The 72089-nt window shown below is 45.0% G+C and overlaps 3 protein-coding genes across 3 annotated transcripts; 2 read left to right on the top strand and 1 right to left on the bottom strand.

Moving 5' to 3' along the window:
* The first annotated feature begins 724 nt into the window (after window positions 1-724).
* On the top strand, window positions 725-11068 carry LOC142563255 (juvenile hormone acid O-methyltransferase-like). The gene is made up of 3 exons (XM_075673808.1): window positions 725-1171; window positions 3534-3690; window positions 10863-11068. The coding sequence occupies exons 1-3, from the start codon at window positions 725-727 to the stop codon at window positions 11024-11026; spliced, it is 768 nt and encodes a 255-aa protein (XP_075529923.1). The 3' UTR covers window positions 11027-11068.
* Window positions 11069-29158: 18090 nt separating this feature from the next.
* On the top strand, window positions 29159-39487 carry LOC142563254 (juvenile hormone acid O-methyltransferase-like). The gene is made up of 5 exons (XM_075673807.1): window positions 29159-29186; window positions 30731-30805; window positions 31993-32519; window positions 36271-36427; window positions 39324-39487. Exons 1-5 carry the CDS (start codon window positions 29159-29161, stop codon window positions 39485-39487), a joined length of 951 nt encoding a protein of 316 aa, XP_075529922.1.
* Window positions 39488-43991: 4504 nt separating this feature from the next.
* Window positions 43992-56232, bottom strand: LOC142563582 (juvenile hormone acid O-methyltransferase-like). Its single transcript, XM_075674161.1, has 3 exons — window positions 55719-56232; window positions 53901-54057; window positions 43992-44261 (listed from the first exon to the last, which is right to left on the bottom strand). The coding sequence occupies exons 1-3, from the start codon at window positions 56007-56009 to the stop codon at window positions 44098-44100; spliced, it is 612 nt and encodes a 203-aa protein (XP_075530276.1). The 5' UTR covers window positions 56010-56232; the 3' UTR covers window positions 43992-44097.
* Window positions 56233-72089: the final 15857 nt, after the last annotated feature.

Raw genomic sequence — 72089 nt, 5'->3', positions numbered from 1 at the left:
GCACTCATCGACTCGGAGAGCACGCCAGCACTTCGCGGCAGTGCCACTAGATGGCCCAGCGCGTTGAGAAAGAAGCTCGAAAGAGGAGCCATGTTGCCGCATGACGCGTCTCTCACCGTTTGCGCGCCCTTGCGTGCCGTGCACTTCGAAGGGCTTGCGCAGGCTTTCCTGCGGCACCGCCAGATGGCGCCGAGTGTTATTAGGGAAGCGCGAAAGAGGAGTGCCGCTGCACTAGATGACCCATGCATAACCTGAGTCGACGGTGGCAACACGTTCTGTCCCGATAGTGGTTCAATTGTAAACGCGTTACCGTCGAAAGTCATCGCGAGATGGGTTCCACCAAATCTCGTTGTCAGTTGTCATCATCATCGCCATCGGTGTACTCATCGCCGTCACATATCTGGCGTTGCAATGTCAGACAAACCTAGTTGTGCATGAATAATGGCAGATATAGCTAGTGGCCCCTGTGGCTTTTATATATAGATTGCGAGCATTTCGGGACTGGTCTAGAAAACAGGCCAGAAACAGAAGTCAGAAATAGCGCAACCGATGCAGGAAAAGTGAAAGCAAACTAATCAGCACGACCAACACAAAGAGACATCGTCTACAACTGCGCCTCTGTTTCTTTCTGCCCATATCGCAAGGAGGAACCAGCGACGTCATCACCTTCCGGCCGCAACAATTTGAAGGAGACAAGCGGTTTCCTAGAGAACACACCAGGTGGATGCTCGACTTTTGCCAGAAGGTGTTCCGGCGCGAACCGGACGAGACGCAGCAGTTCCTGGACGTTGGCTGCGGGATCGGAGACCTGACGCGAGAGGAGCTGCTTCCTCGATGCCTGCCGTGCCGTCGCATCGTCGCCGTCGACGTGTCAGCCGTAATGGTGGAGCACGCCTCTCAACACTCGCATCACGAGAAGATTGAGTTCAGGAAGTTGGACATCGCGAGCGACGAAGACGTGACCGAGTTCATCGACGAGCATGGTCTCTTCGACAGGGTGTACTCGTTCCACACTATCATTTGGGTGCGAGACCAAGCTAAGGCGCTGAAGAATGTAGCCAGGCTTCTGAAGCCTCGAGGCGAGTGTGTTCTGATTTTCCACGCGTCTCTGCTGTCTTTGGACATCAACCGAAACCTTCTTAAAATGAATCGTTGGAGCAAGTATTCTCACGTGAGTTTGATCATCAGGGGCTTTCGAGTGCAGTTAAGTCCGTTTACCTTCAGAAACCGTAATATCGTAATATTTTTGCGGGAGACCGGCCCTTGGCGAGATGTTTGCCCACGCACGGGCTATACAGCCTGAAGCTGTGGTGACACTATTGCTGAAGGCTATGCAACGTAATATCAGCGTCGATTTGACGAAGAATGCGAATTTTACAACTGTACAACCTGTTTCACAGTTTTAGAATTTTAGTAAACTTTCACTAGATTAGCGAGTTGTGTGCGTCTTTAGCAATACATTCTTCTGTGCATCGATTGGTGATTTTTTTAGGCACGTGACAAAATTACCAGCGAGATTTTAGCGACATCGAAGTTTATTGAAGTTTCTTCGAAAATGGTTTTCTGAAACGAACCTAATTATTCACAAGCTACATGTAGGCAGTCGAAACCGGCTGTGCCGTGCATGATCTCTACGACTACAATGAAACAACGGTGGTCACCAGCACGATTAAAACAGGCCTGTGCTTTTATCCAGCGGCCGAGTCTCCCCTCATAGGCCAGACGCAGCGGTTAGTTGGGTGGAGGGAAACGCGCGTTCTAGTGTAGTGACAACATGTGTGTTTATGTTATTTTGTTTACAAAAAAATCACAGCTGTCGGGGGTTCAGTTTTCACTACATTGCTTGCTTTGGTGGAAATTCGCCAACCTAGCAGCAGCTTAAATTATCGAAACCTTTTGCGAGATATTGCATCTTGAGATTGCGAATGCAGCAGGTGAATAATGAAACAGATCAACTGGAGAAAAGTGTTACGTGTCGGTGTAGAAGTGCTGGCTAATTAGCTTGAATCTAAATGTCCCCGTCCCGTTCTTATAGATTTCGAAGAAATCGGCACTGCATGGACCTATCACGTGGACCAAGACAAGGCAACGAAGTATTTGAACTCCCTGACGGTCACGTGATTGTCGTCGCCGTGTCAGCAAGATGAAACATGTGGCTCAAGATTTGGTTATCCTTTCGCAAGCTTTGTACACTAGGCAATTTTGCGGCATAACGTAGACCAAGTGTGTTTTCGTGCCAGGGAAGTGGGGGTCACCCGCGTACAGGTCGGTCCACTGTTAGAGGGAACACGCGAGCGCGTAGATCGTGCTTCGCGCAGCGCCATGTGCCGTAAGCGGCGAAGAACTGGCGCATGAGCGAAACGGTACAGGGGCTGCGCACGAAGGTCGCGCGTCATCTGCTGCATCCGCCGCTCCCTCCCCCCTCCCTTCGCCTCAGCTCGGCGTGCAGCTGGGTGACCACACATGTTCAGTCGCCGTATACCAGGTGACGTGAAAGACAAACGTTCCGTTATGGTTGACAACAGTGCTGCAACCTACTGGTACCGTACGCGAGACGGGCTCTAAAAAATTTAACGAAACAAACATCTTTTTATGTCTAGGCAAAGCTTGGGCGCAATTTACGTATGCATTATTGTTGTTAGACCGCGCTACTTTATTGCTTTCTATCGGTAAAGCATGTTTTCAAAGCTCTATTTGATTTCTTTTCTTGGAGGAAAATGTAGATAGCAAGAGAAGGAATTATAAGTCAAGCAATGGCGTTTTGAAATTTGCACCAGATTCGGGCCGTTTCTGTGACAGTTTCTATTCAAGAGCGTGCTCTCGTATATGGATCGTTAAGGCAACTTAAAATATTCCGAAAGTCGTTATCCTGAATCTTTGGGTCGTCATATTGTTCGCAAAGCCTCATTGAGAAACGCTTAGTTATAACCAAGTCAACACTGTCGAAATGCATGACGTCAGGGAGCATATATGACAGAAATGAATGATGGTATCTTCAGTCATCATTTGTCCTATCGTCATTTCTTCTGGCTCACAGCGCGTTCTCTTACGGCGCAAAATAATGCATTTTTCCTACGACCAACTTAGTTCACCAGTAAAGCTATACAATACTCTTTAGTGTTCACTTAACACAGTTCGTCGCAGCTGCACAGCACGGCGCCAGTGTAGCTTTCTCCAGGAGGCTTAGTGGCAAGTAGACTGAAGATAGTTTACGTGTCACGTCGATATATCTAAAGTCGATGAGCAGGAGTGAAAGCAGTACACAGTGCTAAAGTTCCTAGTACAGTTATCTTTTGTGACGCTACCTTTTCCATGTGTATATGGACGGGTGTGTTCCTTTCCTCCCACGTGTCATATGAAGTAGGAACCTCTCTCAATCTCATAAAAGGGTATACTTATACAACGCCTAGAATAACAGTATCTTCGTAGCATTCCAGTTTTTGGAAAGAGAACTTACGGCTGGCAAAGGCAAGGAACATTTCAAACGACGCCATAAAGTCTACGTTTACTGACACTTTCCTCTCACTATCCAGATGGTCGAGCAGATAGCACCGAGGACGCAGGACATGAGCTACGACGAGCGCATTGAATACGTTTCCAAGATCCTGGCAGAAGCAGGACTCTCACCGAGCATATTGGAGCTTCCGGTGTGCACGGTCTTTGACAGTTTCGGCATCGAAAGCCTGATTGGTATGTTCGTATGCCATCTGCTTCGCTCTCGCACAATAGCAGAATTTAACTTGACGAACGAATGCATAACAGTTTTAAGCGACATCTAATGCGCGTTCATCTCCTACTTCATGGTTGCAGTTCCATTTTGTTGGATACCTGCGTGCGGGCAAACAAACTTTAGCAACACCTATTACTACATGTGCAGGTCATAAATACCAGGTTCTCTAGCCGAGTGCCATCCATGCGGTATAACCAAGCTCAGATTGGTCCACCTTGACTGATCAAATAGGGCACCACTGTAGGTTAAATGAGGCGTACAACTCCTGCGGGACCCGCCGTGGTTGCTCAGTGGTCATGGTGTTAGACTGCTGAGCACGAGGTCGCGGGATCGGACCCCGGCCACGGCGGCCGCATTTCGATGGGGGCGAAATGCGAAAACACCCGTGTACTTAGAATTAGGTGCACGTTAAAGAACCCCAGGTGGTCGAAATTTTCGGAGTCCTCCACTACGGCGTGCATAATCAGAAAGTGGTTTTGTCACGCAAAACACCATAATTCAATTTTTAATTTAACTCCTGCGGGGACGGTAGAGTATCCGTCCCCAGTGCAAGAGGACCGTGATTCAAATCCCGGTGCCGCGCAATTCTCCACCGCGAAATACAAAAAAATACCGTGTGTTGAGAAAATTGCACAAACAGGCCTGGAGTGCGGCCTGATCCCGGTGACCAGAACGGGTAACGCACTCTCTCACCAGAGCAGGATTGGCCACCCTGGTGCAGTACTTGGCCACAACCTCCTATATGAATACAACAATCAAACCCCGGCCCTCAGTCCCCAGCAGCCGCGAAGCAACTGACCACGGCGGCGGTCAGATCTGTAACGCTGCAGAGGGTGCTAAGAATACCTGGCTCCGGACAGGCCGCCATTGGAATCTGAACCTGGCAACGTTTAACGTTAGAACGCTATCTAGTGAGGCGAGTCTAGCAGTGTTATTGGAGGAATTAGAGGGTAGTAAATGGGATATAATAGGGCTCAGTGAGGTTAGGAGGACAAAAGAAGCATATACAGTACTAAAAAGCGGGCATGTACTGTGTTACCGGGGCTTAGCGGAGAGACGAGAACTAGGAGTCGGATTCCTGATTAATAAGGAAATAGCTGGTAACATACAGGAATTCTATAGCATTAACGAGAGGGTGGCAGGTCTTGTTGTGAAACTTAATAAGAGGTACAAATTGAAGGTGGTACAAGTCTATGCCCCTACATGCAGTCATGATGACCAGGAAGTCGAAAGCTTTTATGAAGACGTGGAATCGGCGATGGGTAAAGTCAAAACAAAATACACTATAATGATGGGCGACTTCAATGCCAGGGTAGGCAAGAAGCAGGCTGGAGACAAGTCAGTGGGGGAATATCGCATAGGCTCTAGGAATAGCAGAGGAGAATATGCGGATAATGAACACCTTTTTCCGCAAGCGGGTTAGTCGAAAGTGGACGTGGAGGAGCCCGAATGGTGAGACTAGAAATGAAATCGACTTCATACTCTGCGCGAACCCTGGCATCATACAAGATGTAGACGTACTCGGCAAGGTACGCTGCAGTGACCATAGGATGGTAAGAACTCGAATTAGCCTAGACTTGAGGAGGGAACGGAAGAAACTGGTACACAAGAAGCCAATCAATGAGTTAGCGGTAAGAGGGAAACTAGAGGAATTCCGGATCAAGCTACAGAACAGGTATTCGGCTTTAACTCAGGAAGAGAACCTTAGTGTTAAAGCAATGAACGACTATCTCATGGGAACCATTAAGGAGTGCGCAATAGAAGTCGGTGGTAACTCCGTTAGACAGGAAACCAGTAAGCTATCGCAGGAGACGAAAGATCTGATCAAGAAACGCCAATGTATGAAAGCCTCTAACCCTACAGCTAGAATAGAACTGGCAGAACTTTCTAAGTTAATCAACAAGCGTAAGACAGCGGACATCAGGAACTATAATATGGATAGAATTGAACAGGCTCTCAGGAACGGAGGAAGCCTAAAAACAGTGAAGAAGAAAGTAGGAATAGGCAAGAATCAGATGTGTGCGTTAAGAGACAAAGCCGGCAATATCGTTACTAATATGGATGAGATAGTTCAAGTGGCTGAGGAGTTCTATAGAGATTTATACAGTACCAGTGGCACCCACGACGATAGTGGAAGAGAGAATAGCCTAGAGGAATTCGAAATCGCACAGGTAACGCCAGAAGAAGTAAAGAAAGCCTTAGGAGCTATGCAAAGGGGGAAGGCAGCTGGGGAGGATCAGGTAACAGCAGATTTGTTGAAGGATGGTGGTCAGATTGTTCTAGAGAAACTGGCCACCCTGTATACGCAATGCCTCATAACCTCGAGCGTACCGGAATCTTGGAAGAACGCTAACATAATCCTAATCCATAAGAAAGGGGACGCCAAAGACTTGAAAAATTATAGACCGATCAGCTTACTGTCCGTTGCCTACAAAGTATTTACTAAGGTAATCGCAAATAGAATCAGGAACACCTTAGACTTCTGTCAACCAAAGGACCAGGCAGGATTCCGTAAAGGCTACTCAACAATAGACCATATTCACACTATCAATCAAGTGATAGAGAAATGTGCAGAATATAACCAACCGTTATATATAGCTTTCATTGATTACGAGAAAGCGTTTGATTCAGTCGAAACCTCAGCAGTCATGGAGGCATTACGGAATCAGGGTGTAGATGAGCCATATGTAAAGATACTGGAAGATATCTATAGCGGCTCCACAGCCACCGTAGTCCTCCACAAAGAAAGCAACAAAATCCCTATAAAGAAAGGCGTCAGACAGGGAGATACGATATCTCCAATGCTATTCACAGCATGTTTACAGGAGGTATTCAGAGGCCTGGAGTGGGAAGAATTGGGGATAAAAGTTGATGGAGAATACCTTAGCAACTTGCGATTCGCTGATGATATTGCCTTGCTTAGTAACTCAGGAGACCAATTGCAATGCATGCTCACTGACCTGGAGAGGCAAAGCAGAAGGGTGGGTCTGAAAATTAATCTGCAGAAAACTAAAGTAATGTTTAACAGGCTCGGAAGAGAACAGCAGTTTACGATAGGTAGCGAAGCACTGGAAGGGGTAAGGGACTACATCTACTTAGGGCAGGTAGTGACCACGGATCCGGATCATGAGACTGAAATAACCAGAAGAATAAGAATGGGCTGGGGTGCGTTTGGCAGGCATTCTCAAATCATGAACAGTAGGATGCCACTATCCCTCAAAAGGAAAGTGTATAACAGCTGTGTGTTACCAGTACTCACATATGGGGCAGAAACCTGGAGACTTACGAAAAGGGTTCTGCTGAAATTGAGGACGACGCAACGAGCTATGGAAAGAAGAATGATGGGTGTGACATTAAGGGATAAGAAAAGAGCAGATTGGGTGAGGCAACAAACGCGGGTAAACGACATCTTAGTTGAAATCAAGAAAAAGAAATGGGCATGGGCCGGACATGTAATGAGGAGGGAAGATAACCGATGGTCACTAAGGGTTACGGACTGGATTCCAAGGGAAGGGATGCGTAGCAGGGGGCGGCAGAAAGTTAGGTGGGCGGATGACATTAAGACGTTTGCAGGGACAACATGGCCACAATTAGTACATGACCGGGGTAGTTGGAGAAGTATGGGAGAGGCCTTTGCCCTGCAGTGGGCGTAACTAGGCTGATGATGATGATGATGATGATTACTACTCATAATACGCTTGCTACGCATTCGCGGTGAACAGCCTCAGCTAAGAGCGATGGCCTATAGAGACGCGCAAAACGTATACAACACCCACACAATATATATATATATATATATATATATATATATATATATATATATATATATATATATATATATATATATATGTATATATGCCCACAAGTGGTCATGTGTAGGCACACCTAGACTTTCATGTCTGTGAGAATGCTGGGTAAACGTGTGTGCAAGCGTAACCACTGCGGACATCAAGAGTGGTATTCACCGATCGTTTCTTTCTCCTCTTCGCCTGTAAGGATTTCCTTCTTTATATGCACATATATCCTATAGGGGAATAAGGGGAGCCAGCGCTGACAACAGGTACCGCGACACATAAATAATACGCGCAGCACTTAAATATATGAAATGAGAAAGGCTCCGTTCAGCGGAATGCGCACGGTCGCGCCTGATTCTATGCTTTCTTGCACATATTTTAGCGTAGTTACGGGATTGGGAGTTTCACCCGACGCAGTTTAATGTTTAACTGTGACGAACTTGAGAACTGCGTAATAAGGCGAGCCGTAGTTGTAACAAATGTGTTTTATACCATATTGTCGCGTAGTAGTGACGGTAAAGAAAGCAGCGACACTGGGAATGACGAAACTAGCGTTTTATTGGGCGAACCTGGGCCTGCAAAACGGGATACACTCAAAGAACGGCGATCGCAGTGAACACAGACTGCGATCATCGAAAATCTGATCAGCGGGTCAAGCGCGTCGGCTTTTACACATCGGTCATCGAAGGTTCCAGAGTAATCGCTGGGACCCGCGTGTCTTCAAGTAAGTTCTAAACCATTCGCGTCGCGCGATGAAATAAAATTACACAAGGTTCGGGGACAACAAACAGCAGATAGAACCATCGATAACTTTCGAGAAACTTCCGATACATGCAGGGGCGTCCTGCGCTGTGCGATAACATTTTTTAGGCGGTGAAACGCGGTCGCCCGATAAAGATAAACAAGTACACGTGTCAATATCGCAGTTTATTATACATCACCTGTAGCAGATTGCACTATAATCTTGTCGCCGGTCATTACTCAGACGAGGGATCACAATAAATAATCAAATATATTGCCGCACACCTTGGAATATACGAATTACAGTGGGGGAGTTGGCAGGGCGTATCTCTATAAGCAATATTGTCAGGATCAGACTAGTTCAGAGAAGTAAGTTTCCTAGAGGTCGCAGGGTCGAATTCCGGCCACGGTGGCCGCATTTCGATGGGGACGAAATGTGAAAACACCCGTGGTACTTAGATTAAGGTGAGCGTTAAAAGACTCCAGGTGGTCGAAATCTCCGGAGTCCCCCCCCCCAACTACGGTATGTCAATCAGAAAGTAGTTGTCGCACGTAAAACGTCGCAATTTAATTTTTAATAATTTCTCTGAGTGTGCGAAGTACGCCGGCGTTTTTGTTATTTTTGTTCTTCGTTGCATAAGACAGCGCACTTGCCAAAAAGAAAGAGTTCTGAAAAAACTGTACATTTTTACCGCAAGTCTGACGGCGCTTATCGTAATCGGTGTCACCCCCAAAATAGGTTGCAATCTGATATCAACCACAAGCTGGTGTCAGAAATTAGAATGCCTCATGAAGTAATTAGTCCACAAACTTTCCTTGCAAGAACTCTCACTTCTTACATATGCCACACGTCCGATATTCTCCGTGAACACAGAAGTTTCATATACATATCTTTATATAAAACAAACGTGTTTCATGCAACCATATTCTTTGGCAGCTTGTGACAACGCAGATGTTTAATACGTGTTCTCAAGTGATCACACGAGATCATTGGAAACGTGGAATATGTGTCTTATCGGACTTTTTCATAGCAGTAAATATTGATTAGTGCTAAATATATGAATACATATTTTGATTTCACGAGCCAGTGATGTCCGACTCTTCACGAAATTCAGCCCAATGGCTAGAATTGTCCTATCTACTGCAGGCGACGTTTTCATATTATGTACGGCGAGGAAAGATGTACGCTGTCGAAGCTTTACTGCAAAACTTGTGAGTTCCAAATGCAAATGGATGGGCCACGAAGAAAACCGTTTTCTCAGGTTTAAACAGAGAAAAGCGAATTAATTACCGTCACACGGAAGTGACGCACAACCTAGAACCTTGAGGACCAATGCGGCACAACACGGCCTCAGAAACCAGGGGGCGCCGGCAGCACGCCGGTGCTCACGGAGGCGATGTGCTGGGATCTTCTTTGCACCGTCTGTGCATCAGGTGCACGCACCTTAAACTAAAACGGAAGTTAAAGCCAGTAAGTTGATCATTAGACACTCGCTAGGCGAGAAGCTTAAGCTGGATTGCTTTAGTAGCCTATACTACACTATTATACATCCACTTTAGCCTAAACTCCCATGCCGCCCATTCAAATACACGTGAATCGCGGAAAAGCTTTTCGGAAACAACCCCTAGAACGTTTTCAGCGAAATTTACTGCATTAGCGCGAGAAAGGTAAATTCAAGGAATCCAGAACGATTTAGGCCAGACGTGCACAATTTCTCCAAGGGCGTCAGGAAAGTCGTGAGCAGGCACGGGGTGAAGGCCGTATTCTCAGTAGCAAGCAAATTCTAACGGATTTGTTCACTCATCTCCACGCGAAACAAGATGGAATGCTCAAAGAAGCATGCAAAAAATTTTCTCAGAGTGTGTCTCCTGGGTTTTTTACCGCATTCCTTTATCTTGCGGGATACTGTTGCATAGGGCAAACAGGTGGCTGCATTAATGATCGTACACGTGCGCACGTATTGGCTGTACGAAGTAACGATGGTGGGCGTTCCAACGCGAGAGCTGTGGCCTCTTTGCCGCATTTCGACCAAATCAGGGTCACGATAAGAGCAGGAGCAGGCGCAAGAGCAAAACAGCTTCCAGGTCAGACATGTAATTAGTCTGCCTCTAGATTTACGTTCTGTTGTGTAATACAATAAACATTTTCCAGTCTGCGCTCTGTCTTATCCTTCCCTCAGGCCTTCTTTCTATATTGTGCGCCGTACGTTACTTGTTCTGTGTGAACTTAGTTCGCAACAAAGAAATTTGGAATATTTTTTCCATAGTTTTTAGGCGACAGGTGGAAAACACTGGGCAGAACATATGAAGCGAGCTATGCCTCAAGCTACCTATTTCTTCGTTTAGAACTTACGCAGACAGTACTCGTCTGATGTGAAAATGAGGTGTACATCTGTTCTGCCATGTTAATACAACGGGGTGAAGAGAGTTCGTCTTGTACATGTTTGTTTCCCCTGCCTTCTGTTTGGCACTGTTAGATTATCCGTGAAATCTACAGTGGCTGCTTTGTAGCGATGAAATAGCTTTGTTCATTGATCTCTTTAAACGAACAAGTGGAAAGATCTCTCTATCTTTCTTTGTATTTATGTGTATCGCAGATAAGTATGCCTCGTTCATCCCGTTGGCAGCAGTTGTCTCAGAAGACGAGAAGCAACAGTTCTTTACAGACCTGGCGCAGCAGACGGTGAAAATGCACTCTCCAGACGTCGACCGCACTCAATACAGGATTTACGTCATCAAGGCGTCGAAAGTGAACAAATAGTGCTGCGACCTGAGCAGTCGTACACAGTGCGGCCAATTCAAAATAAAGGTGGAAGTCAGTTCGAGTCGCCGTATTCTGGTTACATGAATGTGCGTTCAGTTTTGCGAATTGTCTCTCACTTTGCACATTATTCGTAACGTATAATGAAAACGATCAGCATGGAGGGCAATTACTGTTGGTAAATGATTATTTATAGGCTACAGGTATACAAATTACCTTCAAACATTTATGGAATGCGGCGTCTTTTCTTTTCCTGACTGTACTTTCTGATTATTCTGGAATGCCCTTCCATGGCGTTTCTTATTGACCTTGTGTTGCTTTGGAACGATAAAATCTACACTTTCCTTTTATTGCGATAGCAGTTTCTGCCGTCGTCGAAGTGATGTTCCGTACAAAGTTCGAAGGCGGTAACACCGTCGCCGAGCGTCGTATGCTGTAGGCGCGAGTGAAAGTGTGCGAGGGTGAGCCGAGAATGGCCGCCAAATTTCGCCCGCGCAAGAGAGGAAAGCGAGGAGGAAGCGCGCCGACTTCCTCCGCGTACAAGGCAGCGGGGGGAAGGGGGGGAGGGTCGCTCTACTAGGAGAGGGAGGGCGCCTAGCGCGGCTGTGCGAGCCTTATCTTCAAAGCAATCTGCGATCAGTACATAGTCTAGGTTTGCCGGGAGCTCATAGCTTCGGGCGCTTTGTGTGAACACTTACTCGACAAGTTTGTCAGGACTGAGCTTCACGTGAGATGACGTAGGCTACGTCCCGCCGCGCAGGCCGGCTCGCTCCTGCTTGAGCGTGGTGCGTTGCAACTCATTCGTTGAACGCGTGATACCGCTTAGTTTCATAGCGATTTTTTTTTCTCTTTACAAGCAATTCAGCCTCTACATTGTATTCCGCCCTAGCATTCGATAAAGAACAATTCACACTGGCACAAAGGTCGTCCGAGTGGGGCTGGGGTATCCAATTATGAAAGCTGGAGAGGCTGTTTGCAGCATTAAGATGTCGCACACTACTTGATTGAAACCGTATGGCTTTCGCTGAGGTATCTTTTTTAACAATGGCATTGTTAACTCTCGGAATAATCAACCCATTCATTAAAATACACCCATATTACAACCGCATCGCATGGCGTTCATTTCGATTATTCACAGTGCTTTAGTGATGACATCAGTACAGTGCAAAAACAGTATTCAAAATGACACACTTTGTAAATTAGGCCCCAAAGAATGAGTACCCTGAAATGTAATTTTCCTCTATATCAGATTCAATTGAACTGACTTCGTTGTATAAGTCACACTTACAAGGCTCCTTAGATAGGGAGTGAGGATCTGAACATCTCCAAAACATTCACAAGTATACTCAATATGTATTAGATACATGGTCAATGTTTAGTGTATGATGTTCAGTTATCAATTTGTTAGAGTAACAATCAAATGCGCTCAACCTTTAAACAATATACCCCAGTATAGTACTGTCCACATAGAGTGCATCACTTGCGAGTGCAGAACAGAAAAATAGTCTATATACAGTTAAAAATGAGGGTACTCAACTGCACACAATAAGCACAGCTTTCAGTTGCCACCAGGAGCACACAATACTGATAACACAAACAAACAAGAAAAAATCAATAAGTGCATCAAAGTCACAATGATTTTTTTCAACAACCAAAATGCATGAAATATGCAAAATAGCCTTGCAAGACAGTGAATTGCCAATATTCATTTCTCAGTAAAATTACGGGCTTTCCTCTTTTTTTTTCTCTCTTCTTCTGAAACACCTTCAATATCATTCTTCTGCTTGCAAAGGATGCTTTCAAGTATGTTAGTCGCATCATTTGCTAGCAAACTGACTAACTGCTACACCGATACCTATACACATAACTACTCAAGCGCACACAGGCTAACTGTCACACGATACCTGCACAGATAAAATTCTGCGTTCCAGAAAACGTTCGCTTGCATACAGAAAAACAGCGATAACAAAAAGGTGCCTTTCCGGCCGAAAGGCGAAGCATCCATTGCGATAGCAAATTAGCAGGCGGCCATACGAAGTAAGGTTATTACTTTCATCAACCTTATCAAATTGTAAACATTCGCTTGCTAACTAAATTAAGATGAACGGTGTCAGCGAGCACAGCAAACATGAACACGAAACACTCTGCGACTGCAGACACTCGCTGCCCAAACGCTGGCGAGAGGAAACGCGGCAGCAGCAGCGAGCGAAGCGATATTCGAGCCGTCTATCGCTTCACCGCAAACGAGTGACGAGGACACACAGCACGCACAAAGCTACGAGCCGCCGACCCAACCAGTCTCTGCCCCCAATGCGGATAGCTCTCAAGATACGGCAGGGCAACTGCGCGCAGCCGCCACATACGCAGCTGCAGCCGGAGAGAACGCCACCCCCCCCCCCTTCTCTTGCCCCCGGCATCTCGCAACGTTTATTGTGTCGCGCGGGTAGGATGACGGCGAGGTTCCTATTCGCATTCGTCCCTTTCCCACGGGCGAGATTGAGCCGCGCCGTCGGATCCCCTCGCACGCTTTCACTCACACATGCAGCGTAGGACGCGCGGCAACGGTATTATCACCCTTGGACTTTATACAGAGCCTCACGGCGACGCGGACCGCAGAGATTTGCTTGGAGTGTCGCAATGGAACATAGCGAGGTCACGAATGCGATAAGTTCGCAATGATTGACATTGTTTCCTAACTGCACGAACATGAATTAAATTCACCTACATGCAAATATGCGTTCCGAGGAAAAATAGCAGCATGAGTACAGTTGTGTAAAAGTTTTACCTTAGTATATGCAGCTGATGTGAAATCCTTTCGGGAAATGGCACCCATCCCCTTCGTTCCTGTGTCCTCTTCCTTGGGGAACGAAAACACTTGCACGTTTTTCGCAGTCTCAATATTGCCGGTGCATACCGGCACACAACACTTGTTCAGAAACGTGCCTGCCGTCAGGCATGAAGATGCGAACAAATATCCGTGGTAGATGATGCGGATGCAGCACAAGCGCAGCACAACACACAAGGAAGACACCAGGTTTTCAGCGGCAGATACGAACCCTAACAGCCAAGCGAAGTGAAAATATATCCACGGTAGACGCTACGAACGCATCGCAAGCGCAGCACAACACACATGAAAGACACCCCGTTTTCCGCGTCAGTAACGAACCCCAACAGCCAAGTGAAAATACGAGGCACGTTCCGAAAGTAAGTGTCGTCATTACTTTTCTGTCTTTTTCTTCTCGAAATATCAGATGGTACAATAGGTGAAACAAGCAATCGCCGTAAGAATGCACGCCCTCTGCGCGTTCAACGAATCAGGAAACACGCATGCGTAGATTGCCGAAGAGGAGAGAATGGCAGCAGACCGGCGTGTCCGAAGGTTTCCCAGTACAGATCACGATGGCAGACAGACGCGTGCTGGCAAGGTGGTCTCCAATGAAAGTGTGTGCTGTTCTCAGGTATGAATGGGCAACTGTTACCTGCACTGAAAGCCGCACTCTCGTGACGTCACTTCCAAAACAATCCTGAGGTGAAGCACGCTTTGCGACAATTCCTAGCATAGCAGGGCACTGAGTTTTACCAGAGTGATTTCCTTCGAACTGATTGCACGCTACGACAGATGTCTCAATGTCAGTGATGACTATGTGGAATAGTAGTTCAAGAAACGTAATTCACGATGCCCTGGTGTGATTTCCTTGCGGAAGAGTTTCCATGTGAAAACCAACGGCAAAACTTACTTTCGGAACGTATATCATATATGCACGGTAGACGCCATGGAAACTGCCCAAGCGCAGCACTACATACAAGAAAGACTACACGTTTTTAGCTGCAGCAACGAACGCTAAATATAAATATATATAAAGTCAAGCTAAATATATAAAGCCAAGCGAAGCGACCGCGTTGAACAAAAGCAGAGGGATCTCGCTGCCGCTGAAGCTGCGCTGTCGGCCGGCGGTTCTGACGTCGCAATTTCGGGCACAAGCCTTGTGAAGTATAGAGCCTTTGCGTCCACCCTATGGTATCAGTGCGCTCAGGACCCCGGAGAACTTCCAGACAGCCGTTTTCGACAATCGACTTAGCCAACAAAAAAGAAGTATTTTGTCGCGAAGTCTACCGTAGGCACAATCGATGCTTTCAGATATAAAGAACGTGCACCGTGCGCCGAGCTCATGTATCGGCTTTTCTTTTTGTTGCGCTTGATAATTCAATTCACTTAACCACTCCACCTCTGCAGAAAAACTGGTGCCGTCTGGGGGTTCCTGTTAATTTATAGGCTATTCTAACTTGTGTTCCAGAGGGCTTAACCGGTAATCTCCTGGGAACTTTGTAAGCATGAAAATAGTCTATAGGTGAGGTGTAAGCTGGTGTTCTCGACGCTAAGGTTGTATTGAAGCGAAAAGCAGCACGAAGGTCAATTCGCTCACCGCTGCTGCGGCTCTTCCTCACGCAAGCGTTTGGAAAGTGAGTCTCACCATGGAACTCGCGTGGCACCATGCTTGTTAGTTTAGTCGGTAAGCTACTGCTTACGAGTTTATACGACCGATAAGGCTACTTTCCTTACTTCTTATAGCTGTCAGCTAATTTGCCATCGCAATCGATGATTTACCTTTTGGGCGAAACTGCGACTTATTTTTGCCTGTTTTCATTAGTTCTGAGATCGAACGGCAATATGCTGGCTGCATTCTTTTCTTGGTGTTAGTAGTTCTAATTTTGAGTTGAAAAAATAATAAAATTTCTTGATATCTGGTTCGTTAGAACGTACGTATATGTGAGATAAAGATTTTATGCACGTAAAAATTAGCGTTACGTAAGCGTGTAATACGTGCTGACGTGTGATGCGCTTTTTCACGTGTATTTTCATTCTGCGTGGCAAGTGTTGGGTCATGCGTTCGTTGGCGTTTTTCTGTGCCTTTGTATTGTATAAGGTTAGCAATTTCGCTAGACTGCTATCTCCAACCTCTGTGGAACAGAGAGGTTCATCCTACCCTGCAGAAGCTAAATAAGTCAGGCAAGGCGTATAAACGAAATATGGCTGGCTGTGGCACCCCAAATCTCCGATACCCTCATCTCAACGACATCGTCGATTTTGAAACTAGTGCGTTTGTCGCCACTCCATGTGCATCAGATGCAAACTGCGTCAAGTGTATTAATGGGGAGTACTTTTTGCGCTTTTAGCCCTTGTTTCTAGGGTTTTTAGGCAAGGCATTTTAAACAACGGATTTTAGACCTTGTTTGGAGAAAATGTAAATTTGTCCAAATCTAGGCAAAATTCGCGCTTTTGTAAGATTTGAGCGAAGAAAAACCCAGAGACTTGAGAAACCACTGCTTGACGCTACGACTACCCCTACCTAGAAGTGCTGATTCGATGACGTGGTCTGATTTGAGGTACCGGAAATTACCTTCGAACTAACATGCAAACTATGACTGGCTGGCTGGGAAAAATATCCTGGCTGTTGCAGGGAAAAATATACTTGGGAAGTTGTTTGCATTGAGCTTTGAGAAAAGACCGGCGTAATTGCCCTGTACAGGAAATCGACAAAGCAAAAATAAAAGCTTGTGAAAAGTTCAACGTCGTTGATTTTGCAGCAGATGTGCTTTTCCTGCTAAATGCAAGGTCAACTCGCACGCATTTCCTGCGCAGGCTAAAGGTAGAGAAAGAAAGAGCAGAGCTGTAATTCTGCAGCTATTTCAAAAGGTTGAAAGCACTATCCCCGCTAACTTGATACCCAATGGTTCACGCTTTAGGTAGCGTTTTCGAAGGCACAGTACCCGTTGCAACTGACTGTTTCTTGGGAGCGTCTGAAGACAAGTCTGGGGGAGACCTATAGTCACAAGCTGCTTCTGTGGTAAAAGTGGAAGTTATGTCTACACTCTAAAAAAGATTTAGCAATGAGTAAGCCTCATTTTATATAAGCAGAATGGTGGTGTAACCGGTCTTCGTCGCTGAATGTGGTAATGTTCCTGCCAGTAATAGCCAAGATCGACTCGCGCCCTTTAAAGCCAACATAACTTATGCAAGATAAGGGGGAAAAATCAGTAAACTTCCTGAACCTTTCAGCCCTAAAGCCCTAAATTTACTTTTAAGTTTAAGGTGATCGTGATATCGGAAACATAGTACTACAGTAACTGTGCTATGCTAACTTTAGAAGGGTATCACCGCTTTTTTATTAATCGGCACAGGAAAGAAGGCGGGGGTGTTGCACTTTTTGTTTAACGCTATGCAAAATATGAATTAGTACCAGACTATACGACAGTAACAGATGACTACGAAATACTCACTGTAAAGAGTAAAAACAGAATAATATCCCTGGTTTTTTTCCCACCGAGCGGCAATGTTGTCACTTTCCTAGATTTTTTTTTAACCATTCCTAGATTATGTAAGCATGAACAATTTGAAGCTTCTGTGTGGCGGCGATCTTAATATAGATGTACTTAAACAGAGTATTCCATCCTTCCAACTGAACACGTGCCTCCAGTCTGCAGGTTTTTTAAAGACAATCACCACACCAACACGCACTACAAGTCATACATCTTCTTTACTTCACTTACTCTTTGTTGATATTTCTACTACTGTATGCAACACAGGCACATTGGTGTATGACATAAGCTACCACTGCTGTATATTTTTAATCTACACCGATGACTGTAAGAAAACAGCTGATGCCTGTCAAAAATACACTTATCAGCGTATAACACAAGCAGGTTTAGAGCAGTTCAAGAATGACGTTATGAATCACGATTGGTTACATGTTTTGAACAAAACAGATGCAAATGAGGCATATAACTAATTTATTAGAACTTTTACCCATATGTACGCCAGCAATTTTCCAATGAGGACAGCTACATATTCCAAAGAAGTTATAAAGCCTTGGGTTACTCATGTGCTTGCAAGAATGATCAAAACAAAAAATAATCTCTATCATTGCTTCTTGTGCACGCGGTGTGAAGTAGCATTACAAACATTCAAAAAATTTAGAAACAGGCTAAATGCTGAACTAAGAAAGGCAAAGGCGGCGTACTATGAGGACTTATTTGCAAATTTTTCTATACAACGCCGAGAGATTGCGTGGAAAACGATTAATCTTTTTCTAGGTCGCCGCAAGGACGATAAGCACATGACATAGATGAAGCCGGGCTCACGGGAGATAACAGGCACAGCGCTTGCCGATTACTTTAAGTACAACTTCGTAACTGCACAAAGCGATATACCTGAAGGAAATGATAGCATAGGGGTGGCTTGTCATAGCGATGTTCTTCGCGAAGGCGCGTTCTTTGTGCCTACTGACGATAATGAAGTATACAGTATGTACATGAGGCTGAAAAACAGTAAAGCTTTAGACCTAAATAATTTGCAGATGAAACCCATAAAACATGCTTCGTAATTTATTTCACTTCCGCTTGTGCACATTTGCAACTTAATTTTAGAGACTGCAGTTTTTCCAGATACAATGAAACATGCGATAGTTTCGGGTATTTATAAAGGTGGTGATCGAAATACTGCGTCTAACTATAGACCGACATCGGTGCTCCCAATTTTTTTTAAAAAGCAATGGAAAAGCTTATTTTTGCTCGAATGACAGAATTTTTCAATAAAAAGAATGTGCTTACTGATTCACAATATGGATTTCGGAAAAACAAGTCCACAGAAATGGCTCTTGTTACGCTGAAAGAATACGTTTTGCAGAGCTTTGAATATAGCTACTACACAGACGGCATTTTTATAGACTTTAGTAAAGCTTTTTACAGCCTCAATCATGAGATCTTTATTCGGAAGCTTTGTTTGTATGGAATTCGTGGGAAATCAACCACTAGAATTACTCAAATCATATCTGAAACATTGACGTCCCCCCCAGTACCTTTCTGGTAATAAACATAACTCGTCCCTCTTAAGTATTGTATGTGGTGTGCCCCAAGAAAGTATTCTGGGGCCACTTTTGTTTAACGTTTTTATAAATGATATCGTAACCATAAACAGTGAGGTTCAATTGAATTTGTGCGTGGATGATTGCACATTGTGTGTATCAGGTCCTGATGCGGATGAGCTTGTACAAAATGTAATAAAATTATGGCAAGTTTGTCCGATTGGACACAGACAAATAAACTTAAAGTAAGTTCAAAGAAAACAAAAGCTCTAAAATTTTGCGCAAAAAAACCACTAAACATTAGTCACAATATTTATTTTCAGAACCAACGCATTGAACTGGTTGAAGAATTTAAGATCCTAGGAGTATATTTATCTTCTAATTCTCATTGGGATGCTCATATCAAACATCTCTGCGGGAAACTGTCTGCGGTTACCGGTGCTATGGCATGTTGCCGCACATTTCTACCTACGAGAGCAAAACTTTAAGTATACTATGACATCTTCTTATTGTATATAAATTACTCTTGCCTTGTCTGGGCTACAACATCTAAATCTAACTTGCAAAAGCTGTTAATACTTCGAAAGAAAATCGTTCGGTATACAGAGAACGTTAATCGGCTTTCACCAACAGATAATATATTCCTCAAGTGCCGACTAAACCGCGTAAATAAATTATACGAACATAGATTACTACAAACTATTTACTTCTCATCCGAATATGTTAAGAATTATTTGACATCCCTTGCTCAGCTAGAACTCCGCACTCACGGGAAACATACTATACGAAGCCCCGAGGTGTGGAAGGTAAACCATGGTTTCGAAACAATTACAGCCTACAGTCCTTGACACATAATATACCGACTGTACTAAACAAATATAAGCACACGGCTACGCTAAATGAAAATGGTTTGCGTGAATACTTTCTTTCTTTATAGCGACACTTTAGTATATTGCATTGAAGTGTAAAATGTCATTTTTATGCATACGTGCGATGTGTGATGTTTGTTTTGTATAAAGCCTTCAGTGTATATATCAGGTGAGTGCTACTGCCGTGTAAGCGACCGTAGGCCTCCGTCAAGCTGCTGCGACAGCTTTTTGCCCAGGTGTCCCTTCAGTTCCTTTTGTTTCTGGTAAATAAAATTGATTGATTGATTGATTGATTGATTGATTGATTGATTGATTGATTGATTGATTGATTGATTGATTGATTGATTGATTGATTGATTGATTGATTGATTGACTCACTGTGTCAGCTAGGGGCTCTCACGGTGCACGCCGCCATGTTGAAATCCTCAAAGGAACCACTCTGCGATGTGCACATCAACGTAGCCACAGTAGGGTCCTGCTATAGCCTACACGGCCGACAGTTTTAGAATAGAGTTTGTGGCGTTATGTGCGTTAAAGGCAAGCACCTTTGTGGGACGTTATGTTGCTCATCCCTTCAAGACTTTAGTTTAACGTGCGAGAGCTCAAGCGTTCGGAAGACGTTTGAAGACAGGGCGCCGTCTGGTGCCTTGTGCGAAACGCATCCAACCCAAGGCAATCATAAGCAACAAGCCTGTTGCTGTGCGGACGGGTCTCGTTCAGGCATATGGATGCCGTAATCGCCATAAGATATCAGAAATTGGACGCGCTAAGCGCTCCTCTAACTAACGTTTCAGGTAAGTTCAGAGGAAGCGAAAGCTCATTTCAATAGTTAGTTGCGATCAAGGAGAGCGAGAGTTTAGCTATCTCGGTAATTCACTGGGAAGCGGTAGCCGCGGCTGCTGCCATGTTCGACAATGCTATTAATGTGCGTAAAGGTTGTAGCGTTCCCAACTAGAATTGCAGCAGAAATTATATAATCTCAGTGAGACAGATGTCGTCCGCCATTTCATTCCAACTTCTTCGTCCTCACTTCTCCCCTAGCCCATTTCTTCGACTTCTTTCCTCCGTCCAGCGCTGTCTGCTTCACTCTTCGGGACTTCTTTTAATTACACCTCCTGGGGTAATACTTGAATATGTTCCCAATAGAGGCGCACCCCGTTTGACCCAAGGCTCCGGTGTACCAGACAGTCTTCAATATTCTATGCTGGGATGCAGTCTTAATCACTTGAAATAGTCCGCAAAATTTAGAATATGGAGGTAAAGCTTCTTTCCTTACAAGGACATAGTCTCCAGGTTGTATGTCCGGTATCCCGCTACTATGCCTTTTATCAGTCTCTCTTCATGCTGCGCTTGTAGACCTCCCGTTCTTTAACAGTTTTCCTTACTTCCGCGAGCTCGAGGTTCCCTAGGAGGCCTAGATCACAATCCGCAAGAATTATGGGCGCTGCACCCGAAGTTGAAAATGAGGGCTGCAGCCTAAACCAGTAGTGTACGATCTGTTGTGATGTTTCACAGCGGCCTCGAGACAGCACTTCCAGCCACCGGCAAAGTATGGATACATCTTTAGGTACTGTTTGATGATATCCTATGGCACGCTCTGCTAGGCCGTTTGCTGCTGGGTGGTATGGAGAAGAGTACTTGATCATGATGCCGTGCTTCTGTGCCAACTTTGACAATTTGACACTCAGGAAAGCCGGCCCGTCTCCGCAGACGAGCCTCTTTATGTGTTTAAAACATTGAGCCTTGAGGAGATCTATTACGCTGTTTGCGTCGTCTTTGCCAGCTTTAGCCGCAATAGTCCTTGTGCACTCATCTATGGAGAGCAAGAAAGCGTGCGTTGGCTTGACTCTCTCCCCCTTCTCTTTGAGCTGCGCGAAGTCCAAATGAATTACTTCGAACGGGACGCTTGAATATTCAGAGTTTTTCATACCGTCTCCCGATTGCTTGAATTTAACTTTTTTTCCCTGCAGACGTGGCATGTGCGGATGTAACGGCTTATGTCGTTTTTCATGTCCGGTCATGTGAATCTCATGAGCGATTTCTTATAAGTGCGCCAGAAGCCATCATGTCCACCCAATCCAAGAGTGTCGTGGTATAGATGAAGAATCCTTGGAATCAGTTGGTTATACGGGATACTTTCCATTGATAAACTGGAGCTCTTCTGTATTTTCCCACATCTTAATATGATTGATTGCCTCTGGATTCTTGCTTGATTCGTGTACAAGTAATCGTGAGTGTGTGTCACCGGGTATGAGGAGTGGGCCAAGACAGTGCGAAATTACGAAATCAAATTGTTGCAGATAGTTCACCCATCTAGCAATGCGGCCTCTTGGATGGGCCATGCTCAGAAGTTCAGTCAGCGCTTGATGGTCAGTGAAAAGTATGAATTCGGCACCTTGCTGTTAAGTACGAAAGTATTGTAGAGCGTTTAAGACGGCCAGAGCTTCCTTTTCTGTGGTATAGTAATCGATATCGGCGGGTTTCATGGTATAGCTGTAGTACCCCACAACACAGAGTTTTAATTGATCAGCTTGTTTGGAGGGTTTCTGGTATAGAACTGCACCGGTAGCATAATGTGATGCGTCCGTGTTCAGCACGAAAGGCAGAGTAAAATGCGGCATTCGCAAGATGGGGTCCGACGATATTACTTTTACAAGATCACTATAGACAGCTTCGCACTTCTCGTCCCATTCAAATGCACGTCTTTCTAAGTTAAACATGTCAGGCACCTTGTTTTCAGTGCATAGTGTTTGATAAACGCCTGGCAGTGTCCTGATAGACCAAGAAAAATACGCATGGAGTTCACGTCATAAGGCTTTACCAGCTTGGAGATTCTCTTTAACGATTCTTGCTTAGTGCTTTTAGTGCGTCCGTCAAACAGCCTGCCAAGAAATGCTACGGTATCTTGAAAGAACGCACTTTTCTTGAAGTTGACTTTGAGTTGGGCAAGACTGAGAGCGTGAAGAACATTTGAAAGATGACTGCGGTGGTCTTTCCTCTGTCTGAGTAGATGATGATGTCGTCGATGTACACATTGCAAAATATGCCCGGGTAAGGTTTCAATAATAATAACATGGGGATAATGAATACCTTCCTCCGCAAGCGGGATAGCCGAAAGCGGACGTGGAGGAGCCTGAATGACGAGACTAGAAATGAAATAGACGTTGTACTCTGCGCTAGCCCTGGCATCATACAAGATGTGGACGTGCTCGGCAAGGTACGCTGCAGTGACAATAGGATGGTAAGAACTTGAATTAGCCTAGACCTGACGAGGGAACGGAAGAAACTGGTACATAAGAAGCCGATCAACCAGTTAGCGGTAAGATGGAAAATAGAGGAAGTCCGGATCAAGCTACAGAACCGGTATTCCGGTTTAAATTAGTAAGAGAACCTTACTGTTGAAACAATGAACGACAATCTTACGGGCATCATTAGGGAGTGTGCAATAGAAGTCGGTGGTAATTCCGTTAGACAGGATACCAGTAAGCTATCGGAAGAGACGAAAGAACTGATCAAGGACCGCCAATGTATGAAAGCATCTAACCCTTCAGCTAGAAGAGAATTGGGAGAACTTTTGAAGTTAATCAACAACCGTAAGACAGCTGACATAACGAAGTGTAATATGGATAGAATTGGGCATTCTCTCAGGAATGCAGGAAGCCTAAAAGTAGTCAAGAAGAAACTAGGAATTGGCAAGACTCAGATATATGCGTTAAGAGACAAAGCCGGCAATATCATTACTAATATGGATGAGATAGTTCATGGGGCTGAGTTCTATAGAGATTTATACAGTACCAGCGGCACCCACGACGATAATTGAACAGAGAATACTCTATAGGAACTTGACTCCGGAAGAAGTAAAGAAAGCCTTGTGATCTATGCAAAGGCGGAAGGCAGCTGGGGAGGATCAGGTAACAGCAGATTTGTTGAAGTATGGTGGACTGATTGTTCTAGAGAAACTGGCCACCCTGTACATGCGATGCCTCATGACCTCGAGAGCACCGGAATCTTGGAAGAACGCTAACATAATCCTAATCCATAAGAAAGGGGACGCCAAAGACTTGAACAATTATATACCGATCAGCTTACTGTCTGTTGCCTACAAAGAATTTACTAAGGTAATAGCAAATAGAATCAGGAACACCTTAGACTTTTGTCAACCAAAGGACAGGCAGGATTTCGTAAAGGCTACTCAACAATAGACCATATTCACACCATTAGTCAGGTGATAGACAAATGTGCGGAATATAACCAACCCTTATATATAGCTTTCATTGATTACGAGAAAGCGCATTGAGTCGAAAGCTCAGCAGTCATGGAAGCATTACGGAATAAGGGTGTAGATGAGCCGTATGTAAAAATACTAAAAAATATCTATAGCTGCTCCACAGCCACCGTAGTCCTCCATAAAGAAAGCAACAAATCTCAATAAAGAAAGCCGTCAGGCAGGGAAATACGATCTGTCCAATTCTGTTCAAAGCGTGTTTACAGGAGGTATTCAGAGACCTGTATTGGGAAGAATTGGGGTTAAGAATTAAGGGAGAATACCTTAGTAACTTGCGACTCACTGATGATATTGCCTTGCTTAGTAACTCGGGAAACCAATTCCAATGCATGCTCACTGACCTGGAGAGGCAATGCAGAAGGGTGGGTCTAAACTTAATCTGCAGAAAACTAAAGTAATGTTTAACAGTCTCAGAAGAGAACAGCAATTTACGATAGGTAGCGAGGCACTGGGAGTGGTAGGGGTATATATCTACTTAGGACAGGTAGTGACCGCGGATCCGGATCATAAGACGGAAATAATCGGAAGAATAAGAATGGGGTGGGGCGCGTTCGGCAGGCATTCTGAGATCATGAACAGCAGGTTGCCATTATCCCTCAAGAGAAAAGTGTATAACAGCTGTGTCTTACCAGTACTCACGTGCGGGGCAGAAAGCTGGAGGCTTACGAAAAAGGTTCTACTTGAATTGAGGACGACGCAACGAGCTATGTAAACAAGAATGATGGATGTAACGTTAAGGGATAAGAAAAGAGCAGATTGGGTGAGGGAACAAATGCGAGGTAATGACACCTCGGTTGAAATCAAGAATAAGAAATGGGGGGCATGGGCAGGACATGTAATGAGGAGGGAAAATGACCGATGGTCATTAAGGGTTACGGACTGCATTCCAAGGGATTGGAAGCGTAGCAGGGGGCGGCAGAAAGTTAGGTGGGTGGATGAGATCAAGAAGTTTGCAGGCACGACATGGCCACAATTAGTACATGACGGTGGTAGTTGGAGAAGTATGGGAGAGGCCTTTTCCCTGCAGTGGGCGTAAGCAGGCTGATGATGATGAAGGGTTCAGAAAGTCCGTCATAATCTTCTGACACCAGGCAGTGTTTCTCGAACCAAATGGTAGGCGGTTGTACTCAAGCAAGTAAAATGGAGTTATGAACGCGGTGTTACTTTTTCGTTTCTTCACTTAGTGGAATCTGCCAAAAGCCCTTTCAGAGATCTATTCTTGAAAAACAATAGCAACCCTCAGGTTCATTATTGATGTCGTCGATTCTTGGCGCTGGATAAGGTATCAATTGAGTTTGACGATTGAGAGCCCGGGAGTCTTTGCAGAGGCGAAATGTCCCGTCTGCTTTTGGTGCAATATTTATAGGAGTAGTAAATGGGGACACGGAAGGCCGAATGATACCTGCGTGCAACATTTCTTGCAACTCCTTTTTCCGCCACACAATTTTATCTCTGGACATATTATAGGGGGTTCTACGAACCACTGTTTCATCTGCGGGCTCGAACGGAACGACGTGATTTCATTGCTGGAGGGTAGCTACCCATGCATGTAAGCTCTGGGTACTTAGTCTTGATGTATGCCTGGGGAAAAATTAGCCGTGATACACTAGGTTCCTCACCAGAATGTTCTCTTCGTATCGTGTCTTCGGCCATTAATTTGTCTTTCCAATAGAGATTTAGCTTATGTTTTTTCATGTCTGGAAGGGAAAAAAGAAAATCGTAGGTGACATTGGGAATTGGCAATACGTCACTGTTAATAGCAAGTCCTTGAAATTGAATAGCCAGGATTACCCATTCACTATGCATGGTCACTGACCCATCGTAGACTTGGACACGCAATGTTCTACCAGCGTGCAGACGACCGGAATCCGCTCGAGTCTTGTTGACAATTGATGCGAACGCTCCACTGTCAACGAGAGCGTTCACTTCAATGCCATCTATCTTAATGAGGGCGTACAATAAGCTTGACGACACCAAATACACTGTCTCACTCAAGCTCTTTTTGTGGGGCTTGTGATCCACGGTAGACAAATTATCTGGAAGAAGGTTGCCGTGAACTGCGGTTATTGGTTCTTCACCATCCCCACAATCATGATTGACGCTTCCCAGGGATTTGTTTATGAAGCTATCTTCAGATTCAGATGACAGCAACGACTGTAGATGCTCACTCCGCTTGCGAAAATCAAGTTGCTCTGTTCTACCACCTGGTTGCCTTCTCAATGTATTTGTTGGCACTGAGGTCTGTAGAAAGTTCAGAAGGTCATCAAATGTTCTTGGACCTTTGAGATGGACATGACTACGGATCTTGATAGACAGCCCTTGCGTTATCAAAGCTACAACAGAAGACGACGGCTTCGGTCCTGCAGAATACCAAAGGCGACGCTTCTCAAGACAGTACTCAAGAAGAGAGGCACCTGTATACCTGAACCGTAGTGCCACATCCCATCTTCCTATTGCGTTGACTGCGAAACCTGCTAAAAAGTTGCTTTTCCGCCGTTCCCAACATGTTCCATGATCCATGAGTTGGACATCATACCATTTTCTGGCTATACAGCCCAAGCAGCAGCGCATGTTCAAAATCTTTGTCTCGTCGAAGTGCCACATATTATTGTGACAGGCGTACTCGAAAAACCACAGCCAGTAGCGTGCACATTGCGAGTTTCCTTCAAAAACATCCGGTTCAACAATACCTAGTGCTGATTGCTCTCGACTAAGCGCCTAGACGAAAGTTCTCATTATTTCCGTCTGTTGCATAATATGCCTTTGCATTTCCATAACAGTCAAATCTAGACTCACCTTCCCGGCAGGCGTTTCCTCTTTGAGGGTGCCACGTCGTACGGATTGCAGAAAGAGTTCACTCAGTGTCTGCAGCTGTAAATTCACTATCACCGATCCTGTTTGCAGGAGGGCTTGGCGGCTGATTGCAGCTTTTTGCAGCACCACATTTATCAGCGCGGTAGAACAAACTTCGAGAGGAAGATCCGTCGCTGGCTCACCATGCACTTGGTATCGGGGCAACACAACAGACTCCGATGACGCCTGGTCGACGAAAAACATCACCCACATGGCTGGTTTTCGAAAACTCTGGGCTGCGCCAAAATGTAGCTTTACTAACTAGAACGACAGCAGAAATGGCATAGTATCAATGAAACGGGTGTTGTCCGCCATTTTATTCCAACTTGTTCGTCCTCACTTCTCCCTTAGTCATTTCTTCATCTTCTTTCCTGCGTTCCGCGCAGACCGTTATATTACGAATAATGTAATGTAATAATAATGTACGTTATCACAGTGTTTATAACCCAAAGAATCGCAAAAAAGTTCGGAGCGTGCGCCGTGATGACAACGCTATATCTTTACGTATGAAGTGCGTTTACGTTTGGTTGCAAAGGCTTTTGTAAAACAGTCTTATGCATGCGCCAACTTCACTGTCCTCCCAGGGTTATTGTGGCGCACAAAAGCAACCTAGATACAGCCCAAGCATGGCCGTTGTGTGGTAGCTGAGGGGTTATTGCGTTCAGGTCAATTGTCACTTCGTTATGTAATTCCGCTTGTACCAAATTGTTTTTGCGTGGCCTTGAAGTCAGGAATGCTGCAATACATGCGCGAGGAGTCCAATCCAGGATGCAGGTCAATTATACTTCACAGCACCTTGGCCAATGTTGCAACAAATAAGACTATTTGACGTAGAGGACATGCTTGCGCTGGAAGCCTCCATGAATGGCAGAAAACATTCTACGTATTTTGCCGATGCTACGCTCGACAACTTTTCCATAAGTGAGCACGTACGCGAAAATATTTTAAGCGAATCAATTTATTAGAGCCTAGAGGCAAGGTAGGAGTGACGAGGAACAAAAAGCCATGTCTCTCGATTCTTGAAAATAACATTTGTTAAAATAGAGTTAAAACGTACAAATAACTCAGCGGGAACGACGCATTTCATTATGTTCCCATTGCAAACCTTCCCCAGTCCCCTCCTCGTAAATGTGTGGCATGCGGTGGAGGCAACCACAACAGCAACCACCCCAACGCCGGGGAGCGCTACCTACACAAGCGAAAACGACTCGGCCTTCAGCCCTCGCCGCATAAGGTTTCTGATCCGGAACGGCCACCGCTCGCGTTCTTCAGGGAATATTTACGATGGACGACACCGCAAGAAACATTGCCACACTAACTGACACAACGCCAGCTATCGCGTCACATGGTGGCATTCATAGCGAGAGCGCAACTTCTCTCCTATTTGCTGAAGGTCGTGCTCGAAGAGGAGAGGCGAGCCGACGACTACGATATCTTGAGGGGGGTAGACATAGCAACGCTAATATCGAGTTTCCAACTTCCAATCGCACTACAAGAAGCTTCCAGAACTGAGAATCTGGAGCTTCTTTTCTTTTTTTTCTTCTTTTTTTTTTTTGCTCCTCGGCGTGTAGTGACAGCTATCGTCACTTAGCTTCCACGGCATAGTCTCTGTTTGGTGCAGAGACGCACAAGAAATAAAGACTGGCCCTGCATGAAAGCGAATGAAATCCGGGGTTTTCGCGCGCCAAAATTACGATCTCATTATGAGGCCCGCCGTTCTCAGGGTATTGTCAACCGCCTGGGCTTCATTAACGTGCACCTAAACCTTGTACATGGGCGAGTTTCTTTTTCTCCTTTCTTTATTTGCATTTCTCCCCGTCGAAACACAGCCGCTGAGGACGGGATCGAACCCACGACGTAAAAGTCAGCAGCAAAACGCCATAGCAACTAACCTACCGCGGCCGGCAGGGAAAGTGACGAAGAGGTTCAGAAATAAGCAAAAATAAAAACAGCTTGTTCATTACGACATCGGCGTGCTAGTTATAAAGCAGCTGCGTACTACATATACCATTCGTGTTCAGAAAACAAGGTTCAACAGCCCTGTGCCATATCCTGCGCCGACTAAAAAGGAAAAAAAAAAGCTCAATAGCAGTGCCAACATTACAAATGTTTCGAGAGCTTTCTGAGCCGACTTGTTTCAAAAAAGAAACGCAGGCTTCACAAGCGGTAGCGTTCTTCCTAGCGCACCGACACTATCTGTTGGATCTAATTGTTTTTACCAAAGATATCTGAAGACAGAATCTGATCTTCTTGAGCAACCACTATGTCGCATCCTGTTGTCAAGGTCCAAGGTAGGTTCTCCATGTACTCATTTACGTAGCTAACAATGATGTGGAGGTTAGCAAGGCTGCTTGCTGTAGCCGCGTTCGCATCGAAAAATAGTTCGCTGTTTTGTTTACCAGCAAGTACGTGCAGTTGCTCGTTACTTAGGCAGACTAAGAAATGCAAATGGCTTTACACTTTAGAAATGAGGAAACTGTGTCACATGGCCGTTTTAGGTGATGTTGCTTTCTGTTACTTAACCGGTTTTCTTATTAGCAACAGCCTGTGGTGGTGCTTCACTCGCCGGCCCTCGCTCGGTGCTCAAAAGGCGCGGAGCGACTGAGACGGAGACAAAGAAATGCATACCACGCCACAAGCGCTGACTGACAGACTGGTTTCGCTTGCAACGAAACCGGCTTATTTATGCGCAAAGGCTTGCCACGTGACACCGCAGTTAACCCCGATATGGCCATACATGATGAACCAAAAAGAAGTTATACCGCGCAGGATTAACAACATATTGCTAAATCCACAAAAACGGTGAGAACAGGATACGTTCATTGCACTTAGCTTACTTTCGCCACGTGTCTCAGTGCTTAAGGCTAAGGAGAAGTCACTATGCAGAAAAAAGAGATAGTAATAAAAACAACGAACATACGCGCTGAACAAGTTATCCACAGCCTTTGTATGCGCGAATATGTGCGACCACGGGACACGACGACGAAGTGCGAGGAGTTTTGCGTATCGTTTACCAAGGCTCTTGCGTAGCTTGCACGCCGTTCCAGGCTAGGTATGAAACTGAGTACAGAAGCGAAATATCGCGTTTGGTATGATGCGAATACAATGTCTGTTAAACATTCTGGAGGAAGTAGGAAAGTGAGGATGGGTTAACTCTGTAGGCCCCGAGGTCCCGACGACTTCCCAAATAATATCTATTTTTGCTAAAGCACAAATTCTTTTGCTTGTTTTTCCAGGCTGTCACCGTTGGTGTGTAGTCCAGAATAAGTTGTGTATATAGAACAGAATTTCGACCCACAAATGGTACCCAGCGACTGCATCGCTGTAATATGGCAATGCAGCAATATGCACCGCGTAACACAACAATGAAAGCTGTAAGTTTATTCTCGCCTCTAGTATCTCTAAAGCACACAGTGATCATATGAAATAATGCGTGGTACTCAGCGGTTTCTTTTATTTCGCCCTGGTGACATTGCAGCCTATAAGCACTTCATCGACTTAGGGGTGTTCGAGTAGCGTAATTTTGGAATCTGGTCGAAAGCGAATGTTCTAGAAAAATGAACTTTGAAAATTGAATGGGAGATCAAATATTTTCTCATTTCAAGACAGAGGGATATCGGGATAGACGTAATAATGGGGGCAAAATGCAACATGTTGTCCTTAATGCGCCCATCCATTCTGAAACCTTCAAGAAGCTCGCAGAGCACCCGTCTTATCTCGGTCCAGCGTTCGAGACGGATCTTTAAGCCCTTGCATTGCCATCCTGTTCAGGACAGGCGTCACCGCTACGGGTCTGTTATTCCCCAAGTCACGCCTGTCTGCCTATCCCTCGTAGAGCGGTTTTTCGACCGTGCCGAGACCCCTTTTCTCGGTGTCTGCGTCTCCTCCAAGATCCGCGACAGCGAGCCATGTACTCCCTCACACGCCTTGGGGTCCAGTGCTTCGACCGATCCGGTGGGAATCCACTCCCATCCTAGGGAGGTCCCGACGTCCACCCTCCCATAGGCTGGCTTGAGCTTCCCATCTGCTTCAATTACACTCTACTTCGTCGGCAACTTAGCTGACCTCTTCCTCTATTTGGTGTCAAGGCTCTTCACAAACGACACCCCCAAAATGATATTTATGCACTACAGCTGGCCATTTCTCCTCATCCATGCTTCTTAGTCTTCCTCTAATACTAATTTTGCTCTGCGCTTTTCTGACTTCAAAAAAACCCCAATAAAGTCCCCTTTCACTGCCTCATTTGCGGTTTTAGCGTCGTCGCCGAAAATCTGGCGACCTGCCGACCTCTGGCTCCGACAAGATTTCTAATTTAAAACATAGCACGGCATTTGCGAATGACTGCGCTGGCTCTGAACTTTTCCAAATTCCTCGCGTCACCTCCAATGTATTGTAGCCCAGAAGGTCGTGATGATGATATTGGCATTGCTTTCGAAATGGGAGATCGACAGAAAATTACCTATGCCGAGTTAATCGAGCGATGTGTAGACGGTGGGGAGTCTACTTTTTTTTTCCTGTCGCCTTGTTCTTTTCTCTTTTCTTTGAGATCTCCATATTTACCTTGTATACACGATACGCTTGAAAGAGGGAGCTCAATTGCGGGCAGACCCGCGCCGACGTGAGTAGCATTGGAAAGAATAAAACAGAGGAAGCATTGGCCGGAGCCGCAGATCTGATTTTGACCACCGATGACTGTGCTCGTCGATATTGTTGGGCTTCTGTGTTACTTGCTTTTCTGTACGCGCTTTGTTCATGCTCGTCTCTCTTTTTCTCCACCTCTCAATTCCATTCTCTTTCTCAATTTATCCCCCTTAACCCTTCCCCTGTGCAAGGTAGCCAACCAGAAATACCTCTGGTTAACCTCCCTGCCTTTCTCTGTATTCTTTTTTTTCTCTCTCTCTCTCATTCTCTTGTTTTTCTAGGCCCGAATCTAGCCATCAAATGGTTAGTTTTCCTTATTCGCCGAAGCGACTGTCTGGTTCTGCACCGTCGCGACACAGTGTGACAGTATACTGATTCAAACTGATTTAGTGTAACATTTTGGCGTTCTCTTAACATAGGCGTTTTATACCGATTTCTCTCTGCCCATCTTGCAAGGTAACTCCAGTGCCGCCAACGTCTTCAAGCCCCAACAATTCGTGGGCAACAAGCGGCTTTCGAGGAACTTCAGCCGGTGGGTGCTGGACTTTTCCCAGAGAGTGTTCCGGCGTGAATCGGACGAGAGTCAGCAGTTCCTCGATGTGGGTTGCGGGATCGGAGACCTGACGCGAGAGGAGCTGCTGCCCCGTTGCCTGCCGTGTCGCCGTATCATCGCCGTCGACTTGTCGGCCGAGATGGTGGAGCACGCCGCTCGACACTCCCATCACGAGAAGATTGAGTACGGGAAGCTGGACATTGTCAGTGAAGAGGACGTGGGCGAGTTCATCGACGAGCATGGTCTCTTCGACCGGGTGTACTCGTTCAACACGCTCAGCTGGGTGAGGGACCAAGCAGCGGCGCTGAAGAACGTGGCCAGGCTTCTGAAGCCTCGCGGCGAGTGCCTTCTGTTGTTCCCCGCATCTTTCGAGCCTCTGGAGGTCAACCGAAACGTAGCTAAAATGGAGCGCTGGAGGAAATATTCTCAAGTAAGTATCGATTGTCGCTGGCATTTAAATCCAGTGCAATCTATTCGCTTGGAGTAACAGTGGAACTACATTGTCGCGGCACCCAAAAAAAAATTTCCATGATGCCTGGCGCGATTCTGGCACCCAGACTAACGGTGGAGGCTGCACAAATGTCAAACTATTGTACATTTTAGATACTACTGATCAAAGACACACACACATACATACACACACACACACACACACAAATATATATATATATATATATATATATATATATATATATATATATATATATATATATATATATATATATTTGTGCGTGCATGCATATGTTGTGCATGCATATGTTTGTGCGTGCATGCATATATATATATATGCGTGCGTGCATGCATATGTTGGAGTATATATGAACGTCTGCTAGGGAGGCCTAGGGACAGTTTGAAATTGATAATGTTTCTAGAGTTTCTAGACACAACAAGCTAAAGGTGGACAACTGCACGGGCCAGGGCCTACCAAAAAGCCAACGCTGGGCCGGGTAAAGCTTTCCATGGCGCGCCCAGACGTTATACCCTCGGCTCCGGGCCAAGCTGCAGCTTGTAGACCTGTGCTCTGCACAGACACTCACACCTTCATTCATAGATCTAGCTCGGCTGTTCAAGCACACGTGGGCGTTCTGCGCAGATAAAAGGCATTTTCTACGGAACTAATGTGACCGGTCTGAAAAACGTCCGCTTATTCACTTTAGCAAATAAAATTTTAAAAAAGCTATTGAAATTTTCATATTCTATTGTGTTTCATGAAAAACAACCATTGTTCCCCTGAGTGTAATCTATATGATAATCAAAGCCACTTTTGATACGATTTGACAGTTACTGGTTTAGGTGTGATCACTGTATTGCAACTGTCCTAATGAACAGCGTTTAAAGCGAAACTTTCCTTGCTTAATCCCCCACTTCGCGGATGCTGGCGGCTGGACGTCCTGCATGATTGCCCGATGTCGGGCGTAGCGCAAACAAGCTCTGGCCATACTGCGAACCAAGTTTCCCTTTTCTACGCCGCCATCCTTTGTTGTATTACGTGGGATGCGCGTTATCAACCGCTGAAAGCTTATCATGAGCAAGACGTTTCCCGGTAAAAACGTGTCCAACTTGGTCGTGTGCTCTGCACTTGCGACTGGTCGTTGAACAAGAAATGCGTTCTTTCCCAGTCCAAACCGATTCCCCAGTTTCAACCAATTCCCACAGCTCGTGGGATTCCAATATCTTTATCATAATCAATGTGCCAAAGAAGGTATTCGATTTATTGACTAACGTTATGACAATGACGTCTCTCCGTCTCCTAACTTCCTTCCTTAAATCTGTCTTTCCTAAAGGAGCGGCGGGACGTAAAAAAACCTTAAACTGTTTTACACCACTGTTACCACCGAACGTTGTTCAGCAACGAGGACTTCGACGACGGCTTTCAGCTTTGCGGAGCCGCAAGGCGAAACAAAGAAACAGGGCCCACCTGCCTTCATCACGCCGACTGTAGGGCCAACTAGGAATAGCGCAGTCAGCACCGTTCAATTTAAACCAAGGCTCGCTACCGACAACCTGATGAGACTCAACAGACAGTCTGTATCGTTGCTCCTGGCAGCGGTGACGTGAAACAAAGTCACGGACGTCAGAGTCAACACACGAAAAAAACTGCTCTCTATTTACAATGCACATGAGACTGCGCTGACAATTTCATGCAACCTTCTAGAACTCACTGGCATGACGGTCGCCTCCTATATCCTTTTGGACAGTGTTTCCACTACTGGTGTGGTCTACGACGTGGACCTCGCCACTTTCAGCGCTGACTTGCCGATTCTATTAAAGGCAAGTGTTGTGTCAAGATAATGTTCAAGGGTCAATCCCTGCCCTTACACGACAAGGTAGGCAACTTTAGGCATCTCGTGCTACCGTTTATGCCAACGCCACTCCAGTGCCACAAATGCATGATGCTAGGACACGTGGGTACCGTGTGCGAGAACACAAGAGTTCGCTCGCCTTGCGTAGAGCCGCACGCTGCGTACTCCTGCGCAGCCACGGTCCTAAATGCGCCAATTGGCTTCGGTCTCATGTTGCTTCCTCCGAAGGTTCCACCAAAATGAAGAAGTAAAAAGGTGGTCGTGAAGCAGATGGCGAGAGACCATTCGGCTCGGCGGGAAGCAGTTGCGGCCAGTAGACAGCAACGTTCCCAACGCCATAAGCGTGTGCCCCATCCCCCGACTCCTATTCCTCTGCCCCCTAGGCCTAGTGGAGTCGAGTCTCATTCTGGCAACAAGGTCATGCCGGAGAACATCAATGTAAAAGCTTGGCCCACGCTAACAAAACTACAGTCAAAGCCACAGCCGATGCCACCGCTGAAGCCGCAGCTGGTGCCACAAATGTAAGCACAACCGGTGCCACGTTCGATATCACAACGATTGTTACAGGCGATACCGCCTACGGAGCCACAGCACAAGTCACAGTCACATCAAAGGATACAGTTTACCGCGGCGCCGACTCCCGACATACAGCCTGAAGAAGACCGGCAAGTGGTTGTGGTGATTCGGTGCCTCTTGCATACCCTTGTATGCTCTTGACCAAGGTACTTAATTCCCCAGCGCGAAGTGAAGCGCAAGTGCTGGATGCTCTTAGTCCAATGCTTGAACGCCCCTGGTAACCCCCACTGCTCACCGGCAGCCAGCTATTTGCCCAACGACCACTGGCCCCTGAGTCATGCCAGATAACTCCTGCGAAAATCACCCTCTATGGTACATGACTCTGATGTCACGGCACTTTGTTGCACACTGCGCAACGTACAGAAATTGTATTCACTCACTCCTTTTTTCCTCTTCCTACTTCCCCTTTTCCTTACTCCCTGTGTAGGGTAGGAACGGTGGCGCTCGTCTACTTGACCTCCCGGCATTTCCTCTCCTTGCTTTTTTTTCTCTGTCTTAAGCTTTTTCTTCGTCGGACCTAAGTATGTGACCCCGTTCTACGAACCTTTTGCCCGCCAACTTGGGTGACTAGTGCCACTGAGTGCGTGCCTCTCTTCAACGAGCCATTTTATGTGATGCCAACTTGGGTAAGTGGGCATGTGCCGTTGGGTATGTGCTACTAGGCAACGTTCTTACATGCTATTAACGATGCTGCCAGGTATGTGTCGCTGAGTGTGTGCCTAAGATGCGCCAAGCGCAGACTTTGCCCCGACGCCACAGGATGGCGCAGCGAGTCCAGAGGGAAACGCGAGAGAGAAGCCAGTTACAGTCAACGTCTCAGACATGCCACGTGACTTTGGTAGCAATCAGTACCGTGAGTCTCTACATCGTTTGACTGCTAATCGACATTCACCTCGTCATTTCCGTGTTGATGTGCTATATCAGGTTCCTTTTTTCGTGTCTGTGCCTAAAAAGAACTTTTCCCGATTGCTAAAATGCATTTTGCTGACAAAAGTTGGTATTCTTGTTTAAAATCCTTTTAATTTAGTGCATCGCCATGCCACGAGAAAGCACTAGTGTAGCTGTCGCCCATGAAGTTTGAATTTACCTTAGGACGTGTTTAAATTTTTGCAAGATAATGCTAAACAGCATGCACATGTTAATAATTATTGATCGGATGTGAACCGTCAACTGTTCCAAGTTATTTCAGTTGTATATAAGGTCTGAGCAAATAAATCAACGACCATAATATATACAGATAGCAAAACTGACAGCGGCTATCATAAGCCTTTTTCTTGAACCTTTCTTTTTTTCTCTGTGCAGCTGGTAGAGCAAGTGGTGCCAAGGACACACGACATGAGCGAAGATGAGTGTCTTGAGTACATTTCGGCACTTCTGGCAGAAGCTGGACTTTCCCCGAGCATACTGGAACTGCCTGTATTTACAGGCTTCGATGACTACAGCTTCGAAATCATGGCTGGTATGTTCTTAAACAGAATCCTGCTTTTTTTCCGCAAAAAATTAGAGGCACCTTAATGCGTGCTTACCGCTGCGTTATTAGCGCTCCAAACTTTCTATAAGATCGCATTTTTCTCTCCGCGCTACAAACCATAAACGCTTTAGTTATGGTGTACGCAACAAGGTTTGCCGGTTCTCTCAAAATAGGAGAAAAAAGCAGACTCATAGTTAACTTCGAGTAAGTTGAAGGCCTTCCGTATTCAAAGCGCATTCATTTCACATCAATGTGCTGAGTACTGCTGCACATGACCCCTTGCTAAAGCTTCATCGTTTTTTTTTTACCCTTGCGCCACAAAATACCATACTATTAAAAGCTTCATCGGATGCTCGACGTGGCACAAGAACTGCGGGAACAACTGTTAATAGTGTTTTGTTGCGATAGCAATTATATGGCCTCTCAAGGCGCATTTCTGCCGTCGCCGTGAGGTTCAGTATAAAGTCCAAGGAGGGCAACATCGTCGTTCCGCACTCCGTATGGTGTATGTGCGAGTGAAATCGTGCGAGGGCTGAGCCAGCGATCGCGACTCAATCTCGCACACGCAAGGGAAAGAAGCGCGGAATAAGCGAGCCGTCATCGGTCGGGCGAGGCTCCAGGGAAAAGGTAGGGAGGGTGGGCCCGTTCTACTTCGGGCGGCCGCGCGCGCCCACCAGGGCCGTTTTGTCACGAAAGCCTTCTGCGACTGGGGACACAGACCGCCAAGCGCTGTGTGTCCGCAGCGTAGTTCGCGTTGATGCGAGACGCAGCACGAAGGTCAATTCACTCGCTGCTGCGGCCGCGCTTCCTTGTTCGAGCGCTTTGACAGCGAGTTTCCGCGGTCATCGAGTGAGACATGTTCATGTTTACTTGTGCAGGCTTGGCACTACGCTTGTTAAATTAGTTAGTATGGCTACTTTTACAAGTTTGTACGGTCGAAAAAGCTACTACTTTTAGTTCGTGTTGAAGCCCACAAATTTGCTATCGCAATGGATGCTTCGCCTTTCGGGCAGAACTGCGACTTCTTTTTTCTCATAACGCCTGTGGCCAAAGATAAAACCTAGTTAGTGATTCAATGTTTTATATGAGAAGCAACAAATTTGCCTGTACAGTACATCGGTGTTTATATACTCATTAATCACCAGCTCTTGAAAATGCACACTGAATCATCCCACCACATTGACGTTCCGTCATGACTCATGAGTATGGGAATAATATTTGGCATAGCTGCTTCTCCTGTTTGTTATGGAAAAAACAAAACAACCCCGTCAAATGGGGCATGAGCTGGTTGATGCACGAAATTCTATTGGCCATGTGATCAGGAGGCAACTAAAGATAGATATATAGGGAGGTGGAAAGGCAAGAAGGTTAGCCAAACGGACGTCCGATTTTCTATCAAGCACAGGGGAGAGTGGATGCTGGAATAAAAGGGGAAGAAAGAAGTCGAAAAGAGGTTAATTTAACTCGAAGAACAGTAGACGCAGAGCACTTACAAGCGCCTTTTCAGCTCCGTGGATTTTAGAAAAGTCATGAGAGGACGCGTAGCTTTCCGGGTTGATGATAGATGCGCCGAGGCACCCAGAATCTTTGCCTCTGCGACGTATGACCGTCCAATCGACTGATTGGGCTTCGAACAGGCTTACCTTGGATATTAAAGCAGGTGCAGTGATAGAGGAGGTGCTAGACAGTGCTCTCACTGTTACAGTATGTCATATAGCAGAGTGAGCCATTCCAATGAGGAAGCAGTATGAGTTTGTAACAACAACGGCCAACCACAGCTGGCACCACAGTGTAGTGTCACACCAGGCGAGCTTTGACGTCAATCGCGTATGCAGTGATGGATCAAGTATGCACAAACGATGGTTGAGATATTCTAGAGTCAAAAAGCCCGCGTAACGTCACGAGCAGTTTGTAGAAGCTCCCTGGCTGCGTCCGTTCTTCATAGAGGTATGGCCGTCGTCTGGGTGTTACGGTTGGCTGAAGTAGCAGCTTCACCAGCAACGATGTCGCCGAGAATGGCACGATGACCAGGTAGGATAACATGAGAAAATAGCAAAATCGCTGGGGCAGAAGAAACACAAGTGCTCCACCTGCAATGTGCACCTGGACACTCCCATTTCTTTTATAAGGGCAAGGAGAAAGAAGCCATCAGGTGTTACGGAAATGCACCTAAACCTTCAGAACAACATAACCACACACAAAAAACGATAACCAGAGGAATGCTTCACGGACTTAGCAGTCACGCCGGTAACCAGAGAAATTATTTGAATGCGTGTCGCCGAGCGGAGTTCGGGACGCCGACTCATGATTGAAATAAATAAAGCTCTCTCTCCCTCTCACTAGTTTACACTGTAAATGTAGGCATCTGAATTTTCACTGCGAAGAACCTGCCTTGCTGGGCTACAGAGCTCAGTCATCAGACTAAACAACTGAATCCTTCCAAGAGAGACCCCTGCCCACCGTAAAGCGATACACGACAGCAATTGGGTTCATAGCACTCCAAGACAGGGACAAGAGAGAGACAACGCCAATCTTGTTGTCTCGCTCTTGTCCGTGTCTTCCAGCGCTATGACTCTATTGCTGTATCTAACCAACTATCCCAAACAGCCATAATTCTATACTACAGCTTGTTGCTCTACCTATTAAAGCGCGAAACAAGTAACTTAATCTAGGAACCTCAGTGGAAAAACCACAGGGCTTGCATTTTATTATCGGCACATATTCCGTTTGCGTTTTTTTAACGTCCTTGTTTCTCTCAGCTTTCGAGGCACATTGTGCCCACTCTGATGCAATCCCCCCTCTAAATAAATGTTTTTTTTATTATTCGACTGCGGAGATCTTGTAAAATGAATTCCTTTTTTTTCTTTCTGTTTTCGCCTCGCAGACATGCACGTGGTGAAGAGTCCGATCTTCGCTGTCCTGTCGGAGGAGGAGAAGCAACAGTTCCAGATAGACATGGTACACGAGATAGAGAAAATGCGCTCATCTGACGTGGATCGCACTCGGAATCGCGTTTTCGTCATCAAGGCGTTGAAAGTGAGCGAGTAGAGGACTCGCTGGATGCAGTCCTATGCGAAAGGAGAGATGCGCTTCTGGTCAGCCTCATGAGGAAGTATTATAGTTTCAAAATAAATGCGGCAGTCGCTTCGAGTCGTGAGATCGTTGACAGAGGAAAAAGGATGTTAAATTTCGCAGAGTTTGTGACATGGCACTTTATAACATGGCATGCTATAAAAATTAATAAGTGTATGCAAAAATAGAAATACAAGTAAATAAATAGGTTAGAACTGGGACAGCATTTACGAACCGTGCTCGTACTGCCGTTCTTATCCAAAAGGAGACAAGAAAATCGCAGGGTGGTTACGAGTACGCGACGCAAATGCTAAGGCAATCTGGCGTGTGCTCGACGTTCTCCGTCTACATCTCGAGCTCGCCGAATCGCTCGAGGGTCTGAAGGTGTCCTTCGACCACGACGTTTCAGGGTAAAGGGATATATCGTAGAGTGTTTTTCTTCAGTGGCTACGCTCATATCCGACGCTCGAGCGCTCGCCGGCTTTTTACCGCACACCATAGCGCCGCCGCGAGGACGCTATGTAGACAACGGCATTACGACGATGGTGTGACGACGGCTGTGTGACGACTGATTTACAGCGACCACTGTACAACGATGATGACTGGACGAAGCCGACAAAACGACGACTCGGTGATTGGCGAGACGGTTGTGTGACGAGAATTAAAGGACAGCTATGGCGTTAGATGTCGTGACGATGACAGTATAACAATGATGACGTGACGACGACGGCGCCCAACCGGTGGAATGACGACGTACCCAGTGGTGCGCACCCAGCGACGCATACCGAAGCGAACTGCAGGCAGCACTCTCTCCAAGATCGGCCCACTCCTGTCGACGGTGCCAAGAGGGCAGAATTCAGCAATGAGCAAAGAAAAGCTTTAGAAAATGGGGCCCAATACAAAGTTGCGTGCATATGCGCGCATACCGCAATGAGTTATGTGACACCAGGTCATTCCATGTACCTTCTGTCAACATGCCATTATCCTTCAATCCTTTCTTTAATCAGGTGCTAGAACAGCAAATGGGACGCCGTCAGAAAGTTTGACCTTGTTCGAATTCGTAATGCATAGGCGGTACGAATGTTCAAGATTTCGAATGCAAGCCGAATGTTCTTCATTATTCAATTGGTTTCCAATACGAGAATTCCCTCTTCCGTGTTGTAAAATATTTTCCTATTAAATACTTTAGGATATTACAAGAACTGTTGGAGGGAAAAAAGACTGGTGCAAATGGCTTCTCTTCCGAATGACTCTGATACAGGGGAGGCATGGTTGCTGCACATCTGCAAGAGTTGCTGAGCGAAGCCATGGAGAAAATTACTTTTCCACAGCACTATCCGGGTGTTAAGTCAGCATGCCCAGCCTCATGCAGCGTACAAATCATTTTTCTTCATTTAGGCTAGTCGATTGAATATTTGGTGAACCTCACCGACATTCCTCCAAAACGATTGTCTGTGCTGTACTATTGCTCTTACATCCATCAACGAACACATCTTTCAGGTAAGTACACGTGGTGGCGTTTACACAAATAGTGTCATCGTAGACTAGACAGTACAACATCTCATTTGTTTTATATGAACGTTTAGCTAATCTGACATTCAGTTCATAGCGACATTTCATGTACGATTATAACAAAATTAAAAAGCATATTTTGTGTGTGCGTGTGCGTGTGCTGTGTGTGTGCTGTGTGTGTGTGTGCTGTGTGTGTGTGCGTGTGCGTGTGTGTGTGTGTGTGTGTGTGTGTGTGTGTGTGTGTGTGTGTGTGTGTGTGTGTGTGTGTGTGTGTGTGTGTGTGTGTGTGTGTGTGTGTGTGTGTGTGTGTGTGTGTGTGTGTGTGTGTGTGTGTGTGTGTGTGTGTGCGCGTGTGTGTCTGTGTGTGTGTGTGTGTGTGTGTGTGTGTGTGTGTGTGTGTGTGTTTTACATGAAGAGTGGGATATTTTTGCAGTTGGACCCTAGAATTAGGTGTAACGTACGTCTTCGCCGTGCTAGTGCTGAACTCTTTATTATAGCCCGGAGAATTAATTGTTCTGCTAGTTTGTTTTGCATAGCTGCATAAGTAAATTAGTGCTATAAGAGGCATAGACACAAGAAAGGGTGCTAATTGGGCTCGTATTGTAAATTTCAACTTCTGTGCAACTAATTCTAGCTTCTTATCGGCACCGCCAACATCGCGTTGCAGACGCGTTAACCTCGCGCAGGCCTTGATTGGTCCAAACTGGCTCCATTTCTCAAAACTGTGCACTACGGCGGTTTTGCCTCACTATGTCGATATCTACAGTGGTGCACCCTTTACAGGCGTATTGCCCAATGTAGTCATGGTGGGCTATATTGGCGGTGATTATGCCAGTACTATTAACTGTGTCGCCTCGGTGACAAATTCTAGCTGTCTTTTTTTCTAGTTGAGACCTGTATATTGATACTATTTGGAACTCACATAAATTCTCTGGAAGCTCAAAAGTGCAGTTATGGATATGGTTACAAGAGACACATCCCAGATAGGCCAAGCTAGTGGGAAGTCAGCTAAAAAGATCATGTCTTTAAAAAACATTCGACGGAAGCTTGGCCGGAGGACTTGTCGCTGTCACAGGTCTCCTTCAGGATGCCTACGAGCAGCCTGGAAAGACATTTAGGTGAGTCGTCGAGTAGTTGGCAGGCCAAAAAGTAGCGGGCCGTCTTTGAGATTACGCTGACACAAAAGCGCACTTGTTTCCAAGTACCGACCTGAAGCAAAAGTTTCATGGCGTACTTTTTTCAGTTGTGCACCAAGGCATACTTTACCACAGGAATTCCAAATTATTTAGGGTGAAAACCCCACGCACAATGTCTGTTATTTCTCGGCATGATACATTATCACAACTTGGACAGCAGACAATTCTTATATTGCCTAAATTCAGCGTTATACCCACCTAGTGGAAAAAAATATAACCTAAATGTCTCTTATTCCTCGGCATCATTTTTCCAACTCAGACGAGTGACAATTTTTTATTACCTAAATTCACCATTATACACAGTGACATCAAGCGAAATGTAGTTAATGTATTCTCCTTCGAATAAATTAAGGCTGAAAGCAGACAGCAGCAACGACAAAAATGAAATTCTGGAGCTAAAATATATATTCCGGGTCTCCACGGGCCTAAACAAAGATAACAACATGAGGCACGCTGTAGTGGGAGAAGCGACGGCGGATGCTTCCAAGCGAAGCTTGTATTTGCTCACAAGTGGTGTTGACGAAGCCACGCAAAAACCCAGTTGCTCACAGAGCAGAGCAGCTGCGAGAAAGGGCGGTTTGTTGAATTGACAGCGGCGCTTGCGCCGGAGCATGAGTCATTAGCAAGGATTCCAGCTGCATACGTGCTCACTCAGGCCATGCGCTCCACGAGACCGAGCCGTTTCGCTACCACCGACGAGGCAAAGGGCAGCAAATGGTTTCGTGCGCGCTGCACCGGCTTCGTTTCCGTTCAGTTCATTCTCGAAAAGTGGATGGGACTGCCAAGCGCTGTGCGTTCCCCCGAAGAACGGGGAAGCCTTCGACAAGCCGTGGCGAGAACTCGCCTCTGAAAGGGCTCACCGTCGGCGCGCCGCTACAGCCGTTTGAGCCGCCCGTTCCCAGGCCATATGACAGCTTCGAGACGAGGACGATGAGCTGAAGGAGTGCAAAGCCGAAATGATCTGACACCATTACCTGTGGTTTAATTAAGCCTGACAAATTTCAGGTGCACACACGACAAGCTTCGCTTACCCTGCTTTTCTGGAAGGGGAAGGGTTGACCATTTTTTGCATTTCGCCCCCATAGAAATGCGGCCGCTGCAAGGAGAATTTGATACCTCACCCTCGGATTTAGAAGCACAAAGCGAAAGCACTACGTCACCACGGTCGTACTACGTTACGGCGCTACGTCACCACCAGCGTGCAGCAGCTGCCGACCTAAAAAATCTGCTTGGAAAACAAGGCATATTGCCGCTATCGGGGATATTTGACCTCTTCTCAGCTGCAGCTCAATCGTGCTGGATCTCTTGCGTTTCCCGAGATAGCGATAACGCGGCCTGGAACAAGCGCTCTTCACCACTGGTCCGTCTCGTAAGCTACATAAAACCGCGTTGGTGCCAATCTACCACCATCCATTACGCACCTCAGTAAATGTTGGATCGTCCAGATAAACACCTTTCGTGGGAAATATTTTTTTCGAGCATACAAAAAATATTTCTGCAAATGGCCCACAATGCAGCCCATAGTCCCAAAGCAACACATGGTCGATAAGAAACGCCAAGGTGAGACGCTCCAGAATAATTTAAAAACGCACTCACGAAGAAAAAAACTCGCGATTATGTTCATAAACGGTTCCAAAATTAGCCTTCTACCCGAAGCGTGCATCTAATGGTTTCAGGATAAGAATGGGCATCTGGCCTGGTATTTTTTATCTCGCTTAATGTGCTGAGCCCGAGTCATTTGCAGCATTAAACAAACCTTCATGTAACAAGAAGACGGTGGCTCTATCATTCCCACCTTTATTATGAATTTGTCTCACTGTATGGATAAAAGAAGTGGCGCCTTATGCTATTTCATGAGCGGCTGCTCAAGTCGTAGCTCTATTTGTTCCTTTTCGATGCCTTGATGACGTAAATTCGGTACCGGGTGCGGTCCACGTCGGGAGAGTGCATTTTCGCTGTCTCCTTTGCCAGGTCAATCAGAAACTGCTTTTTCTCGTCTTCCGAGATGACTGCTGTCAACGGACTCTTCGAGGCATATATCTCTGCGATACCCGAAGGCACAAAAGAAAGAAATAACACCTTTTTCACTCATTTCTATAATAAAGTTATTGAGCGAAGTCGTTTCAATACATAGAATGAAATTACATTAGACAAGGTGAAGCAAATCCCAGCACGCCGCCTCCAAGTGTCGACGTGCTGAGAGAGTTGCCTAATTTCAAAGTCTGTGCCGAGGTGCCGTGTAGAATCTCAATGTTCCAGGTTACGCGTTTTTTAGGGCTGACGACAATACCGGTGCGTTTTTTTTTCAGTTTTAGCATAGGGAACGTCTATTTGTCTCAGCTTTTCGCGATTTCTCTACGCATATTTGGAAAGCAAGAATTTGCATGCTGGTTGGTATACTAGGTGCCTGTTTATACCATACTGAATGTTTTAAAGATTAGTTGCAGAATATAGGATAGTTCCAGACCTTGAGCTGCATTTCTCGAAGAGCAACATAACTCTTACTAGCATGAAAAAAGGAACGGTGAAATTCACTAATTACCTAAACTTCATTATTTATGTTCTTTAGTTATCTTAGGACACATATCATCATCATCATCATAATCATCATCAGCCTATTTTATGTCCACTGCAGGACGAAGACCTTTCCCCGCGATCTCCAATTACTCCTGCCCTGCGCCAACCGACTGCAAAAAGCACCAGCAAATTTCCTAATTCCGTCACTCCATCTAGTCCTCTGGTGTCCTCTACTGCGCTTCCCTTCTCTTAGTACCCATTCTGTTACCCTAATGGTCCAACGGTTATCTAGTCTGCGCATTACATGACCTGCCCAACGCCATTTTTTTCTCCTAATGTCTACTAGAATATCGTCTATGCCCGTTTGCTGTCTGATCCAAACTGCTCTCTTTCTGCCTCTTAACCCTTTACTGCACCTTGTTGCATTTACCCAACATTCTGATAAACGGCGTGAAAAATCAAAGAAAAGTCTGTTTGGAGCTGGGTGTACACGTCGTTGCATTTCCACAACATTGGTCTGTAAAACGCGTCGCCTTGTGCCGCCATCTGTGCTCATCCTTCGCATTTCCTACCAAAACCAACGTGGGGGAGGCTGCGCGGGCCCGCGAGCAGTAATATAGGCAAGTTTTGCCAATTATAAATATATTTCTCCACAAGACAAAGCGGCAAAAAAATATTTTACGCTAAGCTCCACATCCTCCTGACTCCGTAGATTAAAAAAAAAACATTTTTATCTTGGAATAGTTTGTTCCTGGCGACGGAACGTTGCTATGTTTCCCAAGTTCAACAACGTGTACGTGATTTATTTTTTTCGGAAAAGTGAACTGGCTCCCAAACGCTGGTAAGGTCGAGAAATTCCTCCTGATAGTGAAGGCACTGACCTATCAAATAGTCGAGACAACTGCGAGTGTAAGTCTGTTTCGATTCAATATGTGGCAAGATGGTTTCTGGTCGACTTTCCTTTTTTTCTTTTCAAAAGGATGCTGTGCTTCCTAACATTGCCGTGTCGCGTCGTCACGGGCACAGCATTACGTCTGTCCTTCTATGTTCTAAATTTTGATAGTAGCCCGAAAACACTGCATGGTTTAGTGGCTACACGGGAATCTGCATGACGTACTGCACGAAGTGTGGGAACCACCTGTGCTGCACAAGCATGTACAAGTGCTTCTTTTTGTTCCACACTAAATCATAGGTGGATCAACGAGTGTCATGTGCAAATAAGCATCTGAGTGTGAATCACACTAAGTCTATCTTTCACTTTCAACTTCTTTATTTGCACTTTGTTGCAAATACGCAACATACTTTTCTTCTGCAAATTCGAACCACAGATACTCGCTAAAGCAAGTTTCCACGGGTGTACAGCTACTGTTATGCTTCCTTACAACTCCACGAATAATATTTTGAAGAAACAAAAAATTGTGCAGTAAAGGGTTAAAGTTATGCCTAGCATTCTTCATTCCATCGCTCTTTCCGCGGTCCTTAACTTGTTCTCTAGCTTCTTTGTCAGCCTCCAAGTCTCTGCGCCGTATGACAGCACCGGTAAAATGCACTGATTCTATACTTTCCTTTTCAATCATAATGATAAGCTCCCATTTAGGACATATATAGCAATTAACAAATTTATACGGTATGTTCTCAAAGCCTATTTACCTTGAATAAATTCTGCGGAAAGCACCATCTCGCTATATGCACCATCAAATCAGTTTATTTTTCATCTCAAGGATGAGGGCAGGCTCGGGATAAAAGTGACATCAGTCACTTGAGGGGAACCCGAGCCTCCCTGATACATGGAATGCATTGAGGACAGACGAACAAAATTCGTTCATAGCAAGAAGGGGTTAATATTTACAGCTCGTAATACACATAGATTCATCATGAACTGAAAATATAGATATACAGATTCCTTTACGGTTAAACTATACAGTATAATACATGAAGACAAATTCCAATATACACTGAAAGTTTAGTTAGTGATAAAGAATATTGCATTGATTTCATGATAAAAGGGCTTCCCTAATAACACGTATGCCACATTTTTCAATTATTATCTTTTCTTTAATTGATTTGTTTAATAAAACAGGAACAGTGAAGCGGAGCATTTGTCGGCCAAAGTGTGTTCTGCACAATGGAATGATCCAGTGTTGTTGGTGACGAGTAGGGTATGGGATAGTGTACGGTTCAAGTTGAAAAATATCCAAAAAAGCTTGATTGCTATTGAGCACGGATTTTTTATATCTTATTGCTAGGTAATACTCGTAAAGCTGATGAATTGGGATAATGTTAAACCACTTAAATAATTCACCCGTATGTGCATAGTAGTCAACATTAGCAATGTGCCTAATCGCTTTTTTCTGTAGTTTGTATAGTCTATTAATGTTCGTTGCTGTTGTACTTCCCCATACCAAAAAACAATACATGACATGCGATAAAAACAAGCTGTTATAAAGTGTTATCTTAACGGAAACTGGAAGCAAGGAACGCAGTCGTGCAAGTATACCTACACATTTGGAAATATTAGTTATTAGTTTATTAATTTGTGGTTCCCATGACATTATACAATTAAAAAACACTCCTAAAGTTTTAACCGTCTCTACAATTTCAATCGTCGCGCTACCTAAGCGTAAGGCATCGCGTGGAGAAGTAAGCTGCATCCGCGAGTGAAAAATAACTGCTTTTGTTTTGATGCGTTAATGACTAATGAATTTTGCTCACTCCATGCATACAGGTTCTCTAATGTAGTGTTGATAAGTGAAGTCAATGCACTCATATCATTACCGGTGAAGAAAATGCTAGTGTCATCAGCATAGATTATATATTTAGGTTTGTCATTAATTTTTACAATGTCGTTGATGTATAGGTTAAAAAGCAGCGGCCCTAAAATGCTACCTTGTGGTACCCCAGTGATTATCGGCTGAAGAGAAGAGCAGTAATTGTTAATTTTTACACATTGCGATCGGCACTTAAGATATGATTTCAAGAGTGAAAGTGGGATGCCACGAATACCATACATTTCTAGTTTTTCAATTAAAGCTAGTGACAGAGACGATCAAAGGCCTTGGAAAAATCTATAAAGATTCCAATGCAGAGTTGCCTATCTTCAAAAGATTTTAGAATTATTTCTTTTTGGGCTAGTAAAGCAGTCTCAGTCGACCTGCCCTTCATGAAACCATATTGCGATTTTGTTATTATGTGAAATTTGGTGCAAAAGTTTATAACTCAGACTTGCGGTAAAAGGCAATGTTTCGCTCATTAGTTTTTCGCAAAGAGCCATTTCTTTTTTAATTGATGCCCAATAATAACTGCAACAGCGGTGTTTCAGCACACACTTAGCGGTATGAATATTTCGAAGCTGATATCATCCTCAGAATCTGTTTCTAGTCTTGCGAATTCACCCGCCGCAATTCGTGATTTATTGTATCACTCAAACATTTTATTTATTTCAATTTTCGAGAAACTTTCCTTATTAGAAGACTGTGCCTTTGGATTTCTCGAGCCAGTGATGTTCGCCTCTCCTTATTAAGCTCAAGGAGTAGAATTGTAGTACTGCAAAAAGCGATTTTTCTAAAATTCATCATCATCAACCTATCTAAGGGCCACTGCAGGACGAAGGCCTCTCCCTCCGATCTCAACTTACCCCTGTGCTGCGCCAACCTACTGCACCTCGCGCCAGCGAATTCCTAATTTCTTCACCTCACTTACTCTCGCCGTCCACGACTGCGTTTTCTGTCTCTTTGCATGCATTCTGTGACCCTAATGATCCACCAGGTACCAAACCTACGCAATACATCACCTGCCCAGCGCCATTTCCTTTTCTTAATGTTGATTAGAATAACGGCTATGCCCGTTTTCTCCCTGATCTACACAGCTCTCTTTCTCTCTCTTAACGTTAAGCCTATCATTCTTCGTTCCACCGCTCTTTGTGCGGTCCTTAACTTGTTTTCGAGCTTCTTTGTCAGTCTCCAAGTTTCTGCCCCATATGTTAGCACCGGTAGAATGAATATATTGTACACCTTTCTTTTTAGGGATAATGGTAAGCTCCCTGTAAGCACTTGAGTAAATCGGCCGTATGCGCTCCAACCCAATATTATTCTACTCCAAATTTCCTTCTGATGATCCGAATCCCCTGTGAGTAATTGTCCCAGGATAGCGTATTGGTTCACATAATCTAGAGGCTAACTGGCGATCCTGAACTCTTCTTCCTTTTCCAGGCTATTCACTATTAACTTTCTTTTCTGCAATATTAATCTTGAACCCCGCTCTTACACTTTCTTTGTTAAGTACCTCAATTATATGTTTTAACTCGTCCCCAGTGTTGCTGAATAGGACAATGTCATCTGGAAACCAAAGGTTGCAGAGATATTCGCCATTGATCCTTACCCCTAAGCCGTCCCAATTTCATAGCTTGAATACTACTTCAAGCGCGCAGTGAATAACATTGAAGAGATTGTGCCTCCTTGTATGACTCCTTTCATTATAGGTATATTCCTGCTTTTCTTGTTGAGAATTAGGGTAACTGTGGAATCCTTGTAGATATTTTCCAAGATATTTACGTAAGTCTTCTATACTTTCTTTCTGCTCCATCACAATCCAGTACTGAATCCATACTCTCCTCATCGCTTCGCTCGGAAGAGATGCCAGACGTTGAAGTCTCGTATGAGGGAATTGTAGTTCTTCTACTAAACAATGACGTCAAAAAATCGGTATGCCCCGATGACATACCCAACGCATTTCTGCGAAGGTATGCGGAATGGGTTGCGCATTACTTAAAAATTATGTTTGACGCGTCACTTGTGGAAGGCCGAGTCCCTGATGACTAGCTTACGGCAAAGGTTATACCTATGCACAAATCTGGAGATGGACAGATAATTGAAAATTATCGTCCAATATCGCTGACCTGCGTTTGCTGCAAGCTCCTAGAACATGTTGTAGCCAAGTTAATTTACACGTACATCGAAAATGCGAACTCATTCTTTCCCAACCAACACGGATTCCGACAGCGCCTTTCTACAACAACACAGCTTCTTTGAACAATCCATGACTTTCTCAGCGCATTAAACAATAAGAAACAGATAGGTGCCATCTGTCTTGATCTGTCGAAAGCATTCGACAGAGTGGTTAACGCAGAATTGATTGTGAAACTGACTAAGATGGGAATAAACGCGAAAATAGTAAAATGGATTACCGCGTACCTCCAGGGCAGAACCCAATACGTAGAAGTGGAACACAATAAATTAAAGCCGTTGAACGTAACGTCTGGTGTCCCAAAGGGGTCTGTCATGGGTCCTGTACTATTTTAGTATATATTAATGACATTTCCTCTGAAATTGACGAAGGTATCATGGTGCGACTTTTCGCCGATGATTGCTCACTATACAAATAAATTAATAGCAGTGAAGATCAGAAATTGCTCAGTGACGCTCTTAGGGCTATAGAAAAATGGTGTGACAAATGGAAAATCAAAATAAACGAGAGTAAAACTGTTGTATTGCGCATAACTAAAAAAATAAATCATATTTTTGATTTTAATTACACAGTGAATTCTTCGGTGCTTTCCACGGTTGACGTGCTGAAATACTTAGGCATACATATATCTGCGAATTTAAGCTGGTCGAACCATGTTACAAAAATATGCCAAACTGCGGAAAAGAAGCTTTGGTTCTTGCGACGGAAATTGCAGTTAGCCTCACAGTCAGTAAAACTAACAGCTTATTTACCGTACGTTCGACCCACGTTAGAATATGCCAGCACAATCTGGGACCCTTATCAGTCAGGGTTATTTGAGAGACTGGAAAGAGTTCAACGTCGAGCAGCAAGGTTTATTCTATCGCGTTATTCTCGCACAGATACAGTCTCCGAAATGCTCGGTTTGCTGAACTTGCCTACGCTCGCTGAACGCAAGCGCATAGCTAGGTTCAAGTTCTTTTTCTTCTTCTCTCTAAAAACACATTCAACATCAATTGCAAACAGTATCTGATAGCAAGACAAGGAAGAACACTACGCAAAAGCAAATATAATACTTTTCAAATACCTCAGACGCACATTAACGCTTACGCATTTTCCTTCTTCCCAAGAACCATTAAATAATGGAATTCATTACCGGTGTTAACGCGAGAAAGCATCAGTGCGAAAGAATTTGAGAAAAACTTAAAGCAACACTGAAAAATGCACGCACTTATACTTGCTCACCTTTTATTTATTTTTAGGGGGGGGGGTGTATGACCTCTTTTATTAACACTGCATTTATAGTCATATTGATCGGAGTATCTGTAGAATATTTCGCTTATGTATCTCCTTTGTTCGCTTATATTCACCAATTAAAGCCCCATTCATGTAATGCCTTAGTCATGTACTGTACTAATTGCCGAAATACTGCTATTGACTTGTTTTATTTTGTGCTATATGTATTATTGTAATACCATGTAGTGTAATAATTGTTGAAGTGCTGCTTTGAACCACCCTGTAACGGCCGAAAGGCCAACAGTATCAGTAAAAAAAATACTTCCTGATTACGTAGTGCCTCGATGACCGCTGATATCGCCATTGAATCAAATGCCTTTTGTTTTCTACGAAATCCCTGTAGAGAGGTTGATTGTACTCTGCAGACGTCTCGATTACCTTATTGATTACATGGATTTGATCCATTGTACAGTATTCCTTCCTGAAGCCAGCCTATTTCCCTTAGTTGACTCAATTCAAGTGTTGCCCTCATACTATTAGAAATTATGTTGTGAATACTTGATACAGTATAGGAAGCAAGCTAATGGGCCTATAATTTTTCAAATATTTAGCGTTTTCCTTTCTGTGGATTAATATAATATTGGCATTCTTCCAGTTCTCTGGGATCCTTGATGTCTTGAGACATCTCGTATAAAGGGCCGCAAGCTTTGCAAGCATGTCTCCTCCATCTCTGATTAAATCTACTGTTATTCCATCCTCACCTGCCACCTTTCCTCATTTCATGTCTTCTAAGGCCAGTCTAACTTCATCGTAATATATAGAAGGAGCCTCTGTAACCTGTTCATTGCTAATTTCAAAGGAGGTGCCCTGGCTGCTCTCGGTATTGTACAGGTCTGTATAGAATTATTCCGCGGCTTTTACTATATCTTCGCAATTGATGACGATATTGCCCTGCTTATCTTTCAGAGCGCACATCAAGGCTTTTCCTATGCCAAGTCTTCTTCTCACTGATTTAATGCTGTGTCCATTTATTACTGGTTCCACAGTCTTTCTTACGTTGTAATTTCGATTATCCTTTATTTTCTCATTGTTGATCAGTTTGGACAATTCCGCGAATTCTATCTGATATCTCGAGTTTTAATATTTCAATTTTTTTATTTCTCTATTAGGTATTTCGCTGCGTAGGAAAGCTTACCTACTGGTTGCGTTGGTGCATTGCCTCCCACTTCAAGTGCTGCTTCTGAAGCCACTTTAGTTGGTGTTTCATTCATTACCTTTATGTCATTTTCATCTCGCTGTTCTATGTCTTTATATTTATTTGCTTGTACCAGCCTGAATTGGGCCCCTTTTATCCTTACTGCGTCTGGCCTGTTTCATCTTGGCCAATTTTACGCTTTCTCTCTTCAAATTCAGGTGAATTCTCGACCTCACTAATCTATGATCACTGCACTTTACCTAACACTTCTACATCCTGCTCTATGCTGGGATCGACAGAAAGTATGAAATCGATTTCATTCCTTGTTTGGCCATTAGGGCATTTCCAGGTCCGCAATCTGTTGCTACGATTCCTGAAAAATGTGTTCATTGTACAAAGCTTATTCCTTTCTGCGAATTGCACTAGCATGTCTCCTCTACCGTTCCTAGAAGCGACGCTGTAGTAGCCAATTGCTTGTTCACCAGCCTGCCTTTTCCCCACTTTTGAATTGAAGTCGCCAATTACTACAGTATGCTAAGTTTGCACTTTTCTCATGGCTAATTCCTCGTCTTCATAAAACTGATATACTTCATCATCACCATGACGGGAGGTTGGAGCGTAGGCTTGTGCCACATTTAATCTATACTTCTTATTAAGCTTTATTATGACTACTGCAACCCTCTCATTATTACTGTAGAATTCATCAATGTTGCCCGCCATGTCCTTATCTATTAAGAATCCTACCCCGTATAACTTCCCATCTGGGAGTCCTCTATAGCAGAGGACGTGGCCGTCACTCAGCAATGTATAAGCCTCACCATTTCTTCTAAACTCATTAAAGTCAATGATACCCCAAACAATGCCTCATAGATCCTCAAAGAGTCCTGCTAAGTTGGCCTCACTCGAAAGAGTTTGGGTGTTAACGGCTGCAAGGGTCAGTTACCATTGGCGGCCTGTACAGGTCCAGAGATTCTCAGCACCCTCTGCTGTGTTACAGGTCTGACCGCCGCCTTGGTCGGGTGCTCTCAAGCTGCTGGGACTGAGCCACATTGGTTAATTGTAGGAGTTATGAAGGAGGTAGTGGCCGAATGCTGCACCAGGCAGTCCAACTCCTGTTCTGGTGAGGGGGTGACTTTGTTGAAGCTTAGTGGGCCTTCCAATTTGATTAGTATAGCCCCACTGGTTCTCGGCGTTTTAGCCGATACCAGGCGCAACTCCAAGCCTGGAGATATTTGAATATTTGCTGAGAATTTCAAAATGCTGCACCATTAAAAGAAGAAGACCTGGTACATACGATAGGCTTTGTACGCGGTTCACAGTTTTGTTGCAGTTCCCCTCTAAAGTGGTAGTATAAAATTTGGAAGCCCATATCTACACTACAACTGCGCAAGGAATCTTGGAAATCAGTGAGGTCGGGAAAAATATGGCAAACATATAACTCTATTTTTGCGAACGTGCATGCTAGTAACACCCTTGAATATTGTCCAGTCTAATCTTAAGATTAGTGAATAATTGACAACATTGTAAGCAGGGCTCCGTACTTTTTGAAGATGCTTGTGGGACTCTCTAAGGCAACGCTGTCGGCTCACCCTGTTGGCCCCAAATGTCTAGTGAAAATTTAAATAGGTCCACCAAAGTTTACTTGCCCACCACAGGTATATAATGAAATGTTACTGTAGCCATGAAGTATTCGATGAAAGCGCAACAGACTTCAGTTAACCTGTTAGCCATTTCAATATTGACGTCACATCTGTTTTGGTGCCAGTGGGAAAGCGATGGCCAAGAAACATACCAGCCAAGAGGTCGAGGCTGTGATTGTCGAACATGTTGCACACTGGAAGCTCCAATATGCTCGGTGAAAGTCCAGCTTCTTCCAGAAGCCTGGAAATGTATTCAAGGCGCTCGTTGTAGTCCATGTCATGCGTCTTCGGTGCTAACTGGTCGACCACCTGGACAGTAGGGGCAAATGAGTCCGTAAACGTGGGCTTGAGGCAATCTTTGAAATATTCGTTATTTTAGAGCACCGTATCCTCCTTTGCCAATGGGGGAATGGCACGATGATACTCTTTTACGAGAATAAGAAAGGCCCCTGTTGTAGATGATGCCTCGTTGTAGTTCAGAACACCACTGTCTAAATAAGGGCTGAAGGTTGCGTCGTCAAATAAAACTATGCTGGCTACTTTCTGAAGGTGCACTGCTCTTGCTCCTGTTAATTCGCTTTACGTACTTTGACTTGACTCGCAAGCTACACTTAGTACACCTGCCTTTGAGCATCCTGGAGAAAGCTACAGGGGTGCCTTGGTGTGCCGCGGTGATAAACTGAATCAAATTAACTGTAAGAAGTAATACACAGTTTTACTGGCACACTAAGCTACGGCCGTAGGAGAAGGAGGCTACTCGTGCCGGTGAAGAATGATGAGCCAGAATTTTTACACTAGGACAAAAGATGGGTGCCGAATCCTACCAGGCTTTTCTCGCGTCGTCTCCTCGATGTCATACATTTTGACGACGTTTTGCTCAGTTACAGGTAATCGTTGGTTAATAAGGATTTAGGAGGAAGGTAAGTGATAGAAATGCTCAGGATAACGTATTTCAAAACTTTCTCTCGCATAGATGGCCAATATACCAGAGCACATTTTTGAATCTATGTCATAGCGACGATTCAGCGCGGCTGCCTTGCTGCAAATTTCAACGAGGTGCAAATTTCAAGAACGCCCATTTTTTGGCGCCTACACTTTCTCCACTAAAAAATTTTCACCATGAAAAAGAATGAAAATACAGCTTTGAAAAAAATTTCACAAATGCAAAACAAGGGAGCATTGGTTTTTCTATGCCAGTTAACGTACAGGGTCGTCCACTCTTAGTAAAAACACGGCGCAGCGTGGCCAAGCTCCGCGGAGCACCAGCGCACACGAAGCGGCCGCGAATCGAAGCTCAGAGCGCAGGCGCAGAAGAACTGGAGGCGGGGCTTCGTGTTGTCTGCTAAAGTGTGGGAGCGTGCCGTGCTTTGGCAGACGACACACGACATAGAAGCTGCGCGGTGTTCTTACTAAGAGTATACGACCGTGTGCATGGATGGTACCGATGTTCCGCATAAGCTTGCGGAGATAATTGAGGAGATTACCTTAAGAAAAGCTGTCTGGGTCTTGCCGACGGTAGCTTCAGGTTTTATCATGTTGTAAATCATCTTGGCACATTATTTGTAGAAACGAAATTAAAGAAAGACATGTAGTCACCCTGTAGTGCTGACGACTACTCCTTTTCGCATAGCAGAAGGAACAATATAAAAAAATTAATGTGCTAAGAAAACGAAAAGAAACCAGGTCACAGGACCAGAAATCCACGGCACACACCATAATGACATTTTCGCCTTGTATATCGTCTGATCTAGTGAATGATGTCAAATGTGAAATCTTCGTGAAGTCGACGCTGACGTTACATTTTATTACGTTGTAAAACACTGTAACCACTGCTGCAGGTTGTATAAGTTGTCTGAGGGCAAGGATACTATCGTCAATCGTCTGCCTCCATGAAGAACATTACTTTACTATTATTTATATTGTTAGGTTGAGGTAATTGAATTCTAACACCAGTGACTCTCGGCACTAACCTGTGAATACTTGCACCAGCGTCCCATCTTAGCAAGGTTTCGGTTGACGTCAAAAGACCGGAGAGACGCGTGGAAAATCAGAAGACACTCCCCGCGATGCTCCAGAAGCCTGGCCACGTTCTTCAGCGCCTTAGTCTGGTCCCGCACCCAGGTGATAGCGTGAAACGAGTACACCCTGTCGAAGAGACCGTGCTCGTCGACGAACTCAGCCACGTCCTTGTCGCTCTCGATGTCCAGCCTCCGGAACTCTTGCCTGTCATGATGATAGTGACGTGTGGCGTGCTCCACCATCTCGGCCGACAAGTCGACGGCGACGATGCGCCGGCACGGCAGGCATCGAGGAAGCAGCTCCTCTCGCGTCAGGTCTCCGATCCCGCAGCCAACGTCCAGGAACTGCTGCGTCTCGTCCGGTTGGCGCCTGAACACCTTCTAGCAAAAGTCAAGCATCCACCGGACGTGTTCTCGAGGCATCCGCTTGTCTCCTTCAAATTGATGCGGCCTGAAGGTGAAGACGTTGCTGGCTCCGCCTTGCGAGATCGGCAGAACGAAGCAGATACACGATCGTTAACGATGTCTCTCTGTGTCTTTCGCGATGGTTAGTATTCTTGCAACATTTTTTACGCATCGCCTATGCTGTTTCTTACGTCTGTTTCTAGCCTCTTTTCTGTGCCTATCCCGGAAATAACGCTCTCTAAATATAAGCAGAGCTTTGTATGTGCCACTTAGTATGTCCAAAGAGGACCACGGGGAATGTGACAACGATGACTGCGGTGATGATGACGATAATGTAAACAATATTGATGATAACGGTTACACAAAAGTGCAAATTGATTACAACTCTAGTTGAGGCTGATTAAACTTTGACGCTCTACCATAGCTTTCACAATAAATTAGATGGTTCATACGCCCCAAATATCACTCCCAACATTGTATTTCATCGTCTTTAAGTATACGTTGAATCAGCTTCAATTTTTTGTTAATAAAGGCACTGCATGAGCACAGGGTCACGTATATATTGTTGGTCAATATTGCAGCATACCTTAACTACTTCATAACTACGGCATACCTTACAGTGCAGTGTGGGGCTAAAAGACGCCGAAGAAAAAAGTAAAAAAAATATTCATTGTGGGAAGCGACAAACACCGACCGAACGTTCCACCGTGATCAAATTTTTTTAAAGCAGGGGGAATGCTGCGCGAGAACTTATGCATGTCTGGAGCCAATACATCACTTGCAAGAAAAACGTCTCACAGAAGTGTTTTCGAAAACGTTGTGCCACTGTTATATTAACGTTTCGAAGCGTCCCGAGAGAACTACGATACAGCAACATTATAGTTCATTGAAATGGACGGCTACGATACGTGTAATCTGTGCCGAAACATTAACGTTCCTGACCTAATGGATGAGTTGCAAATACTGACTGTTTTCTCTCTCAATTACTTTTTGCTTCGGTTTTTAGTACGTTACTGAGCTTTGACAAGACAGCAAGTTTGACTATATAAGGTCGTCCCTTTTACTTTTTTCGAAAATTTTGAAAAGTCGCCTACGGCAGATCGCCTACCCGTAGTCTTTGAGCTGGGTTACTTGAAGCTGCGTACATTGCATGAACAAGAAATCGCGATGCGTAGCTGTTAATTGACAGAAACATCACTGATTTAGTTCTAAACTAATTACTTTACGGTACACTCAATTTACAAATTGTAGCCTGCAAGTGAGCTGGATGAAACCATTTAGACCGAATTCTGAGGATGGCCCTGGTCTCGAAATATACATACCAATATGCGTGTAGGACATTTCAGGGAGCCTGATGAATGTAACACTTTCACGTAAGCTGCAAGCCCACAAATGAAATTGTCCAGCTTTCGATGCTGTAGCGTCTGCATTCCTCACAAGTGCGATATCTTTCTTTGATGCAGAGTTGTAAACATTGTGCTTCACATAGACCAATGACGCCGCCTAAACGTAACTCCAAAATTTAAAAAATGTATTCTATTTACACATCCGTACTGTGATATCTTTTTTTACGCAGAGTTTTAAATATTGTGCTCCAGTTATACCAAAGACTCGGCTAAAACGCAACTCGAGACAATTTTAAAACGTGTTCCGTTTATATATCCCAACTTTAGTTTAAGCGAAGGACTCAAAACTCATTAGCAGTCGTTTCTTATTTAAAGCGTACAGTTGTGCTCATATAACTGTTCTGAAAAAAGAAAGAGTTTACTACGCTGTGCTTTGACTACTGTAGCTTCATTTACGCATGACGGTGTTTCTGTGCAAAAAGAATTCCCATAACTATGCGCAGTTCTCACGTCCAACATAGTACTGCAGACTTTTGAACATGAGAGTAACAAGCGTCGAGTTAAAAACAAGAAAAGACTAAGAAAAATCAAAACAGATTACAATTATTGTTTTGCAGTACGGGTGCTTCCTTTAAGTGGTGGCAGAGCTTTCTTAATACCCAAATTCAAAGAAAAACCTAGCTTGGGCATTAGTATCAACATGCGACATCACGCTTCTAGATGATATTCGCTATTCATACGCCTGAGGGAACTGATTGGCTGCAGCGTGGTGAAGTTCTTTTTGCGCCTGAAAGATCTCTACTGAGTTGAGCGTGAGGCGCTCGCATTTCTCTGCAGCTTGAATGGGGCAGCATACCTTTAAAACAGCGGTACTGTCGCGCAGTTATTTTCTCTATTTTAAATTAGAGAGCAGGAAATTAATGTTAGTTTTAGTACGTCGGAGCCCTAACGCAAGTTACACAAAACAGCTGCCGTAGGAATCCCAACGAAGCTATCGTTTCACAAACAGCTTTCTTTCTGTTATTTTTTAGGCGAAGCTCTCTGCGCGTGTTTGACCTGCATAAACTTCACATTTGCATTATATGTGCTCATATATTTAAACTAAGAAAGTTGACTCTTATAAAGCCAGAACAGTCCCGATTTATTTTGTAGCTTACTCTTATGTGGATGGTATTTTCTTTCTTTTTTTTCTTCTACCTAGAACTCAAAGTTAGCCACCCTCTACGAAACATTGCCCCGAAGGAGTGCTGATGTGATAATTAGACTGTGATAATTAGCTCTGTATCATAGAAAATGTAGTGACGAGCTTCAGAGCACCGCAAGCAATTTATTGTATGAAATTTTATGCAGCCAGTTTCGGTTGCGTTTCTCACAAGGATATCGAGTCTTAGCGTCACGACTCAGCACGTAGTCACGTGGCAGCAGGAAGTTGCCACTTTTTGACGCTTGCTACATCTCGCTCGGTCTTGCGCTATGCTGCTGCATAGACCATCTCAATGAGAAGCAACATACGAGGCGGCCGACCGAGCCGTAACACTTGCCGAAACGTCGCACTCCCGCATACCGTGTCGTGAAGTCGCGACACATTATCTTCCTGGCAGTGAAACCGAAACTGGCCGTTGCAGAAAAGAACATGTTATACTAATCCATTAAAGGTGCTCTGAGGTTAGTCACTACTTTTTAACTAGTGTTTAGACCTCTATGACTTTCATTTAACGCGAGAAATCAATTGTCGAAAATTTCGCTCAGTACCTCACTTAGCGCGAAGTGAAGGGCAAACAAGCGTTTCTTTTTTTTTTTTTTTTGCCTTCGCCCACATCTCTTGTCGAAAGACAGCCGTGCGGGGCTCCAATTTTAGCACATAGGGTAAACGAAAACAAGACTTCGCTTTACCCATCCTCACCATAGTGCATCGGTCTCATACCTTTGCAGCTATGCGCACATGTGAAACGTATGCGCTCACCCCTGCGCTATCGGGCAACGCTCTCCTTTGGTAGGTGTTGTGGTCGCGCACACAACGTGCGGCACCTACCCACTATGTGGGGATTGGACAAGGAATGGGTGGGTTATTCTGAGATATATTGAAAAACTAAAGCTTCCCAATGGATATGGGTTAAGTGTTGTACAAGGGGACATTGCGAGTTCAAATGAAAGCAATAATAGCGGGAAGAATCAATAATCATTAAATAAAAAATATTTAAAAACGCAATTTTATAGGGGCATCTTGTTGGATTCCATAAGAAATTTCTGGACAGCCGAGCATAGATACCTGTGACTGAATCCCAGAGTGGAGGCTAGAAACGAAAGAATAATAGGTTCTTCGAAGATCTGGCCAAATCTTCGGAAAGGTATCTTCACTATTCTTTTCTTGCCTCAGTAAAAGGTGACAACATAGAAGGAACTAATGAATTGTTTCTTCCTAGTAGAATTTCAGACAGGGAATGCAACAACATAGTTTGTGAGGGAGCCCTCAAGCAGCCTTGTGTTGCAGCATTCACGGGGTCAGAAAATTACGAGATGGTTATGTCCTGGAGAATCAGTTAGCCCTGTGTCTGACAATGCCTTAATAATTGAATGCATCTTAAATCTTACATGTCAGCAGTAGAACAGGAAGGACTGGGCCGCAAAGCGCCCTGCTTGCCGGTGAATCAACAGTTTTGTTCAAAAAACTAGAATTCATGACTGGCTACCCAAATCATACAAGATGTGGAGGTGCTTGAAAAGGTACGCTGCAGTGAGCATAGGATGGTAAAAACTCGAATTCGCATAGACTTGAAGAGGGAATGGAAGAAACTGGTACATAACAGGCCGATCAAAGAGCGGTAAGAGGGAAAATAGAGGTATACCGGATCAAGCTACAGAACAGTTATTCGGCTTTAACTCAGGAAGAAGACCTCAGTGTTGGAGCAATGAACGACAACCTTATGGGCACTATTTGGGAATGTGAAAAAGAAATAGGTGGTAACTTCGTTAGATAGGATACCAGTAAGTTATTGCAGGAGACGAAAGATCTGACTTAAAAAACGCCAATGTATGAAAGTCCCTAACCCTACAGCTAGAACAGAACTGGCAGAACTTTCCAAGTAGATCAACAAGCGTAAGACAGCTGACATAAGGAAGTATAATATGGGTAGAATAGAACATGCTCTCAGGAACGGAGGAAGCCTAAAAGCAGTGAAGAAGAAACTATGAATAGGCAAGAATCAGATGCATGCGGTAAGAGACAAAGCCGGCAATATCATTACTAATATAGATGAGATCGTTCAAGTGGCTTAGGAGTTCTATAGAGATTTATACAGTACCAGTGGCACCCACGTCGATAAAGGACAAGAGAATAGTCTAGAGGAAATTGATATCCCACAAGTAACACCGGAAGAAGTAAGGAAAGCCTTGGGAGCTATGCCAAGGGCGAAGGCAGCTGGGGAGGATCAGGTAACAGCCGATTTGTTGAAGGATGGTGGGTGGATTGTATTAGAAAAACTGGCCACCCTGTATACGCAATTCCTCATGACTACGAGCCTACCAGAAACTTGGAAGAACGCCAGCATAATGCTAATCCATCAGAAACGGGACGCCAAAGACTTGAAAAATTAGAGTCCGATCAGCTTACAGTCTGTTGCCTACAAAGTATTTACTAAGGTAATCTAAAATAGAATCAGGAACACCTTAGACTTCTGTCAACTAAAGGACCAGGCAGAATTTCGTAATGGCTACACAACAATAAACCCTATTCACAGAATCAATCATGTCATAGAGAAATGTGCGGAATGTAACCAACCCTTATATATAGCATTCATTGATTACGAGAAAGCGTTTGATTCAGCCCTAACCTCAGCAGTCATGGAGGCATTACGGAATCAGGGTGTAGACGAGCCGTATGTAAAAATATTAAAGATAGCTATAGCGGCTCCAAAGCCTTCGTAGTCCTCCATAAAGAAAGCAACAAAATCCCAATAAAGAAAGGCGTCAGGCAGGAAGATACGATTTCTCCAATGCTATTCACAGCGCGTTTACAGGAGGTATTCAGAGACTTGCATTAGGAAGAATTGGGGATAAGAGTTAACGGAGAATACCTTAGTACCTTGCGATTCGCTGATGATATTGCCTTGCTTAGTAACTCACAGGGCCCATTGCCATGCATGCTCACTGACCAGGAGAGGCAAAGCAGAACAGTAGGTCTAAAACTAATCTCCAGAAAACTAAAGTAATTTTTAACAGTCTCGGAAGAGAACAGCAGTTTGCGATAGGTAACGAGGCACTGGAAGTGGTAAGAGAATACATCTACTTAGGGCAGGTAGTGACCGCGGGTTAAGATTATGAGACTGAAATAATCAAAAGAAAAAGAATGGGCTGGGGTGCGTTTGGCAGGCATTCTCAGATCATGAACAGCAAGTTGCCATTATCCCTCAAGAGAAAAATGTATAACAGCTGTGTCTTACCAGTACTCGCGTACGGGGCAGAGACCTGGAGGCTTACGAAAAGGGTTCTACTTAAACTGAGGACGACGCAACGAGCAATAGAAAGAAGAATGATAGGTGTAACGTTAAGGGATAAGAAAAGAGCAGATTGGGTGAGGGAACAACGTGAGTCAATGACATATGAGTTGAAATCAAGAAAAAATGGTCATGGGCAGGACATGTAATGAGGAGGTTAGATAACCGATGTTCATTAAGAGTTACGCAGTACATTCCAAGAGAACAGAAGCATAGCAGGAGGTGGCAGCAAGTTAGGTGGGCGGATGAGATTAAGAAGTTTGCAGGGACAAGGCCACAATTAGCACATGACCGGGGTAGTTGGAGAAGTATGGGAGGCCTTTGCCCTGCAGTGGGCGTAACTAGGATGATGATGATGATGATGATGATGATGAATATAAGCTTTCAGTGAACGTTAGTACGACGATAGTGTAGGTGAAAATTTCACAAAATCCGGTAAATTATTCCACAGTTTCACGTTAGCAAAACCAACAGCTAGTAGATATTGTTGCTTCGGTGTTTTGGAAGAGATTATTTTGTAAAGAGATAAGAAATATCGTTAGGGTTAGCAAGACTGTTTCGGCCAATTACAGAATGCAATTTTGGGTTTTTAAGTCGGCAGCAAATAACGTTGCTACGGTTGTATCCCATAATTTTATTTATTGTGAGGAGTATTAACTCAGTGAAGGTGGGATAACATGAGCAGTATAAGGAGCCGATCCGATGATACGGACAGCGTTATTTTGGTTAAGGCGCAATGGCGCTATATGACAGTGATATGTAAGACCCCAAGAACTGATACAATAAGTTAAATGGTTGTAAATGAAGGCATAATATAATGTCCTGGGAGTGCTTTTGAAAGTAATGTTTAAGGGTTGCCGCACTAAATTTGCAGTCCTAATATTGCGGACAGATAATTCATGCTGCCTTTCTTTCATCATTTGATTTTCGTCACACTGATTCTGAAAGTGGCGGCCTCTGTGCATATGATGGAATCGCACGCCGAGCCAACTATGGGGTTGCGAATCCATTTTCTCGCATATTCTTGTTCCCGGACAATTTACGATTTAGCTTCGATACTTTGAAAAACCTAATAACACTTTTTACGGCACTGAATGCCTGTACCGCATTTAGCTGTAGCACGCGCGTGATTTCCGAAAAAGAAATTACTTAAACATGACAGTGGATCAAATTTTAGTATGAAACAAATACAACCTGTCAGGCTTTTATCAAGCGCACTAAAATCTTCTTTAATTCATTCCAATAGACTCGTCAGTGCACCTTAATGAACTCCGGTAGGTTAGGGCCCATACCGTAATTATTTATAGGGTAGAGTATATTCTAAATCGTAATGTTATGCTGCCACACACGGTATCCTAGGCGTTTTAGAATTCAATTATCTCAAATATTAGTCACGGCCGGCGTGAAAGATAAGATGCTCTGATCGGTTGATAGTGAGAGGATGACATGACATGACAAGAACTTTATTGAAGTCCTGAAGAGCTCACGTCCGGGGGGACCCTTAATGACCCGATGGCTTCAGCCATGACGGAACGGGCAGGCCGAGACCCACCGCACGATCGTGGGCTTTCTGGACGGCCTGGAGTTGTTGATGCTCTGGACATTTGAGCGCTGATTCCCAGGAGTCCTAGGTTTGAAGTAAAGAGGCCTGTAAGGCGAGGCAAAGCCAGTGCATGCGTTCGAAATTACAACATTTGTATCCACAATGGCGACATTCCTGTGAGTTTCCCTCGTCGATTAAGTGCATTAGGCGAGGGGTAGGGTAAGATCTAGTCTGTAGCAATCTAAGCGCAGAGGCGTGGGCCCTGTCAAGCTAGAGGTGAGGCAGGGAGAAGGTTCTACATCTAAGCTTATAATTAGTGGTAATCTCATGGTATGTATGGAGCGGGCCTTTTCCTAAATCTATGAGAATTTTGAGGCCCCAGGTTCGGCGGCGCGGTTCCGGAGGTCACGTGCAAACCTATGGGTTAATCCCATTCTATTCCGGTTAATCCCATTCAGTCCAGTGATGTCCCTCAAGGGGGCAGGGAACCAAGAAATGAGGTTGTATCCCTCCTCTTCACTTCTGATAATGCATTTCTGATCCCGAAGGGTCTTGCTTCTTGTTTCCGCTGCCAATCCGGACTAGATAGACCGAATGGCGGAGCGTGAGTCCGAGTATATAAAGGCGGCTTCTCCCTAACAGTGGTGGACGTAGAGGGAAAATTCATTAACGCAGCATCTGTAAGGGTCAAGACGCCTTATGTGGCGCAGGAGGCTGCTATCACTTTAGCTATTTATAGTAAAAGGCTAACTCCTGAATTGATTGCAGTTTATCGTTTCCAGTGATACTGAGATTGATTACGACTTATTCACTCAGAGCGATGAGAATGCCACAATAAGGGATGCCTGCCCGGTCTATGCAGCTAGGAAAAGTTTTCCTCCTTAACCTAGAAAAAATCGTCATCACCTTCTCTCTTCATTACCATCTAGAGCTAGTATGTGAGCAGTCGCAGGAATTACGGTTGTAAATTCTGAATGTGCAAAATCGGGGTGTGCGTTAAAATCGAGGAAACAGAATTTTTCAATTCTGACAATGATAATCGTTCTTGCCACCTTACAAACATGGATGGCTTAGAATCGACTAATTGTAGTATTCTGAAGGTAGAAGTACTGTAGGCGCAGGAGGCTGCTATCACTTTAGCTATTTATAGTAAAAGGCTAACTCCTGAATTGATTGCAGTTTATCGTTTCCAGTGATACTGAGATTGATTACGACTTATTCACTCAGAGCGATGAGAATGCCACAATAAGGGATGCCTGCCCGGTCTATGCAGCTAGGAAAAGTTTTCCTCCTTAACCTAGAAAAAATCGTCATCACCTTCTCTCTTCATTACCATCTAGAGCTAGTATGTGAGCAGTCGCAGGAATTACGGTTGTAAATTCTGAATGTGCAAAATCGGGGTGTGCGTTAAAATCGAGGAAACAGAATTTTTCAATTCTGACAGTGATAATCGTTCTTGCCACCTTACAAACATGGATGGCTTAGAATCGACTAATTGTAGTATTCTGAAGGTAGAAGTACTGTAGAGCGCTACACCGCTAGCATAGCAAGCTAGTTGCTTTTGGGAAAAGAATGAGCGTTCACGCTTGACAGCCTTCTTCCAGTCGCACTAAAAGGGTTCGGAACAGCAATAGCTCAACTTTACTTTTCTTTCCCTATTAGTGAACTGACAAGGCAAAAAATGGAGACGCTCTATTTATGTCCTTGAACTACCAGACCTAAATGTATTGTGGGATTTTCTATTTATTATTTATTGTACAGTTTAATCATATATCTTACTTGCGCCCAGAGCCAATACACAGCACGTTCACTGGCATATCAAAACAGGAAACAACTAAGTCAATGAGAGCCGCAAGAATTAGGCGTGGCTAACAGTGAAAATAAATTACCCTCATAAAACAAAATGATCAGGAACGAAATGTTTGTGATTTTTTTTTTACAATTAGGAAAGATATAGCTGCTTGGAACCCCATAGACAACACATATAAAAGAGATACGCAATTGCTTCATTGTGGCCGTGTGTGAAATGCATTGCCGAATAACAGTTTCAAAGAACCAGGACTCCAGCTGTTCCTGATGGTACTTCGCAGGTCGGCACCGGAAATCCAGGTAAGTTTCACTCGCACATCATGGCGGCTCGAATGAAGCTGCCCCCTGGGACAAAGCGCACAAACGGAAACAGATGTTCACCGCGAAGACAGCAAGTTCGCAAGCACTAAAATGACATTGAAAACATAATACAGACTCGGTGACTGGATTTTTTTTTATTATGAGTACGCCTAACAACCACGCTTGCACCTTCCATGTGCAACGTCTTCCTTTTGCAGAAAATGGATTCACGACGTGTCTCTAGACGAGATAGAGCTCACAGAGCCCATCTGTCAATGTTTAAGGGAAAATTTGAAGGATACTGAAGCTTCGCCTTTTAAGAGTGGAACGCGATAGCATTCAAAGATCCCTGACGGCTTCTCAAGCTTTCCGGCGAATGCCGCTTATGTAACCGTCATGTTTAACGGGAAACGCTGGCTGCGAACACTATGCACGAAGGCGAGCTTTTGTTATTTTTTAGCACTTTTAATATTTCAGTCTACGAAGATTCAACATAACAGGCACGTGCGCTTGGCGTTTTGTTTCATGATATTAGTTTGTGGCTAGTTATTTACAACTTTTCGAGGAATAACTTTGAAACAATGAAAGATAAGGTACGAGCCACTTTGGTGGTCGAAGAATAACTTTTAGCACGCACGCTTACTTTCATACCTTTCCTAGTCATAAACGCCGTGCCCTTGATTCTTACCAGGCAACTCCCACAAGTTTAGAGGGAATGCAAAAGCAATTTGGACTCAGTTGGAGAAAGAAAATTTATTGTACGTGAGCTACATAGACTGGGCATCACACATCGTGGTATCCTTGTTTCTATTAATTATAAATGGTTGCACTAGCGACACTTTCGTAGTAGCGATGCCTTTGTATGTCTTCTGCCAGCTTGGCTGCCGCTGAAGCAAGGAGCCACGCCGAAGCAAGCTGAAGCAAGAAGCCTGAAGCAAGGAGCGATGCTCTCAGGGAGCATGGCTCCTTGGGTAGCTGTAGCACGATCCCTGGGTAGCATGGCTCCCTGGGTAGCTGCAGAACGATCGCTGCAGGCAATACTGGAACTTTCAATTGTGGCTGCTGGCTTGGTAATCATCTTCCTGGTATTATCCGGTGGCAATCCCCACTCCGGAAGCAACATTTGCAGCCTGCTGCGAGCTCGCTTGTCCGTGTCGACGCTGTCTTCGCGACTAAGGCTTTGCTCATGCGTTTCGGGGTATGTACGGTACTCAAGGAAGCGTCTCCCCGAAATTTGATGGGTTAATGATGGTCGAGGACCAGGAAGCACGAAAACGGTGTGCAGTGGCGGCACGTCTACCGATAACCTACACGTGCGCTACTGCGACACGCCCCTTTGATAAGAGCTTATATACCGCGGCGTCAAGTGTAGCCGGCGCACTTCTTCTCAGCTTATCACAGCCGGCGGCCCAGCTGTGCTGGCGCTCGCCAGTCACCTTGTCAATGGAATAAAGCGATTGCCTTCGCGTACTTTCCCTGCAACCACCTGGTTCCTGCCTGCCTGGAGGAACACCACATAATGGCGACGAGAATCAACGCATCGACCGCGGGACCCTGCAGCTAAGTTGGCAGTCTCTTCTTCGGAACCGACAATACTGCGAAATGGCCTCGCACCTGGGACAGATGGAACCTTTTGACGACTCGACCAGTGACTGGACGTCGTACGACGAGCGACTCTCATCGTACTTGAGGGCAAACAAGGTTCCAGCCGACCTTCAAGTCGACGTTTTCGTGAATCTCATCGGTCCGAAAACCTACCAACTGGTAAAGCGTTTGACTGCTCCCGATACGCCTACATCAAAGTCGTTAAGCGATTTAAGGAAGTTTTGAGCAAACAGCTGTCGCCAAAGTAATCCGTTATTGCCGAGAGAGCCAAGTTTTATCGCGCCGTGGAGGGCGAAACGCAGGCGATAGCTCAGTTTGTAGAAGAGATACGCAGGCTAGCTCCAGCCTGCGATTTCGGTTCTTTTCTCGACGATGCGCTTCGCGACAAGTTTGTGTGTGGCATGCGGCGAACAGACATCCAGAGACAGCTGTTCGTCGAGGAGAAGCACTTTCCAGAAGACAGTTGACCGTGCTCTGGCGTCCGAGGCCGCAATGAACGATGCAGTGACAGCCCATGATTTATCAGATAGTGGTGGCGTAGTTCACCGAATGCAGAGCGGAAAGCAGAATGATAAGTATGGAAATAAACGTGCCAAATCCCAGCAGTGTTATCGCTGTGGTTCTTTTAAGCACGATGCGCAAGCGTGTCCGCACGTACGAGCTACTTGCTTCAAATGTAACCGGCAGGGGCACATACGCAGAATGTGCAGAGCGAGAGCGGAACCAAAAAACCAGAAGCAGTGTATGCGCCCGCTTGAGTGCAAGACCCAGCACGACTTCACTAAGCTCAACAGTGTCGACGTGTCACGAACGGCACCCATAATGGTAGGCGTAAATGTAGAAGGAACTACCGTCAACATGGAGCTCGACACTGGAGCAGCAGTATCGGTCATGTCGCACCATCAGGCTAAAGTGTACTTTCCTGGTGTTCGTTTGCAACCAACAAAGATGCAACTGAAGACGTGCACAGGGGAAACCGTAAAGCTTGTCGGAGTAATGGATGGGCTGGTCCGCCACAATAACCAAGAGGCACGATTGCCGCTTTACATTGTTCCGTAAGGCGGCCTACCGCTCTTAGGTCCGAACTGGCTACAACATATCGGGCTAGACTGGGGTGGCATTCGAGGTATTTGCAAGGTGTCCGCTGCGTCAGGCAGTCCACCTGCAGGGCTAGAAACGCTGCTACGGAAAAACAAAGGCCTGTTTAAGAATGAGTTAGGGACCATAAAAGGAGAGCAGGCAAGCCTCAAGTTTAAGGATGACCAAGTGCCTCGTTTTCTAAAAGCACGGAGTGTGCCTTTCGCTCTTGTGAAAAGGGTAGAGGCTGAATTGGAAAAGCTCGAGAAGTTGAGAATCATTTCTCGTGTCGCCAGTAGCAAGTATGCTACGCCAATTGTTCCTGTAGTAAAGCGCGACGGGTCGATTAGAATCTGTGGAGATTACAAACTCACGCTGAACCCAATTCTAGATGTCGAGACGTACCCGCTTCCAAAGCTGGATGAACTTTTGGCAGCATTAGTGGGCGGTCAGAAATTCGCCAAAATTGATTTATATCGGGCTTATCAGCAAGTCGAGATAGATGAGGAATCCAAAGCCTACCTGACCTTGAACACGCCCAGGGGCTTATATGTTGTTAACCGCTTGCCTTTTGGCATCGCCTCAGCGCCGGCGATCTTTCAGAAGATCATGGATAATATTCTGAAGGGCCTTGACGGAGTTACTTGTTACATCGATGACATCATGGTCACCGGAAAGACTGAACAGGAGCACCTAAAAAATTTGGAGGTGGTATTGAGACGGTTATCAGACAGAGGCATCAGGGTAAAGAAAGAAAAATGCGAGTTTTTCAAAGACAAGTTGCAGTACTTGGGACATGTCATTAGCGCGCACGGAATTGAACCGGCAACTGACAAGCTAGAAGCCATCGCAAAGGCTCCGCGTCCCACGGACAAGCCGCAATTACATTCACTGTTGGGCTTGATAAACTACTATGGCAAGTTTGCTCCTAACCTATCAAACGTCGTTTTACCCCTAAACAGATTGCTGCGGCTCGATGTTCCCTGGGCCTGGAGTGACGAGTGCGAAGCAGCCTTCTCGGATATCAAGCAGCTGCTGTCGCAGCCACGGGTTCTCGCTCACTACGAGCCTAGTGCGCCCCTGCAACTGTCGTGTGATGCATCGGCACACGGTATAGGAGCTGTCATCTCTTACGTTGAGCCAAATGGTGAGTGCCATCCGGTTGCGTGCGAATCACGTACCTTATCTTCTTGGAGGTCAATTATAGTCAGCTGGAAAGAGAGGCGCTCACTCTAGTTTTCGGCGTCAAACGTTTCCAGTACTATCTTTTCGGGCGTTCATTTGTTCTCGTTACTGACCACAAACCCTTGTAGACAATTTTCGGTCCCAAGACGGCAATACCAACTCTTGCCGCAGCTAGACTGCAACGCTGGGCTTTAGTTCTGTCTGCTTACAATTTTACTTTCAAGTATAAGCCATCGAGTCAAAACGCCGAAGCAGATTGCTTATCTCGATTGCCTCTGCCAAGTGAAAGTAAAGAATGCTCGGATGACCAGTTTTATCTCCTACGCATGCAGTCCTTGCCAATTAACTGTCGCGATGTGGCACGCGAAACTGCCCGAGATCCGATTCTAAAGATAGTCATGCAGCACGTAATGAATGGTTGGCCTGAGAACGTCGTGAGTGAAGAAATGAAGCCGTTTTTTCACAGAGGCTGTGAACTTTCTGCACAGCTAGGGTGTCTTCTTCGTGGAATGCGTGTCGTTATTTCTCGGAAACACCAGTCGCAGATGCTCGAAGAATTGCACCAGGGACATCCTGGAATTGTTAGGATGAAAGAACCAGCACGCAGTTACGTGTGGTGGCCAGGCATCGATCGCGACATTGAGACCCAAGTGCGTTCTTGCAACCCCTGTTGAACTCAACGCGCGATGCCTTGCCCGGCTCCTTTGCAACCGTGGGCATGGCCAACCAGACCATGGGTGCTGTCAGAAGCTGGCACGTGTATTTGTGCTCCCTAGCAACTTGGCCGCACATTGCAAACAATGCAAATGCTCCCCGCTACTAGAAAGCACCACAGTCATTGAAACATCAAAAACAAAAACGGAGCGAGAAATATGGGAGGCGCTTGCGATAGCTAAAGAAAAAGAGATGTGCGTAAGCACTCCGTCCATCGCGCTTATCAAAACTGAGGTCCAGTTTGCCAGGGCGAACGGGTGCATGTGAACGATGTATGCCTGACCCAAACTATGATCGCGTGTCCCTTGTCATATCTTTTTATATATACCCCCCGTACCATATCTCCTTGTATATAAGCGCGTTCTTTAACAGTATTAAACAGTTGGTAGTTTGCGCTACGTCCGTCCACGTCCTGTCCTTCCTTAATATCGTGTTTGTAAAACTGAGTGCAATATAACCATGAACGTTCACCAACTAGCCCCCTTCATTGCTCCACTAAGCACAAGTGCGCATTGCTCCGTGAACACAAACTCGATTCACTGTGGCGACGGCGTGAAAATTATAGTTACATTTTTTTTCGTCGTATAGTGTCTTGACCATTGCCCGACACTCGTTGCCTGCGCGGCTGTATTCTGGCAAGGCAACTGGGGTAAGCGAGGTAAAGGAGGGGAAGGGGCTGAACGTAAAAAACCCCTTATGTGCCGTGTACAATGCACACGCTAAGGCAGGAAGAAATAAAGAAGAAATAAATGTCCTCCCCCAAACCCAAACTCCAAAAATAAAAAAACGCTGTAAATGCTTCGTAAATATCGAGCCTCACAGTTGAAAAAAGTATTGATACAACCTACACGCTCAACATATGCCGACCCAATGCACGCTGAAAGCTTCGCTCTCTAAAAAACAGCTTGCGAAAGGAAACCTTCGTGGTGCTTTGAATAGCAGCAGCGTTGTCTAACTTCCGTTAGTGCCGAAAAGTGCATGGGTACTTAGCGTTCTACATTTCCTGTTCCCCGACCGTGACTCCTACATTCAGTCGGGTTCTTCCGTGCGCAGAGACTCAAACTTATCGCAGCCGATCAAATCACAGAGCCATCTGAAGAGCGGATGGGATTATCAAGCGCAATGTCAGACCTCGACGATATTGCACCAGGTAGGTTCCCCTTAAAAAACTAGGTGGTGAGCTTCAGACGGAGTGACTGGGCCACAGGCTGATCGTGAAGGGGCGGAGGGGCGGAGAAGCACCTCAAGAAGTAGTTTTAAAGCGAAGCTGTATGCTTCTACTGTCCTAGGAAAATGTTCGTGTCATTGGCATGGTAAGCAAAAACCTCCTCATATGTGGGCCGATTCCGAAGGTTGTGCAATGCCGGCCCGACCCACGGTGGAAGTGCAGTCCGCCATTAAGGGGCCCACATACACAGCTTCCCTGGTCATCCTTCTTCACAGAGTGGAAAGGCCCCGAGTTTTTACCCAGTGTACCCAGTAGGTCACCTATATTGTTACGTATTTTTCCTGGTGATGGCATGGGCTGCCCGTACTTAGCCATGGCACACAAAAAAAAGAAAAAGAACCGAGAAGCCGCATACAGCCGAGATTTAATCATCTTCCGGAGAAACCAAACTACGACCAGAAGTGCTATTTGGTAAAGATTGAGATTCCGCTATATACTTTTGAGACCCTTGCACAATATATTGCGCATTGCATCGCTTCTTTTCAAATTCAACTTGCAACTTATTATATAGGCACATTTATTCAGGGGCAGGAAGTGACATGCATGCCGAACTGTAAGGAAGCGGTTGAATTGTACTATTGTCGAGAGCAAACGAGAAATTTAACACTATGTTCAACT

This window comes from Dermacentor variabilis, chromosome 11, assembly GCF_050947875.1.
Source record: "Dermacentor variabilis isolate Ectoservices chromosome 11, ASM5094787v1, whole genome shotgun sequence".
Taxonomy (NCBI): Eukaryota; Metazoa; Arthropoda; class Arachnida; order Ixodida; family Ixodidae; genus Dermacentor; species Dermacentor variabilis.
The sequence above is the reverse complement of the archived record's forward strand: the minus strand, read 5'-3'. Positions and strand labels throughout refer to the sequence as shown.

Bases quoted from the DNA above. Each gene is read 5' to 3' on its own strand.
- LOC142563255 (XM_075673808.1), top strand. From the start codon at position 725: ATGCTCGACTTTTGCCAGAAGGTGTTCCGGCGCGAACCGGACGAGACG. The intron at 1,172-3,533 runs GTGAGTTTGATC...CTCACTATCCAG, and splicing joins GTTGGAGCAAGTATTCTCAC to ATGGTCGAGCAGATAGCACC. The intron at 3,691-10,862 runs GTATGTTCGTAT...TGTGTATCGCAG, and splicing joins CGGCATCGAAAGCCTGATTG to ATAAGTATGCCTCGTTCATC.
- LOC142563254 (XM_075673807.1), top strand. From the start codon at position 29,159: ATGTCGCATCCTGTTGTCAAGGTCCAAG. The intron at 32,520-36,270 runs GTAAGTATCGAT...TTCTCTGTGCAG, and splicing joins GCTGGAGGAAATATTCTCAA to CTGGTAGAGCAAGTGGTGCC. The intron at 36,428-39,323 runs GTATGTTCTTAA...TTCGCCTCGCAG, and splicing joins CAGCTTCGAAATCATGGCTG to ACATGCACGTGGTGAAGAGT.
- LOC142563582 (XM_075674161.1), bottom strand. From the start codon at position 56,009: ATGGTGGAGCACGCCACACGTCACTATCATCATGACAGGCAAGAGTTC. The intron at 54,058-55,718 runs GTTAGTGCCGAG...CCTACTGTCCAG, and splicing joins GCTGGTGCAAGTATTCACAG to GTGGTCGACCAGTTAGCACC. The intron at 44,262-53,900 runs GTATGTTTCTTG...CGGGTATCGCAG, and splicing joins CAGCCTCGACCTCTTGGCTG to AGATATATGCCTCGAAGAGT.